This window comes from Pseudopodoces humilis, chromosome 25, assembly GCF_049639895.1.
Source record: "Pseudopodoces humilis isolate 2021_Gansu_Grassland_sample_001 chromosome 25, ASM4963989v1, whole genome shotgun sequence".
NCBI classification, from domain to species: domain Eukaryota; kingdom Metazoa; phylum Chordata; class Aves; order Passeriformes; family Paridae; genus Pseudopodoces; species Pseudopodoces humilis.
Window position 1 is genome coordinate 4,155,980 of NC_142224.1, and position 60,948 is coordinate 4,216,927.

General features: G+C 51.8%; 1 protein-coding gene across 1 annotated transcript; it reads right to left on the reverse strand.

Moving 5' to 3' along the window:
- Nucleotides 1-13,825: 13,825 nt before the first annotated feature.
- On the reverse strand, nt 13,826-60,605 carry SORL1 (sortilin related receptor 1). The gene is made up of 48 exons (XM_014257368.2): nt 60,393-60,605; nt 51,802-51,918; nt 51,381-51,506; nt 50,957-51,118; nt 50,153-50,220; nt 49,711-49,891; nt 47,679-47,780; nt 46,800-46,969; nt 46,446-46,638; nt 46,113-46,230; nt 45,557-45,630; nt 43,871-43,959; nt 43,580-43,758; nt 42,489-42,675; nt 41,359-41,487; nt 41,047-41,132; nt 39,279-39,451; nt 38,992-39,123; nt 38,771-38,862; nt 37,894-38,140; nt 37,360-37,498; nt 36,467-36,640; nt 36,206-36,319; nt 35,010-35,132; nt 34,546-34,665; nt 32,272-32,397; nt 31,947-32,054; nt 31,407-31,538; nt 31,056-31,187; nt 30,269-30,403; nt 29,826-29,981; nt 29,286-29,435; nt 28,806-28,934; nt 27,246-27,372; nt 26,563-26,732; nt 26,212-26,324; nt 25,810-25,914; nt 24,808-24,880; nt 23,586-23,668; nt 23,284-23,380; nt 22,538-22,722; nt 21,959-22,078; nt 21,713-21,877; nt 20,763-20,937; nt 20,225-20,331; nt 19,153-19,345; nt 18,518-18,730; nt 13,826-18,009 (listed from the first exon to the last, which is right to left on the reverse strand). The coding sequence occupies exons 1-48, from the start codon at nt 60,603-60,605 to the stop codon at nt 17,942-17,944; spliced, it is 6,570 nt and encodes a 2,189-aa protein (XP_014112843.2). The 3' UTR covers nt 13,826-17,941.
- Between the last annotated feature and the right edge of the window lie 343 nt (nt 60,606-60,948).

The following is a 60,948-nucleotide window of genomic DNA, read 5'->3' on the forward strand; positions in this document are numbered from 1 at the left end:
CTTGGTTTGGGTTTTTTTTGTTGGATTTTTATATTTTTTTTTTTATTCTTGTTGGGTTTTTTTCCCCTCATTTGCGGGTTTCTGGCGGTGCTCGAGACCTCCAAGAGGTCTGGGCGCGGATTGCAGTGACTTCCAACCTCGCTCTTTGTGCCAGTGGGGCATCATCCTCCTTTTTCTTTAAAAAGCCATAAAACAGCGAGTACTATTCAGTGATTAAGATTATTTGGGTTCACTTCAGTGCTGGCACGGTGCTAATAAAATAATAATTAAAAAAAAAATCCAACCCAATCCTAACCCTGCTTTAAAGGGTTTGTTCTCCCATTTGCAGGAGAAACCATCTCACTATGGGAATGAACAATTAACAGCATTTAAATGAGCTGAACTTGGTCCTTTTCTGCCATTGTCTTTGTGCCTTTTGAATCATCTGGAATTGGATTTTCTCTGCTCTCTATTTTCCTGTGCGCTAAAATGTTTTACATAAATCATAGGGACCAGCCCCGAGCTGTAACCCCCTCATCCCCGCCGTCCACAGCACCTGCAAAAACCATGAAAATGTTCTGTTCAATCACCTGGATCTGTTGCACGAATACAATCTTTGCAGATTATGATTTTTTATTATTATTATTCCCTGCTTTTTTATTTTATTTCATTTTTATAAAGGAAATACAGCAACGGGATGGGGAGGGCGTTCTCTCCCCGGTTCCGTATCCGCAGGCATTGCTGCCCTCATTAATTAAAAATGATAGTGAGGAGGAGATAGAGTGGAGGGGTTTGATCTTTACGTGGGAAAGGCAGCGTGTAGCCTCTTCTAAGACCTTTTTGGCAACGGATTTCATCTCTTCTCTCGCTCTGCAACCTCAGCGGGCTGCATCTGTATATTAAATATATATTTGTTTAATTATTTTTTTTCTTTGCTGGGCTAAATTCAATATATAGGGAAATTGAGTGGATATAAGTATATTCAATATATATGTATATTGATTATATAAGTGTATTAAATATATAAGTATATTGAGTATATAATTATATTGAATATGTCGGTATATTCAATGTATATGTATATTGAATATGTCGGCATATTCAATGTATAAATATATTGAATATGTCGGTATATTCGATATATAAGTATACTGATTATATAAGTATATCGAATGTGTAAGTGAATTAAATATGGAAGTATATTGAATATAGACGTACATTAAATAGACAACAATATTAAATACCCCAGGAAAGGCATGTGTCACGGAAAACAAACACCTCGTGCTGCTCTGAGCGCTTGGCGGGTGATGCTCGGGGCGGGTTTATCGTACCGGGGCAGCGCGAGAGGCGGCGGGGCGAGGTCGGGAGGGGGGTCTGGGGGCTCGGCCGGCGGGGATGGGCCGGGACAGGGCAGATCGGGGCCGGGGCAGGGAGGATCGGGGCCGGGGCAGGGAGGATCGGGATCGGGACCGGGGCCGGGCTCGCCGGGGCCGCCGCCGCACCTCAGATGAACCCGCCGGCGCCCGCCCCTGTTGCCGGGGCGTGGCGCGGAAGGCGCGCGCTGATTGGCTGAGGCCGCGCGCCCCCGGCCAATGGGAGGGCAAAGAGGCGGGAGGGGCGGGGCGGGGCGCGCGCCCGAGGCGGGCCCCGGGTCCGGCCCCATCCCGGGAATGGTGAGATGGATATTCCCGGGAATGAGGAGATGGATATTCCCGGGAATGAGGAGATGGATATTCCCGGGAATGAGGAGATGGATATTCCCGGGAATGAGGAGATGGATATTCCCGGGAATGGTGAGATGGATATTCCCGGGAACGGGGAGATGGATATTCCCGGGAACGGGGAGATGGATATTCCCGGGAACGGGGAGATGGATATTCCCGGGAACGAGGAGATGGATATTCCCGGGAATGAGGAGATGGATATTCCTGGGAATGAGGAGATGGATATTCCCGGGAATGAGGAGATGGATATTCCCGGGAATGGTGAGATGGATATTCCCGGGAATGGGGAGATGGATATTCCCGGGAATGAGGAGATGGATATTCCCGGGAATGGTGAGATATCCCCGGGAATGGTCCCATCCTGGGAATTGTGAGATATCCTTGGGAGTCCATGAGATATGCCCAAGTCTGGCCCCATCCCTGGATCCTGAGATATCCCGGGAATCCTGCCCCATCCCTCAGGTCCTGCCCCATCCCATTCTGTGGTTCTGTGAACCTGTGATCACTGCTGTGAATTCTGTGAAGTTTTCCCCACACAAAGGGAAGAAAGCTCCACTCTGCTGCATCCACTCCATGATGAACAGTGATGTTTAAGATCCTTTCCGACCCAAACCATTCCATGCAGGAGGGAGGACATGGGAGAGCAGCTGGTGGGAAAGCTCAGTTCCCAGCCCTGGAGAAAATCCATCAGGATCACGCGCTGTGCAGAGGTCTTTGAGCAGAAAGTATCAATTTTTAAGAGTACAGCTGAGCAGGACCCCGTTGTTTCATCCCCTGGCTGTAAAGCTGTCCCTGTTTGGGTTGTCAGAGTGACAGAGGAACAGCCAGCTCAGCAGATTTGCCTGCCTCTCCTCCTGAAGCCTTTGCTATGGCGATGCTGCCGCAGCAGGGATGGTTTTCTTACATAACCACCCGGCTTTTCCACGGCCATCCCCCTCCCCACGGGAGCAAAGCACCTCCTGGCTCATCAAATCCAGCCCTCCGCTTGCCAGCAGCCACAGCCCATCTCAGAGAAGGATGGAGCCCCCTCTCCAAGCTCCCTGGGGCTGCTGCCTCTTCTTTTGATCTCTTCCTACTCATTGCTTTTCCTGAGAAGTTATCCCAGCCTGTCCCTTGTCAGCCCCAGCCCACCATGGGGACACGTGGATTGTCTCCCATGGCTCTGCAGTGGCTCATGGACCCTCTCTGTGGCCACCACCGTGGTGCTTTGTCAGAGCTGGGTGTGCCCCAGGAGATCAGTGGTCCAGTTAACAAAATGATGGGATTTTGGCAGTCTGATGGTGGCTTCCATGAATCCCTGTGGGGTGCAGGGCCAGAGCGGTGACTCCTGGCTCTCCTCGTGAGTCAGGAGCAGCTCCTTGGAGCTCCACGCTTTGGTGTTGCCCTCTGAAAAGGCAGCAGGTACCACGTGGGCCAGCATGGGCTCATGCTAGAAGCCTCAGGTGGCTGAGAGGGTGTCAGGGCTGCAGGATGGAAGGAATAAGTGCCCCAACCTGCCCAGCACAGCTCCTCCCTCCACTGGAGGATGGCTCTTGCTCTGCAGCCCAGACAGAAAGCCCAGTGGTCCTTGGGGACTCCACCATTTCATTCCTACCAGCCCAGAAGCACCAGGTCTGACCTCACCAGTTCCACTTTGCAGAGCATTTGCATTTGTGGCCCATGTCCAAAATGTGGTTTGTTTTTTTTTTTTAATTTTCTCTGTGTAACCAGAGCTCATCCCTAAAACAGCCAGTTAACCCTTTCAGTTCTCTGTCCTCCCAAAGCAGAGCTGGTTTCGGTGGGTTTATATGGATTTCTCCAGTGAGTGAGGTGTGCTGAGCATTCTTTTGCTGTTGGGGTGCACGAGGATGTGTAGGGGCAGTCCAAAACTTGCTCTGGCCGAGTCACAGAGCAAAACCCTCACCACATCCCCATCCATCACCCATGGCCACCTCTGGGCAGAGCCCACAGGGCTGCGTGGCTGGGGGAAACTTCCATTTCCAAGTTCATCATGTTAAAATAAATGTAATTCCACGTAAGAGGCTGTGGGGGTGAGGAGATGGAACACAGACACACAACCTGGGGCCCTTCTTCGGAATGAGGGCAAAAGTCTGGCCTTGTTTATTCTCATGTAAATTCAGAGTAAACCCAGGCGATTTTGTCATCCTGCGCTCTGACGCATTACTGTAAATCCTACTTTCGTAACTCTGCCATTATTTATGAGTATTACTGCAGTGCTGTGTGAGATCAGGGCAGAGTTATGTCTGGTCACGTGGGTGTTTTAAGGACCACAGCTTGGACGTTTGAGTAGAGGAGACAAAGGCAATCGATCATCTTCGTTTTACAAATAGGGGCGTAGGATTACATGATCTGCTGGAGAGCTTGCAGGAAGCCGGTGTCTGGTCTGGACAGGAAACCGTTTTCCTGTCCTGAAAAACTTTTCGTAGTAGAGGGAAAAAAAAATAAAAAAAAAAAAAAATCCTGTTTGATGTTTGGGGTGAAGGGTTTCAAGGGCAGGAAAATGTGATCAGAAACTGCCCAATGGGGGTTTCAGATTTGAGCCCCTGGTGTGCAGGGAGCAGCGGAGGGATGTGGACTTGCAAATACTCACTGCAGGTCAGCAGCTTTCCCCTGCTTGGGGGGGTTTATGGATCATCCTGGTTTTCTAGCTGTGGTCAAGTGATCACCTGAGCAGGGTGGATTCATGATCAGGACTTGAGGTTTTGTCTGCTGCATCGTGTTCAGAGCACAATGGAAAAGATAAATCAAAAAGGGTTTTGAGCAGGTGATCACCTGGCAGGACAAAGGCAGCTAGAGGAACAAGCAGGTCTCCAAATGGAAGGCTCTGTATGTGCACTGTCTATATGCTCTGAACATCATCTGTTTCATCACCTTGTGCCTCAGAAGGGGCTGGGTGAAACATTCCCATCCCCTGCCCTGGTCTGGCTGGCATTGCCCTTTGTCTTGGAGCTGCTGGGAAGGATTTCCCTCATGGCTGTGCCAGCTTTTCCATCTCCAAGCTGGCAGCCTGTGCTACCTGCTCCTCAAAGGCTTGTGGCTCAGTGGGTTCTTCCACGCTGATATCTGTTGCTGGCATTCAAGGGCTTCCTCCTCCTGGTTTATTTTGCTGTGTTATTTTCCTGCTTTGAGCTGGAGGACTGAAATCACAGAGGACAAATGTAAATCCCCGCCTTTCTCCGAGGAGGTCACTTGTGCAGCGTTCACACTCTCCCTGCCTCTCCTTAATCCCACATCTCTGCACAACTCCTCACCCCGCGTCTGGCTTCTCCATCTCCAGCCACAGCACCTGCTCAACCCACATCAGGCAAATTCACCACCTCAGGATGGACCCAGGAGGGGAAAATGACTTTCTAATCTGGAGAGCAGTGTTTCCTTCTCAAATCAGCCTCCTCCTCCCATGCAGAAGCCAGGAACGAGGAGGTCTCAGCCCATGTGTTGCAGAGGAACAGCCTTTGTTGTGTGTGGGTACTGCAAAATACTTGGGAGAGCTGAGCAGGTATCTTTCAGAGAATAAAAATTTTAAAAAAAAAAGCAATTAATTAGACTAAATAAACATATATTAGGGTTCAAAATATGCACAGCCAAAATGAAAGTCACATTCTGGTTCATTAAATCTGAAAAGACTTCACACATTTTAAACCTGTAATCGTATTCAGAGAGGCAGCACCCCATCCCCAACCTGTCCCCCACCCCCTCCTGCAGATTTCACACCTTGGGAATGGCTATTGTACCAAAAAAAACACCAAAAAAAAGAAAAAAAAATAAAATAAAATAAAAGGAGCAGGGGAAGGTTTGCTGCTGCAGGGCACGGACAGGAAAATCAGTGTTTGCTGTGGCATCTCTGTCGTGGCAGCACCGAGCTGGGTTCAGGTGTTTGAGGAGGAGGAAGAGAAGAGGAGAGGAGGAAGCACAAAATCTCAGCTCAGCTCTTCTTCCCCACCCTGCTCCCGCCCGACCTGGGGTCTCTTGCTGAGTTCCCCCCCCAGCTTCCAGGCTTCTCCCCCTCCCCTGGAGGGTGTGATGTTACCAGGGAGCTGAGCTGCAGAACATATGGAAACGTCATGCGTGTATATATAGAAGAGGAGCGAAAATGGATGCTCTTGGGTACAATAAACATTTGTGTATCTGCAGGGGGGGCAAAGAATTTCAGCTATTTGCGCCGCTTTGGTGGATGTTTGGTGGGGCAGGGGGGGCGGGTTTGGCTGCTGTTTGTAGCCATAAATGCATATGTATAATTTATTTGAATTAGGAAGCCTGTGGAAGCCGGGAGTCGTTCTTTACGTGGAAATTCTGCTTTATTCCAAAGCGGCACAGTCAGAGAGGAGGATGTTGTGACTGCATGCCAGCAGATATTTCTAAGGAGACATTTTGAAAATCTGAAGGGAACGGTGTAAACGTTTTCAAGATGTTGGGGCTTGTTCTGGGATACCTCAGTGCTTTCTTCTGGCTTTAGGTAAAACGAGATCAAAATTCAAATGTTTCTGGTATGCACCAGCAGCTTCGTGCACCCATTTATTTCTTTTAGCATATTGTCCTTCTGATTTTTTCCTTTTAAAAGAACCAATATCTACTGCCCCAGTGTGTTTGTGTGTTATTCAACAGGGTGCCAGCTCCCTGGGCTGCAGCTCCCTGTATTCTCCTTTTCCAGGGAAGCAATCCCAAAGAATTTGATGCAGTGACTCGGGAAAGCAAGAAAGCTCAGTATTAGGTGCCTTACACAGAAACCTGGATATCATATCAGGCTTTCCGTGCCTGGATATCTTGATCAGTTTAAGCTGATTAGAAAAGCTCCTCAGTTCATTCTTGGGCAAGCTGGAAAACGATCCCTGCTTTGTATAATGAAGTATGTTATCTATCCTGCCCTCCAATAAATCCAGAGCGGGGCTGCAGGAGGATTGGCATCTGGTCTAAATTAGCATTGCTCCACTGCTGTCGGTGAAGCCCTGACAGTGCTCACCAGGTGAGGATGTGGCCCATTTAGGGAGCTCCTGTGGGGTTACAAAAGCAGCATTGAGGACCACGATTTCAGAGGAGGAAAGAAGCCAAGAAAGGAACAGGACAGCTTGCAGGGAATCTTAAATGACATTAATTGAAATCTTATCACTTCCTTCATCTTAAGGTGAACCCGGGGCACAATAAAGAGCAATTATCTGCCATCTTCCTTCATCTGTCCCAAGTGCAAGGAGGGGAAGAATGTATCCATCACTCTTTCTGCTCTACCTTTTTTTTTCCCAGAGACAATCCGATATATTTACAGACCTGTCACCCTTTCCAACCCCTCCTTTCATGGGAGAGCTGAACAAAAGCAGGTAAAAGCAAGGGAGGTTGGAAAAGAGAGGGGATCTGGAAACTGGAACCAAGTGAAAACAGGGATTTCAGCCCTCTGAGAAGCCACTAAAGGGACTTGAGTTACCACATGCCAGGGGAATGGCCGTGGGAGGTTTGGCTGGAGGGCTGTGAGGTGGCAATAAATAGAGCTGAGCAGAGGACTGCTGCTCTAAAACCTGGAGCAACACTCACTGGAAGCTGAGAGAGGCAGAGAATTCTTAACAGGTCATGGAAATTGGTGCAGCACCCATCATGGGGACTGCTGGCAGTTTTTGTCCCAGGTGCCCTCGTGAGGTGAGATGGAGCCCATGGTCCTGTTTGAAGCATTAGCAGGGCTGGCAGCAATCCTTCAGCTCTTTAGGAGAGACCCAGAAGCTGGATTTCATCTTGGCAGAGCAGGAGGGAGATGGTTTATGCTCTGTCCTTTCATGTTTTCTATCTATTCTGCAAACAGCGAGGACAGCAGTCCTGGGGCTGCTTACTCTGCACAACCAACCCAGACTTTTGTTCAGGCAGCAGGGAGGGGATTTTCTCAAATCACAAGAGGAAAACATGAGCGAAAGCTTTGAGATGTCTGAGCTGATGGGAAACAGGAGCAGAAGGAGCTGGTCCTGAGCAGGTGTTTCTCTGGGGCTCTGTGTGGGGCCGTGGTTGGTGCCCCCAGAGGATCAGGAAGGGGCAGTGACATCTGAAACGCCGAGTGCAGCCCGTGGCAGCGAGTCGGGGTGCGAGAGGGGCAGGTTCCAGACGGCTGGGTTTGGGCTGTGTGTACAGAAACTCCAAGGCCATGTTGCTTTCTGACAGCAAATCGATGCCGCTGTAAACACGAGAACAAAGGAGCTCGCAGAGGAGAGGGGGAAGGAACACGGAAAAGGGAGAGATGGAGAACTGCTCCGCAGCCAAAGCTGGAACAATGTTGGGAAAAGCTGAATGACTTCAGCACCTATTCATTCCCTGGCCAAAGCTGGTTGCTTGCCCATTCCCAAGGCCGGTGAGGAAGTGGTGGCCTCGAGTGGCTGAGGTGTGAGGGCAGCGGCCGGGAGCAGGGGGTGACCCGGCTGCTCCCGATCCCTCTCCCAGGGTTTAGCAACTGTTCAGTCCCCGGGGCCAGGGCCTGGATGAGGCAGACACTGTACATGTGCAGCTGGTTAGGGCTCAGCGTGCCCCTCCCCTGTGCAGCCTTGTGTCTCATGATGGATATCGCTGGCAGGGTGAATTCCCATTCATTTGTCCCGTGGCTTCGGCGCTGCAAGTGGTTTCCATGCAGATCCCGCAGGAGAGAATACTGTGGAAAAACGGGGGTTTGGGAGCCAAGATGTTGGGATGTTCTTCACGAAACAGGCGATCCAGGGCTCGGCAGGTCTCAGTTTGGGATGGGGTCTGGCTCCTGACCCGATTTGGGGTCACGTCAGTACATGGGTTTGGGGTTTAACCCATTGCAGGCAGGCTGCTGAGGGGGGGATTTAGGGCAGAATCACAGAATTGTCCAGGCCCTGTGCTGATCCCCTGGTTTTCCTCCAGAACTGAGGGAGTGGGAACGCAGTCAGATGCTCTGCAGGTACAACACGTCATTGGAAAGCTCAGCCCTGGATGAAAGCAGGTTTTCTTGTTGGGTTGGAGTTTTAAGTTCAGCTCTTTTTGTTGGGAAGGCCACATGGAAAAGCTTTAAGGACCCATCCAGGGTGGGGAGAGGGAAATTTGGAGCACACAACTCAGCCCCTGAGCCTGCCCATCTGTAAAGAATCAGCATAACAGCGCTTAATGTACTTCCCCAACATGGCAGTTGTGGGCCTTAATTAAACTGTGCAGAGTGCTTGGAGATCCTCAGATTAAAGGCTGTGTGTACAGTGAATTACAAAAGCAAACAACATGAAATTTTCCATGTGTTGTGCTAGAGCTGTCTTCGTTTACCAGAAACAAATCATTTAATGCACCTCTTACATGGAGCTTGTTTATATGGGATGTGCCTGTTATTCCAGTAGGAGGGAAATCTGGTAGTTTTGATTATTGTTTCTCAATACTTCATCAAAAAAAGGCGTAAAATTTGAATATGTTAATAAAATAATATGGTAATAAAATGGGGTTTTTAACTATATATGTGCAGTTAGCCCTGGGAAACGCTGCCAGTTTTAACAGGCCTGAAAGATGGTAGGAGGTAAATTTAATATATTATAAAAATAAAGGTAATCCCAGCAAAAGACAAGCGTGGAGCAGTCGCTGGAGTCACCACAGGCAGAGACAGAACATGTTTTATGTCCAACAATAGCAGCGTACGTGACTTGAAATGCTCTTTCCTTATAAAACAAAATACCCACTGGTTTGGCTTATTAGTGCAAATCTTCAAAGGGAGAAGCAGCGCTGAGGTTCCTGGTTCAATTCAGAAGTTCAGCCCCTCTCTGGCAGCGCTGCCTTGACAAAGTGCCATTGTTGCCCACGGCCAGGGCCGTGTGTGTGAGGTTTAACCTTCTGCATTTCCCCTTTTCTGCTGCACGAGGAATGCCCAGAGCTGCGCGGAAAAAATGTCTCTGATGTGTGGTTTACACGTGAAAATGCTGCATTTGAACTTGCACTGACTCTGCCCAGAGTGGATCGGGTTAAATGGACTATTACAATGGCGGGAGCTCATCTGGAACTAATAATTTTTGAGGCCACCAAAAGTAAAAAGTAAAAAAAAAAAAAAGGTGAGGGGAGGAGGAGGAGGAGGAGGGATCCTTGTGAGTTTGGTGGCCAATGACTAAAGCTTCTGCTGCCATCTACTGCACATGGGTGGCAGTAGGGCCAGCTGGGAACTGCTCGCTTTGGGCTGAACTGGCCAAAAAAACAGGTTAAAAAGTGAATTATCGGTTCTGGTAAGGCAGAGCTGCTTCTCAGCTCTACCCTCCCATATCTGAATCTGGGGTCTGGCTTGGGGGGTTTAGGACCAGTGCAGAAAATCTGCTGGGGCTGTGCAGAGGGAGAGGAACGTGGTGCTTTAACTGCTGTAGGTTTTGGGCTGCACCCTTTGGCATTGTCACCCCATGGCATTGCCATCCTCCTGGGATTGTCACCCATGGCATTGTCACCCCCTTGGGATTGTCACCCATGGCATTGCCATCCTCTTGGGATTGTCACCCCCATGGCCTTGTCATCCTCTTGGGATTGTCACCCATGGCATTGCCATCCTCTTGGGATTGTCACCCCCATGGCCTTGTCATCCTCCTGGGATTGTCACCCATGGCATTGCCATCCTCTTGGGATTGTCACCCCATGGCATTGTCACCCCATGGCACTGTTGCCCCTCACTTAGGATTCACCCCCATCACAGCAGAAGTTTTTGGCTCCGTTTCTGGCGGCTTGGGAGGGGCATTAAAAACCCCCTGATCCATGGCGGGCGAGGAGGGGCTGGAGCACAAATCCCGCGCAGAACGGGCGCGGGGTGAGCGACATCTGTTTTGTCTCAGCACGGAGGAGCAGGGCCGGCCGTGGCCCCACCCGCTGGAAGCGGCTCAAGCATTACCGTGCTTGGCCAGACAATAAAAGCAGCCTATTTATTTATGATGGTTGGACCCTTAGCAGGTCACTGGCACGGTACATTCGAATCCCTCTCTGGATTTTCCCTCTTCCCATCTCTCCAGGCTGCCTTCTATTCTTTGTGCCTGCTCTCCCAGGAGATCTGGGCTTGGAACACACAGCTCGCCATCCTTGTGGCTCTTGGTTGAGAGGTTAAATAAGTTTAGGAGGGAAAAGTACATTTGGAAATGGTGTTGATGCAGAAGAATGAGCCAAACACGCTATTGTCTTCACCAGCTCTGAGTCTGCCGTGGTAATTTGCAGAGTACAGAGACAGGCTGGCTCTGGGTTCCGTACAGCTACTGCAAAGTGGAGCTGGATGGGAAACCAAGCTGGTCCCGTGACTGAACACACAACTGGGATTTGGCCTCCAGGCTTCTGTTCCTGGCTCTCCGAGGGATCCCGAGAAAGCCCTGGCAGGGGGGAAGGAAAGCTGTGTCACTCCAGAGCCAGGCTAACCCCAAAGGGAGCCAGCAGCCTCAAAGGGGGAGCGGGGAGGGTGTTTGGAGCGGAGCTGCGGTGCTGCTCTCCCCTGGAGCTGGGGTAGGGGTGCTAACAAAGAGGAGATGTTTGGCCAGGGCTCCTCTCCAGCCTGCAGGGTGTGTGTGTGCTTCAGGAGCTGTCTGGCTGCAGGGGGGATGTTCTCACCCAGATCTCGGGTTTGGGATTCATTTCACGTAGGCTGTGGTGTCTTACAGTCCCAAGGCTTGGTGTGAGGCAGTCGCCGTTGAGTTCCCGTTATAGCAAAGAGAGTCTGACCTATTTTAGGATGAGGGATGCACTCTCTGAACTGCTGTGCCTCATCCTTGGCTGCAGACAAGGCCTGGAGTGACCCTCTCTCAGCTTGGGCAGGGATGAATCCTGCCTGATGTTGCACAGAGCCCAGGCCAGAGGAGCCTCCAACCTCTCCTCCATCTCCTTATTACCCTTTGGGATCTCTCAGGCATTGGGGAGACACAAAATGCACAGGCAGCCATTCTCCCAGTGTACAAAAGCAATTGAGAATGGCTCACCCAAACCTCAGACTTCCATTCAGGTTCCCAATTCCACCTTGGAGGGCATCTGTTTCCCTCCACTGGCAGGGAAAGATCCAGGGAAAGTGAGTTTTCTCTTCTGGCCAGGCCAGCCTGGAGATGAGAGGCTTGGTGACAAGAATATCACTTCTTGTCCACCCCTACCTCAGGTCCTCCACTCTAAAACATTCCCCTCCTGTACAGCCAGTGTCAGGCTGTAGCTTCAGGATGAATTTCACGACCTCCTGCTCACTGAGTGGCTTTCCTTCTTTCCCAAACTGCTGTTAGTTCCTTTCTTATGACCCTCCATCACCCTGGGATTTTTTCCAGCACAACCCCACGCAGGTGCTCTGAAAAATAAGAGGTCAGGTCCGCTCCCTAAATCGATCCCAGGTCTGCAGAGCATGGGGAGAGAAAATCTTCTGGGCATGATGTCAGCCCAGCTCTGAGAGTTTGAGGTTGTGGGCTTCTGGATGCCTATAATTTACAGGAAAGAAATAAACCTCACATCCTGAAAGATGCCATTTTTCTTGCATCCCACACTTGGCAGGTTTGGAGGTTTGTGGTAGGAGCCAAGATGTTGATGGTTAGCATGAATCTTTCCTTCTTCCCACAGACCTTTTCTTCCTTCCTTCCTTCCCTGGGCTATCTGGGAGCTCTTGGCTGCTCCATCCCAAAATCCAGCTTGAGTTCTGCTGTGGAATATCCTCAGTTATTTCATCTTTCCAGCTGAGAAAGGCTAAGCACAATTGTTCAGGAGTCTGGCACAAGGCACTGGGAGTGCTCAAAGGAGGAGCAGTGAGCCAAAACTTCAGCTGCTCTCTCAACATCAGAGCCCATCAATTCTGTGAAAAGCTTAACCCGTGGTGGGAAGGGATTTTTTGCTGTATTTCCACCTGGTTACCTCATTCCTGCAGGCAGGATTCACATCTTCCCCTCCCTGTGGTTGCAGGAAGCAGCTCCTGATGTTTATTTGGGGGAAAGAGGTAAATTTTTGGGAGCAGCAGAGTGAGGGGAGCCTGGATCCAGCTCTTGGATGGGTTTGTGCTTTGTGCTCCATTCAAAGCTCCTCCAGGAACTGCAGTCTTCCTCTTTGATGGGTTCTCATCATAGTGGGGAAAAACATTATAACTTGCTGTGGTGAAGGCAGTGAAAACCTGCAGGTTTCTCTACGAGAGGAGGCAAACTTCTATTCCATTAAAGTTTTCTCAGTAACAGCTCTGAGGTTTCAGAGTCCCACTGGTTCCTCCAGCAGGAAGTAGGTACCTGGGAATGAGGTGGAACTCCTTGTTCCAGGGGGGAATATTCCAGTGGAAGTAGGGGAAAAATCAGCTCCATGCACAACGGAGGGAGTGACTGTTTGTTAACGTTGCCTTAAGCTAAATGTTAATGAAGTGCAACACTTTAAGATGCTCCAACGCCTCAATTATGTCCACCAAGTTCACGTTGCCTTTCCAGTTATCCGGGCTGGGAAATGAGGGATGTGTGAGGATGCTGCTGCCTGCTCATTACCTTCCCTGCCAGGAGAAATCCTGCTGGATTTGGGCTGCTCAGGGGCCGTCTGTACCTGCACACACCTCATGCTGGGGCGGGGTTGTTCTGGAAATGGGTTTTAAGCACGGAAAATAAGGCTTGAGGTGGTGCTGTGGGAATGAGGAGGTGAAGCTTGGACAGGCTGGAAATGATGTTTGGTGTCTGGGGGTGTTGGTGACCTTGAGGGAAGGGACAGGCAGACGTGACTGCGTTAGGAATGAGGGTGGCACCTCTCAGGATCTGCTGCTCCTTTGGCACAAAGCTCGATTTTCTTGATTCCCATTGCCCTTGTCCTGTCCCTGCCGTTTGATCAGGAGCACTGACAGGATGGGAATGGCTCCAAACTGACACAGGGCAGGGTTAGATGGGATATCAGGGAGAAATTCCTCCCTGGGAGGGTGGGCAGGCCCTGGCACAGGGTGCCCAGAGCAGCTGTGGCTGCCCCTGGATCCCTGGAAGTGCCCAAGGCCAGGATGGATGGAACTCAGAGCAACCTGGGACAGGGGAAGGTGTCCCTGCCCATGGCAGGGGACAGAAATTAGATGATCTTTAATGTCCTTTCTGACCCAAACCATTCAGTGATTCTATAATCCTGTTTGGTTTTCTAAAATAAAAATATGTTCAGTAAAGTCTCCTTTTTCCTGCACTAGACACATAGAGGCTGGAAAACAATTTCAGAAACTACTTTGTTTACCCAATCCATTTTTATTATTATCATTAAGTGGGGGGGGAAAAAAATGGACAAAAATTCCTTCAAAATTGTGCAATAATATATAGCAGAAATCAGTGAATGAAAACAAACAGAACAAACAAACAAACCAATAAAGGACACAGTGTAGCAATTCAAATAATATAACATTAAACTTCACTTAAAGAACCTGATTAAAAGGTGACACTACCTCTATTAGAGGCTGGCTGCTTCTGGACTGATGCAAGTTTGGAAGGGTTAATCATAATGTTACAGCTATTTCCAGGAATGAAGATGCTCTTGGGGTCCATGAGTAGCTGAGTTATTGCACCATTTCCCTTCTCAAGTCCATTTGAAGGAGACTTGAAAGCTGTTTCAGAAAAGGTTCTTTTTTTTGCAGAAAAAATGACATTTTACTTTTCCATCAGCGAGTAGGTGAAGTTTGCCATTCAATATACTCTGATTCTAAGTGTGGAGATGCTCACACTGAGCTCTGCCCTGCCAGGAATGAGAATTCTGCTCAGGGAGAGTTTCCTTGGCTCAGGTGGGGGTTCCCTGGTGGGGAATGTGAGGTTTCAGTGACTCTGGAAACAGGAGGAGTGAAACGTGGTGACCACCAAGGTGGCCATCAAACACAAATCTCCTTTGGCCACAAGTTGTGGACGCTGGCAGCCAGCTCTGCCCCTCTGCTCTCCCCTTCCCACTGGCTCTGAGCTCCCAAACATCTCCCTAACCTGCTCTGGCTCCAAGGAAAAGAGGCTTTTCCCAGGGCTGAGCCTGCAGCTGTCTCCTAACGCTGGAGCAGCTGGAACAAGCCAGGGCAGGGTGAGCCAGGCCATGACCTCGCAGCTCTCCTGCACATGAAATACCTGCAGGGCTTTTCAGCCCGTATTTCACCCCTCCCTGAAAATCCTCTTGCAGTTTTCCTGGGGTACAGGCCCTCAGCCAAACCCCAGAGGGGCTGGAAGCTCCTGCTGCAGCTGCTTCCTGCGTGGGCTCTGCTCTTGCTGGGTTCAGGGAGCTTTTTACAGGGCTGGCAACCCAGAGATGGGGTTTATTCAGACTGAAAAGAGCCTTTTTTTAACCTTTAATAGGTCTCCAGCCTGGGAAATGGTACCTCCTTGTCCTTCCTTGTAAAAACCAAACCCCCAGCACAAAAAAAAAGAAAACCTCACAAAAAGACTGAGCCAAAGCAAAAGAAGCCTCATGGCCAAAATCTCAACCGATTTTCGTGTTTGACCTTAGTCTTTTGTTCAAATGGACTTGAGAGTACCCATGGGCATCTGAAATGGGTGCAAACACAAATTAACTGGTGGAAGTTCCTCCTAGCCAGGGTATTTTCTATACCCTTTTTTTTTGTTTTCCGTACAGATCTGAACATTTTGCTGGGTTCCTATAAAGCAAACCCAGATCACCTCCCGAAATTTAGGGTAGCAAGTCATGTCACATCACATAAGGCTACTGAAATGAAACCAGAACAAAATATACATCCACATCCACCTACCATATTTACAGCAGAACCCTCCCACCCCCTGTATGTCTCCGTGAACAAGATTCCGTGCTTCAAAAGTTCATAAAAATATACAATTTACCCCAGAACTGCATCGATTACTCCCCACCTGGAGCCCAGACTTCTCTATTTCTATATATAAAATACACTAGCCCTGTGAAAGTTGCTTTGCTGAGAGCACAGTGGTGATTTTTGCGGTGAAGGGGAGGGCTGGGGACAGCTCTGAGTGCCAGTGCTGTCCCCACAAGGGCTTTGCAGTGTCCCCAAACCCCTGGGCACGCAGGGGTGACTCCACAGAGGGCTCTGCTCTGCCCACGCTGTGTTTGGGAGTTAACCAGGAGTGTTGGGTTTTGGGTACAAAATGCTTTGCTCTGCATGAGTGTCCCCAAGCCAGGAGCCTTTCAGAGAGGCCAGGAGTGACCTGTCCCCTGGGTCAGGGGATGCTTGGAAATCTCCAGCCAAGGGGTTTCTGCAGGATTTAAATTGGTTACAAGGGTCTGCCTTGGCATCTGGCTACACAGAGGTGGGCTGGACTCTAAATTCTGCTCCTTTTACTGCAGCAGGATTTACCCTGGGGGACTAAAATATCAGAATTTAACCACCCCTAACCCCCACTAGAGAGGCACCAGATTTTGGGATGCTACATCGTAACTTTTAGTTATCTGTGTTAAAAAAATTACTTTCTAAAGAAAGGGTTGAATACTCTTTATCTCTGTTTTTAGGCTTCCTCTCCTGCATAGAATCTTTTGATTTATGTTTTTGAGACTGGTTTAGCCTCTGGGTCAGAGTCTGGTCTCTCTGTGTAGCTGTAACTCCAGGCAAATTGAGCTGTGTGGGTTGATTTTACTCAAAATTTCAACTCCTGAACAGCACCTGATCCACTGACAAGGTAAAAATATTGCAACTCTGTGAGCTTGCTGCTACTTATAAAAATCTGATTCTAGTTTGGTCCCAGCTTGGGAGGGGGGAATCTGTCACTGGGAATGCTAACACCAGTAATTGAAAATAGAGTCAATATTTCTCTAGAGTATCAAACCATCCAGACTTCAACTTTTTTTTTTTTTTTATACATTTTTCTATTGTGAAATTAAACGGATCAGTCGCGTATCAAAACATAGTTGGCCTCTCTCGTTTCATCTGTAGGAAGACTGCAATTATAACTTAATTTACACAGCAAAAATACCTTTGTTTTTCACAAAAACAGTGTGACAAGACAGTGTGCTGTATTTCCTGGTGAGAAGTTTTGCATATATCGAGCAGGGCCAGGGGAAAGCCCTGAACATCCTCTCCTGTCGTGCTCCTGGCTTGGCAGGCAGCGGTGAGGTTCACATTTTTTTTTGGTGAAATTCATGGTTTGCTGTCACAAAATCAAAGCTCCAAACAGTGGCAAGCAGACTTTTTGCATTTGGCTCTGCAGCCAGTATTGTGTCTGCTGGGGATGTGAGATGAGAAAATAACATGTGTGTGTGTGTGTGTGTATTTATATTATTTCTAAAGCTGTAGGTAAAACTACAGCTGCTTTTTGGAAATTCTGATGAGGGAGCATCAAATCCCTGCTGTGGGCTAAATTAATTTAAATTTTCAGTAATTATCTCTCCGTGTGAGTGTGGAAAATCTGGATTTGCACACACTGGAGGCTCCCCCTTCCGTCCCACCACCGTGCTGGTGTCTGAGGGAAGCTCCACGGAGGAAAGGTATCCAAAAAATACCTGGGACATGAGTTTTAAGGTGCAAGGGGCAATTTTTTGTTTCAGTGACATGGTGGTGAGCTCCAGATTAATTAAGCAGATTAATTAAGCCCTGTGTGATGGGCAGGGGCAGCAGCAGGAGGGGTTTGGGCAGCACATCTCAGTGTGGGGACATTTTTGACTTCCCACAGCAGCAGGAAGTTAAAACTCACCCCTAAAAAAAAATGTGCTGCTATGCCTTAAGATCTCTCAAAGACTGAGTCTTTTAAAAGGGAGAAAAACTGTGAAAATGAGGGGTTTTATTATCATGGCAAGGACAATGATGGGGATGCCAAGATACGACTGCCTTGCACGGTAAAGTGGCACATGTTCTACACGAGAATGTGTACAATGTCTGACGACTCTGGAAATCTGTTCCACAGCAGATTTCCCAATAAATTAACACAACAAAAATACTTTCATATAAAACAAAGTCCAAAGGAATTTTTTTTGTTGGTTTTTTTTTTTTTTAGTCCTAAAGTAAAAGCAAAACCTTCAGGGACTATATTATCTCTCTCTACATATATAATCTCCTGAATTTTTATCTTTTTTTTAAATAAATTTATTCTTGTCTTAGAAAAATAAAATGAGTAGCCAATTTAGTCAACAGAAAGTATCTCACAGACTTAAAAGCATGCCCAGCAAGCATAGCCTTGTAAGACTAAATTAATGTTAAATCAAAGCAATTTGTTACTCAACCAACCTAGTCTGCAATTCACAGTTGATTACTACAAAGTGTATTCTTAAAATTATTATTATTTTTTTCCTTTTTTTGGCCCATATAAAAATAACGTATTGCAACTCAAAGTGCATTTTTAAAATAAACAATCAACTATTTTTATCAAATAAAATATTTACACCATTTGGTTTTGTACAGTCGGAAATGCGCTTCAGGCGATGACCATGGGGACGTCATCTGAAAATCCAGTTATCATTGGGGCTTCATCATCCTCATCTCCTGGAAAAGAAACCCAAAACAGAGCTGTTAGGGGACCCTCAACGCTTTATTTAATTTAATTTGGTAAAAATATTGGTTGGGAAAACTTTTGGTGGCTGGACTTGATGATCTTGAAGGTCTTTTCCAAGTTTAACCATCCCATAATTCTGTGATTTCTACTCTGGGATCAAATCCATAGAGATTGTGATGCCAGAGTGGCCGAAACCATGATCAAGAATTAATTCTTGGCCTGATTTCACATCCTCAATGCATTTTTAAGTGATTTGCATTGGAAGGAGGGGTTTAATTTGATAAAAATGTTTGGTTGGGAAAACTTTTGCCAGTTGAACTTGGTGATCTTTAAGGTCTTTTCCAAGTTTAACTACTCTGTAATTCTACGATGTGTACTCTTAGATCAAATTGATGGAGATTGAGGTGCTAGAGTGGCCCAAACCATGACAAAGAATCAATTCTTGCCCTGATGCCACATCCCCAGTGCTGTCCCCAAATGCCACCGGGGGCCACGTACCCAGATCATCCCCTGAGGAGAAGATGGCCGAGCCCAGGCGGGAGCTGTAGTGGCTGTTGGCGAAGGCAGTGAAGCTGTTCTGGAGCCTCCTGTGCCTCATGTAGAGCAGCACAAAGCCAATGCCCAGGGTCACCAGCAGCAGGAACAGCACGGGCACCACGATGGCAGCCACGTCCGTGCCTCGGCCCGATTTGGTGGCAGAGGAGTCTTTACCTGGTGAGGGAGGGACACGAGTTCTGTTTGTACCAGCAGCACATCCCTAAAGAGTTTATGAGGCTTCCCTGAGTATTTTTTAAGGAGGATGAGGAGAAAACATCACTTTTCTTCACTCTACTACTCTGAAAGGTGGAGTTTTAGGCAGGTGGGGTTGGTCTCTTCCTGCAGCACCAGAGGACACAGCCTCAAGCTGCACCAAGGGAAGTTTAGGTTGGATGTCAGGAAGAAGTTTTTTTACAGAAAGAGTGATAAAGTGTTGGAATGGTCTGCCTGAGGAGGTGGCAGAGTCACCATCCCTGGATGTGTTTATAAAAGGATTGGCTGTGGCACTCGGTGCCGTGGTTTAGCTGAGGTGTTAGGGCTGGGTTGGATCTTGAAGGTCTGTTCCAAGCTGGTGATTCTGTGAAAGAGGGACTCACCCGTTCCCAGCTCATCGTAGAGAAGCGTGGCCGGCTCCCCACACATCTGCCCCCCGTACAGGCAGCGGGCCTGCACGCTGAACGAGTAGTTGTGGCCTATCTTCAGGTTGGACACCTTGAAGAAGTTGTCTGTGGTGTTGCCCAGGTAGGCCGTGATGTTCATCAAGCTGTCAAACATGTGAATCTCGTAGCCCTGAGGGAAACACCAACCCCAAATCACTCGGCTGCAGAGGGCGGGTATGCTCCCTCCAAAAGGGCTTTGAAATTTGCTTTTCCTCCTGGAAACTCTGCTGGGCTGTCAGCTGGGAGGGAGCAATGTGGAGCCTCCTCCAGGAACCCCTGCTGCTGTGCACTGACCTTGGCCAGTTCAGGGAGGAGAGATTTCTCTTCTCCCAAGTGACAGGAGCGGAGGACATGGCCTCAAGCTGTGCCAGGGCAGGCTCAGGTTGAACATCAGGAAGGATTTCTTTGCTGAAAGGGTTGTTAAACATTGGAGGGGCTGCCCAGGAAGGGTCAGAGACCCCATCCCTGGGGGTGTTCAAGAAACAGCTGGATGTGGCACTCAGTGCTCTGAGCTGGTGACAAGGGGGGCATCAGGCACAGCTTGGACCCAATCTTGGAGGTCTTTCCCAACCCAAAGGACTCTGGTTTGGTTTGGCTGCTTCACTCTGTCCTTAACACCCACCCCAGAGCACCCAAGCACAGAGTCCAGGAGGGTGAGGGCTTTTTTGGTGCAGTTTTTCACCTACCCATGTTCTAACAGACCTTTCACAGATTTTCTATCCAAGTCTGAAAAATAACAACTTTCAGACTTCCTACCATGGCAGGGCAGTGTCCTATTCCCAGTCTTTTCACACATGGGACAATTGTCCTTTTCTAGCAGGGTAATTATGTTCCGAAAAGGTGACTGATTGGATCTGTCAGCTTCAGAGGCTCAGCCATGACACGAATTTTAGTGAGCTCTTCCAGAGGGCTCACCAAGGACAGGATGGATTTCAGAGCCTGTGAAAGGAGCCTTGCACTGACTCTGCTCCAGGATTTTCTGTAGGACAGGAGGCACAGCAAAACTCACCCGGCTTTCATTGAAATTGCTTTCCTTCAACGCCAAACTCTTCCAGAAAAGCAGAATATGGTCGTTTTCAGTGATGATTTTTAAGGCATCTGGTGCAGACAGGGGGACTGCAAAGGGGAAGAAGTGGCAGTAGGTGAGGTTGTGGCACTGGTGGCACTTTCCTCTTACAGGAATGGAGTCACTCCTGAAACTTAGTGGGGTTTCTTAGGGATGAGCACAATACTCTGCTTGGAAAAGGGATGTGCTGGAGGAGAGGATGCTGTGGTGTGGAAGCTGGGAGGAATGTTTTAGTGGTAGGGCTGTAATGGTACTTGATGATGTGTGTACACAAGCTGGTGTCCTTCCCATCTCCGTTTATCAGGAGAAAAATATTGGATATCATTTGAGAAGCTTCCTCTCCACTGCTGCTGCTTTTGGGTGCAATCATCTCCCCTGGGAGGCCTCCCAAAATTGGGCTTTGGCTGTGGGAGAGGGCCAAGAGCAGCAGGAACATTTCTGCAGCCTCCAGGCAGCACAGGATGGGTGGTGTGTCCCTTACCTGTGTTGATTTTCATGCTGGATTCCTTGCTCATGTTTCCCAGCTGGACAATCACGTGGTATTTCCCTCCTGGCTCCAGCTTCTTTATGGTGTACTCCACCGTGCTGTTCCTGCTTTTCACTTTGTAGATTTTATCTGTTTTCCTCACCAAATCTCTAACTGCCACAGCATAGAGCTGGAGGGGGAAGAAATGGATGGAAAAAAAAAAATAAATCTCATTTTCCTGCAGATTTTCAGCTAAACAATGGTAGGACATTAGGCAGGGCAGGTAAAATTTGCTTTAAACCAAGGCTGCGCTTTACAGAAAGCCTGGGAAGCAAAATTTCAAGCCTCTCTCTGGATTTCTGCCCAAAATCAGCATTTACTGATACAGAAAATGCAGTCAGTGGAACAGATGAGAGCAGGAGGAAAACCTCAGGTTGTATTTCTTGGTGAATCACAAGGATGCAACGCAGACCCCTGCCCTGTCAGAGTTTCCAGCTCTGCTGGGAAGGTTTATACCTCCAAATTTTTGCTGTTAAAGTCTCTGGAGCAGAGTGGGAGGGGAAAGCTTGCCGAGAAAATGACTGGCCTTCAATGGAGCGAGACCTGAGTGTATTTCAGTGTGGCAGAGAACAGAACCGGGCTTTGTTGGGGCAGGAGGCAGTGCCCAGCCCAGCCTGGCCCTCCTGAGCAGAGCCAGAGCCCAGAACGGTGTTTTGGCACATGCCCAGGGCTGTTTAAAGGCTTGGTCAGCAACAGATATCCCAGACCTGGCTCTTTTTAAATGTTTCAGTCCTGAGCTAATGGCCAGTAGGGAGGAAATGAAGATGCTGGAGGTGTCAGCACTTTGAGGATGACTTTATGTGGAGCGTAGACCTGATCTCAGGCTTCCTCCAGCAGAAGAAAGGCAAGGATCTGTCTTGGAGGCAGGATTTTGTGTGCACAGGGACAGGAGAAGGCTCTGTTACCATATCCTGGTCGGGTGAGTCGTAGGGCGATTCCCACTTGATGACAGCGAACGTCTTGCCGGTGTGCACGGAGTGCAGGTGCCGCGGGGGCAGCCGGTTGTCCGGGATCATCTTCACCACCACGTAGTCAGAGGGGGGCCCCTGGTAGGGAGACATCACCCGCACCTGGGAGGGAGGCACAGAGGTCAGGGCTGTGTCCTGGTGGAGCCAGGGGCGGGCAGAGGGGGCAGGAGGAGGGGAGCCCACCAGGAACAGGTACTGCTCGTCCCGCTGCACCAGCACCGTGATGTTGTGGGCGCTGGTGGTGCTGTTGTGGGGGCTCCTGTACAGCTCCAGGAAGGACGTGGCGTAGAAGATGCCGTAGACCTGAGGAGGGAGAGCACAGCAGGGATGGTGCAGGGTTTGGTGTGGCCCAGAGCATCCACTGGCTGTCAGTTTTTAGGGGCATGAAGCAAAGATTCTTTTCCCTCTGGACCCTTTTTCCTGCTTTTCCCTCTGTCTTGCCCGAGATCAATCTGCCCACTTGCCTTTGAACTCCCAACCCAAAGCCCTGAGCTCAGCTCAAGTAACAGCAGTTGATTGAAAGGCTGCTGGAGCATTGTGCTGTCTGTGTTTAAGCCACTTCTCACTGCAACAAACAGACAAGAAGCCTTTCTTTGCTTCTATTTAAAAGGCAGGAGGTTCTTTCCCTCATTACCCCCAACATTTTCAGAGCCTTGGAATTCACTCCAGACAAATTATCCTGATTCCAGGGGTTTTGTGTACTGCTCTGAGGCTCTGAGCTGGAGCCCAGGGTGGCTGGTGAGGGAAGGGCTGGTGCCTTACCACATTCCTGGGGCCGGTCCAGCTGCATTCCACGGCCGTCTGGTTGATGGCCTTGGCCTTGAGGCTTGGGGACGCAGGCCTTGTGCCACTGGTCACCACATGCACAAAAGACAGAGGGCTGTCACCCAGCTCCGTCTTAGCCCAAGCAGAAATTTCATAGGGGGTGTGTGCTGTCAAATTGGCCACTGAGCAAGAAGAGAAAGGGGCACTATTAGGTGAGGGCGGGGTGGGAGCAGGAGGGAAGGGTCAGCATCAGCAAACGGACAGGAGCCTGCCTCTCCTGGGCTGTACTCTCATGGCTTTGCAGTAATTTCCTTTATACAGAAGCACCTGGGACTCTGGAATCCAACCCAGGGCTTTTCCAGATGATTTCCCATCTCCACACTGAGATTTTCCCAAACCAGAAATGTGATTAACAGGGACACGTGCTGTACACCAGCCCAAGAAATCCTTGTTCTGTTTCAACTCCCTTTAGCAGATCAGAAATGGAACAACAAACAAAACCCCATGTGATGAGAAAGGACTGGTGCAGCTCTGGGGGTAAATCCCAAATCTGCTTGAAATCTCCAGGTCCTCAAAATGGATAATTTGCTGCTTTGTCCTGTCCAGATTTAAACAAAAACTACTACCTGAAAATAATAATAATAATAATAATAATAATAATAATAAATAATCTTATAACTTCTCATAAATCCTTCTGCTTAGTGTTGACCAAAGCAAAACTTTATGTTTTGAGCAGAATTTACCTTTCTGGATGGACTTTTCTCCTTCTATGACCAGAGTCCTTTTTTCCTGCCTGTGGGTATCAAATGTCCAGTAGATGTTGACCACGTAGCCACTGACCTGTCCAGCCCAAGGACACAGAGCCATCAGCTCAGCTGATGCACACCAGGGTTACTGTCACACCCCTGACAGTCTTTGCATTGTATTTTCCATCCCAATTAAGAGCCCTGGGGCGGTTTGGGAGCAGTAAGAAATGATTTGGTGTGAAGTAACTGGTAACTATTCACCATTTACCCAGCTCAGATGGAAAGGGAAAAGCTCTTACCTTGATATTCGTGGTCATTTTCAGACTGAAACTTATGGAGTCCTCGCTGTAGCTCTCAATGTGGATGACAGGGGGAGGAATGACTGGGAGGAAAGAAGAAAAGACCTGTTAGTACAGCACAAAGAAATAAAAATATTTCTTGAGAGGGACAGATAAAATAAAGCTTTGTGTGGTAACACCCAGCTCCCAGAACAGGACAGCCCAACCTTGCCTAAGACATGTCCCCCTCAGAGAAGACACTGACATCATTTTTTAGGTCCACCACATAAAAACTGCTTTATCTGTGCCTTGCTCAGTGCAGGCTGGAACTGGAGGGGTCTGGGCAAAGGGATTTCCCTCTGAGCTCAGTAGGGTGAGCTCCTGTCCCAGTTAACAGCTCCCGAGGGAGGTCAGGAGCTATCAGTGCCAAACATTCATGCAAAACCTGAAGTCAAAGCTGTTTCTGTTCTTTTTACCTCCGTTTTTCTAACCAGCAGGTAATTCACATTATCTGGATCCTGCACTTTGAGTAGCCTGGTGTTTTCTTTCCCTTCTTTCATCTGACAAATCAGCAGACAATTTTGGCGCAGGGATGTAAGTATGGATGAAAAACTTGGAATATGAATACAAACTATTTCAAAAGGCTTTTCTTAAGCCAAAAAAAAAAAAAAAACCAAACAAAAAAACCCCCAACAGGTTGGGAAGGAAATTATTTACTTTGCTGCTTGAATTTGCTGTTAGACTGTGATGCTGTGATGGTTCTTGGGAGCTGTGGTTCCTTTTTGTGGTCTAAACCTGCAGGAGGAGCCACAATAATTGTGACCTAAGAGGGAGAAGGATGAGCCGGCATTCTTTTAGAGTGAGAGTGATGGAGTTGGTAATTTCTTGTCTGGCTGGAGGCAGGATTTGGCTTACAAAAGTCTGAGGGAATCTGTCTGCAGCCTGGGAGAGAGGGGACAGGCTCTTGCTCAGTTCCAGGGCAGCACATCCATCCCCTGTGCCACAGAGCTCAGAGGAAGAGTCAGTGACCCCTCCAGACATGGCACTGAACTCTGAGGCAGCTCAGAAAGTGAAAAAGTCACTTTTTACAGGTCACTTTTAACAGCAAAGCTGGTGAGCAGTGTAAAAGGCTCAGCAGGGAGAATTAAGGCCAGGGAGGTGGCTTTGGATGCTGCTGCTGATGTTTCAGGCTGACACTCTGCCTTTTTGTCACCTTCTCTGAGCTGACCCAAACAACATTTACCTTTGCCTTTGACCGTGGTTATGGATTTGGATTCACTCCAGTTTCCCACCCCTCTGCTGGTCACTGCAGCAACCTTTGGAAATGAGAGGGAGAGGGAACATGAGCCACATGGAGCAGTGCAAACAGAGCAGGAGGTTAGAGCAAGGTTATGGACCTGGCGGGGCTCCTGGGAAAAGGACTTGGAAGCAAACAAAAGCTTAATTACTTGGCAATAAAATGCTTAAAGCAGAGATAAAGCCGACTGCTTAAAGTCAATTAAAGGAATCTAAGAGGAGGGAGGTGCAGCCTCTTTGCAGATAACTGCTCTCTTATGAGATCTTCCAGGAGTCCATCCAGATAAGGAGCTTGGGACTCCACGGGCCATGAAGCAGGTGAGAACCACGCCAGGGAAGTCCATGCAAGCCGTGAATCTGCTTCCAAAGATTTGTTTGGGAATGGATTATATTGGGAAGGAGAAGCAGGGAGGAAAGCCTCCAACCAGCTGTGAGAATAACATGGATTTGGAGGAGGGGGTTTATCCCCCCTCGCAGTGAACTTCCCCAAGAACTCAGGAGGATGGACAATGGCAAAGCACACATTTCCCAGGGCTCACTGTGCAGACTTTCATTTCCTATTCTGATTACTTCTGTCTATAATTACTCAGCCTCTCCCCTGTGCAGACATTCCCCACAGGCAGATCTGCTTCTTTTCCCACCGATACACCGAGGACCAAATTTATCTCTGGCCCACATCCAGTGCAATTGCAGTGACATTGGAATGGGCAATTAGCAGGGAGGATTTTATAATCCAGCCTGGCCTTCTGGGACAAAGGAGCAAACCAAGGCCCTTGGAACTACAGACATTAGCAGCAGTGGTGTGGGTTGGCATTAAAGGGCAGGGCTTTAACAAGATGGTTTTTTAACAAAATGGTTTTTAGCAAGTTCTTGGCTGTGCAGGACTTAGGCCACTCAGTAGTGAGAGAGAGCTTTGGAAATATTCAGAGGAAGCTTTGGAAATACTCACTCTGACCGTGTAGAGAGTGTTGACCTGCAAGTTCTTGATCTCAGTGTAGTTCTTGTTGGTTCTGAGGGATGACCACTCCTTGGATCCACTGCTGCTGTATTCCACCTAGGAGCACCAAAACAAGGTGTGAGGGTTCAAAAATACCACAGGTCAGCAGGTGCCTCTGAGACACAGCCTCGGCAGAAAGAAGCACGACATCTCCAAAAGGGAGAAATTAGGAACTCGAGGGCTGTGGTGCTGCCTACAGCCTGCAGCATTTCTTCTCCCAACTTGCCTGATGTTCCCAGCAGATTTCCTCCCCAAATTATCCCATTCCAAGCCCCCCTCCCCCTGCAGCTGGCTGTGTGCTGCTGTCCCCACGCCACCGAGCTGGGCTCAGCCCCAGTGGGCAGCAGGACTCACGATGAATTCCCGGATGAGGCCGTGGGCGTTCACGGGGGGACTCCACCAGCCCATCACCACACCCTCCTCTTCTTTCTTCAGGGACAGCTGAAGGTTGAGGGGAGCATCTGGTACTGGTGAGACAAAGAGAAATATCAGTGACAGTCACTGTAGTGTGCCCAGAGCGTGCAGGGAAAAGCAGCATCTCCCTGAAAAATCAGGACAAAGGGGTGGATAGCAATTTCTCCCAGTCCAGCACAATTCCCAAGCCCATGGAAAGACCCTTTTTGCTCAGAGCAGGGATAGCTCTACTTTTTAGCCCAAAGCAGCAGAAATCTGCCAGGCACTGGTGGGAGCAGCAGCTCTGCTTACATCCTTCGGGCGCCCGCAGCGTGATGAAGTCGTTGGTGTTGTAGACCCGGCTCAGACACTGCACCTGCACCTTCACCTGGTAGGAGCAGTCGGGCTTGAGGACTTTCAAAACACTGTTGGTTTTGTTGCTGTGGGTCTCCAAGATCTTCCAGATGCTCTCACCGACCATCCTGCGGGACAGAGCCTCCAGTCAGGGTGGGTTTTTTAGGACATACGGATTTGTCCCAAAAAATGGAACACTTTGAAAAGGTTGCTGCTCATTTTGGTAAAGCCACACCACCAATCTGGAAAAGATGCTGTTGGAAAGCCTGAACTAAACCAGGGTTGGTGACTTATAACCCCCTGAGCTTTTCTATAACACTTGTGCTCAAATTTATTACCTTTGTTCTTGTTGTTGATGGTGCCACAAAGACAAGACCCAAGTGGAAAAAAAAAATGCATATAAACAACTTTACTGTCTGAGTAAATAGTCAAGGAGGAGATCAATGCAGTTTGTCACAAATACTCTCTGGGTGCACCTATTTTGTGTCTCTTTTGCTACCAAATATTAGATTTTCCAAGCAGAACTTGATTAAGGAGCTCTGAATGTTTCAGGCCTGATTCTGTGTGGTTCCCTGTAGCAAATCCCTGAACTCATGCTTGTCCTCTTTACCTGAGACAACAGCAGGGGAGGGATGATGTACCTGTAGTAGATGTTGTAGACACAGGAGGTCGAGGACATCCTTTTTGGCCGAGCCCATGTCAGGGTGACATCACCAGAGAAATCAGCTGTCCACTGCAGGTTCTGGACTTTGTACACCATTGTGTCATCTGGGCAGAGAATGGGAAAAGTTCATTTACTGCAGGGAAACAATCCCTGTGCCCAGGAGAGAAACAGGACTTCTGTTTGTAACACCAACAACGAGAGGTAGAAACAGCACTGACTGAAGGGGTGTCTGCACCATTTAGATATGTGTAATTTATCAGTGGAGAAGGCTGGGCTCACAGAGGGCAGATAAGAGCAGGGATTTACCCCTGGTGCTCTTAGTTCTACCCAAAATGTCTTTATGCTGCATCAGGCAAGCGATTCCTTTCCCCTAAGGAAAGATAAAGCGTGGCTGTAGATGAAATACTGGGAATTTTCAAAGTGTGTGAGTGCAGACTGCTCAGTGTCACCCTTCTCCTGGTGTGATCAGTCTGTGCTGTCCCTGTCACCACCCAGGCCCCTTCCTTGTGTGTTTTCCCTTATCACAGCTGGTGTTCAGCAGCAGGACCCAAGCAAAGGCTGGTAATTCAAGCGTGGGGCTTGCCTTGACACAAGCTCTGCGGCTGAATCAGTGCCTGACCTTCACAGAGGAATTTAGGGGATAAAAGCACTGTGGAACCCAGCCCTGGCAGAGCTGGGGATGGGAGGTGCTGATCTGGAATCCTGCTCCCACCAGGCCATTCCCTGCTCCCTCTCTCTGCGTGTTGGAGCCCAAATCCCACTGTTGTGGCTTTGCTCTGCTGGGGTGCTCAGCTTTGGTGCTGAACAGAAACCAAGCAGAGCAGAGGAAAATTGTTGCTGTTTTGCTTTCCTTAAACAGCTGGAATTAAATCCAGCAAGCACATGGGACAGCATGGCAAGACCATTTTTCCAAGGGAAAAGAGATGGTTTTCCATTGGTGCAGCAGCCAAGTCGTGCATCTCAGCGGCTCCTTCCCCCTCCCCTGAATCTGCTAGCCTCTCCCAATCAATATTTAATTAAAGAACTAAACCTGATTGATGCCCAGCCCCCCCAGCAGTTCAGTGGGGAAGCAGCTGAAGCTCATGGCTGGCTGGAGGCAGTGATCGATTGGTTATCAGCCCAGGGCGGGCTCTGTCCCTCTGCCCCCACAGGGCCACCAAGGGCCAGCGTGGGACAGCCAGGGACAGCAGCAGGGCATGTACCACATCCCCCAGGGTCACCTTGCAAAGGAGGGCAGAGTAGGAGACTCTTGCTTCACCTGTGGGCTTTGTAAAATAGACAGCTTTGCTCCTATCCATCCTAAAATGTTTCGGGTTTTTTTTCTTTGTCCGAGGCAGTTGGAAGATAAATTGTCAGTGTAGAAGCTGCTGGGGAGTTTGTCCCAGCTGGTGATAAATGGGTGAGGAGGCAGCTTGGACAACTGAGCAGAGGCAGATAAATCAAGGATGTTGGGAGGGAAAGGTGACATATCCAGGAGAGCAGCTCTGTGTGCTGACAGGGAGCAGGGAGTGAGGGATGGGAGAGGGCTGCTGCTCACCTGTGCAGTTCCTCTCATCGCTGCTGTCTGAGCAGTCCAGGTATCCATCACAGCGCTCTGTCTGCATGATGCAGGCCTCCCCATCCTCACATCTGAAACCACTGGGGCACAACAGGCTGCTCTGAGTGGCTGAAAAAGGCAGAACAGCTCAGGACTTGAGGCAGGGAAGTTCCCTCAGCAGCACTGGAATGTTTGCAGGTGGCTGCATGTCAGGCTGATGTGTCAGGTATTGGGCTGTCTCCTTCTGGCTGCACCTTCAGAAGAACCTGGAGCTTATCCCATGAAAAACAACAACTGGACTTCTGATGGGAATAGATGGGAATAGCACTGCTTGGGCTTTTTATCCTTTTTTTTATTATTATTATTTTCTGTAAAGGATTTCTGATTTCTCTAAAGGATTTCTCCATCAATCAAAGCCTCCTCAGAGGGAAGGCTCCCTCCCAAGGGAAGGCTCCAGGTGGGAGCCTTGCCCACACTTACGGCAGTTCCTCTCGTCTGTGCCGTCCTGGCAGTCCCTCGCTCCATCACACCTCTTCCAGTTGGGAATGCACTTGTGCAGCTGCTGGCACTCGAACTCGAAGCGGCTGCAGCGCCCTGGCAGCACTGGGGACGTGGCTGTCACGTTGGGTCCTGCACACACACACAGAGCCAGGAAAGCAGCACGGCCAGGCTGGCACTGCCACCAGCAGGGACCGGCTGTCCCCAGGTCCCGACTCCACTAGATGGCAATCTCCTTCCAGCTAGCAGGTGCAGGGGATGACGCCTAAGCCATCCTCTCTCCTGACTGCAGAGGGCTGGGAAAGCCTCTGCTTTGCAGGGAATGTCCTCCCTGGAGCACTGTCCCAGCTGGTGGCAGGAGGGTGACCCCAGCGCCAGAGCGCATTTTACACCACGGTGTAAATGAACCCCGTAAATGAACCCTGTAAATGAACCCCGTAACTTGGCGAGGCACTGAAAGGCCAGGATTCCTTGCAGATGTGATCTGGGCAAAGGGAAGGGGTGAGGCAGAGGAGAGCTTACTTGAGGTGGGACAGGCCTCTTCGTCAGAGCCGTCAGTGCAGTCCCTGTAGCCGTCACACACCCAGCTGTTCATGATGCAGGCGCCACTGTTGCAGCGGAAATGGTTGGGCAGGCACGTCGGGGGGATCAGCGTGGTAATGGGATGAACTGGAGATCCTAAAAATACACCAGGGAGAGCTGAGCTGAGCTCCCTGCTCCTGTGTAAGCTCTGCCTGCTCCCTGCTGACCGAGGGGGAAGCAGGTGAGGCATCACGAGCCCGGTGTTTTCATTTGTGTTGTGTCTGTAATCAGGTTATCCAAAAATGCCGAGTAAAAAGATGCGTGGAAGTGCCTGCTCGTGGGGTGTTTTTGGAGCCATGGGGGCTGTGGGAAGGCAGAGTGATGCTTCAGAATGCCCCAGTCTCTGTCATGTCCATGTCACAGCCTCAGCAGTGTGTCCTTACCCTCGCAGTCCCTCTCATCAGACCAGTCCCCACAGTCGTTCTCCTCGTCGCACTTCCAGCGGTTGGGGATGCAGTGCCCGTTCCCACACTGGAACTGGTAGTACCGGGAGCAGTTCGGGGCTTCTGTTGGGTTTTCTGGCAAGGAGAGGAGAGTCCTGTGAGCCACAGGGTCACCCCAGCAGCCCTCAGCACAGCTGAGAGGTGGCAGCACCTCAGGCTGGCCCAGACAGCATCACCCTGAGCAGCACAATTGCATTCCTTCCTCCTCATCCCCAGCATTCCCATTCCTCCCAGCCCTCTCTCTGTTGCCACCACTGCTTTGTCTGTGTTCTTCATGGCCAGGCACCACCCCTGATCTCAGAACCAGAGCAGAATCCACCAGAGCATGGCAGAAATGGAAGAGCAAGCCCTGCAACTCAGAAATGAGGCTGCAGCTGCCTCGCCTGGCTGGGTACAGCTCCTACAGCCACCCAGGGAACAGCGGTAAATATTGGGTTTGGCTGAAAACTGCCTGTCTGCTCGGGGCTGGGAGTCTGTGCAGTAAATATGGTCACAGAGGAGACAATCAAGCACAAGATGTGCCAGGTTTTCTGCGTGCTTCACTTTACCTGCCTGCAGTGTGAGGGAAATTACACCAATCTCCAGATAGGGCACGCTGTGATGCGCACAGGGAAAGCTCCACTCACACAGAGATGAGTGAAAACATGAGGAAGGCAGTACTCCATGCTCCTGGAATCCAAGGGAAGCTGGAGCTGCACTGGCAGGAGGCCCTGGGGGTGCTGCTCACCACAGTTTGCTTCGTCGGAGTAATCGCCGCAGTCGTCCATCCCATCACACTTCCACACCAGGCTGATGCACACGCCATTCTGGCACTGGAAGCTGAACTGGTCACAGGTCCGGTGGAACTCGGGGTCCTGGGCTGCAGGGAGAGGTTTGCTGTAAAGATCAAGGGCTTCAGGAAAGCTTGAGCAGGAAGGAGCACACCCAGGGGCGATGGTGGATTCCTAAGCAGAGCATCGCGGGCTAGAGCCAGCTCTTAGCAGATCTGGCAGCTTCCTGGTGGCCTGGTTCTCCCCACACCTCTGGTTTCCTCCCGTGGCCACCCCTCCCTTGGCAGAGGCGCCAGTGTGACACTTACAGCACCCGGCATAGCCGGCATCTTCGTCGGAGCCGTCGCGGCACTGGACGATGCCGTCGCACACCATGGAGTGGAACAAGCACTGCTGCCGGTTCTTGCACACGAAATCCATGTAGCGGGTGCACAGGGGCTCTGCAGGGATGGGGGCAGCAGGACAGGGGTGGCACCTCTGCTGTCCTTGCAAACAGCAGCGTCACCCGCCGGCGCCCGCGCGGACCTGAGCGCGGCGGGCGGGTTTTAGGGACTTACAGAAGGTTGCCAAGACAAACGGTTTGAGCTGTGTCCCTGCATGGGCTGCCCTCACCAGACAGCCCCTCAGGGTGGGCGCCGGCACCAGGAGGGCTTCGCTCACCTCCCTGGTGACCTCCCAGTCTGTGCCTTTTGCTGACCCACCGATTTCACAGGGGGCTTGTGACTGCACACTAAGGCTTTCCCATTATCTCCCAGGGCTTTACTCCCACTGGGACAGGCTTGGGCAGAACAAAACGCCGTCAGCCCTCAGTGCTGGGCCCCAGCAGCTCCCCTGAGCCCGGTACCCACCACAGTGCTGCTCGTCCGTGGCGTCGGAGCAGTCGTTGATGCCGTCGCAGTGTTTGCTGGTTGGGATGCAGGTGCCATTGGGGCACTGGAAGCCGTTGCACTTTTTCTCTGAAATCCAGAATTGGGTGGATGTTGTGAGTTTTTCAGGGTTTTGTTAAAGCTGTTTTAATTAGCTAAAACAAAAAGCCGTGGTCGCCTCCGCGCTGTGATTGCTTTTGGAGGGGTGGGGGCTCTCCCCCTGAGTTTGCTGCTGGTTTAGCTCAGTGGGTGTGCAGAAATCCCTCCCAGCCGTGGCAGAGCCCCCCACGCACACAGGACACGTTACCACAGTTGGCAGGGTCCTCGTCAGAGCCGTCCTGGCAGTCGGCGTCACCGTCACACGCCCAGCGCTGCGGGATGCAGTGGCCGTTGTGGCACTGGAAGCTGGAGGCCTCACAGGTGTGATAAACTGCTGAAACCAGAGCAGGGGGACACCTGAGTGCGGGGTCCCTGCTGAGCTGAGGGTGAGGCAGGCCACACCACCACACCCTGCTCCTTCCCCCTGCACCAGGATCTCCCACCACGGCAGATCTCAGTACAAGCAATCACCCCAGGGACCCCAGGCAGGAGAATTCCAGTTTTCCAAGGTATTTCCCTCTCTGTGCCATTCTTGCTCACGAGCCTGCTGTGGCTCAGGGATGGCTTTTGCAGGGTAGAGATGTCCCAAAGCTCTCCCTGAGGTCGGCAGCCTCTCTCCCTTTGATCTCAGTCCTTGGGGTGTGTGGGCAAAGGTGAAGCAGTGGCACCGTGCCAGAGATGGTGAGAAATGTCCCCCAGGTCCAGCAGGGCTTGGCAGAGCTGCAGAGTCCCCCGTGCAGGGCAGGACAGAGTCAGAGAGAGCTTTTAATTAAGGCAAACAAGGCTCTTCTATGTTGCCAAAGCAAACAAGAAATACGACTCTCCCTGGGGGTTTTCCTTAGGCTCCTGTCAGGAAAATATCTGCCTGTGGGGTATCTGGGTTGCAGCCTGGTTTGTGTTGTCACTTTAGAGACAAATCCTGCTCCTCAAGCAGGAGAGCACTCAGTGTTATTGAGAAAAGCAGTGTTCAACTTAATTAAACTGCATGATCCTGAGTTTTAGGTTAGAGAGTGACATGCACTCGCAGATATTTCGAAATAGTGCAATCTGGTGGCAGTAATATTCTATTAGGTATTCAGCGTGAAATGTAATTATTTCAGATAAGAGCAATAATTGCAGCCCGGTGAAGTCAGACGGAATGTTCCTCAAATAATTGTGATCCTCTCAGATAATTCCAACTTGGGGCTTTACAAACCCAGCACGCTTTTTGAAGTAGGTTCCTCTCCTGTAGTAATTCTCTCTGGAGAAACTCATACGAGAGATAAGTGATACCAACATAAATTAAACCTTCTTAGAAAGCCACACTCGTGGAATACTAATGACCAGGATCAGCCCTGGGTTCTCCAGGCACTGCAGATGCCACAGGGGTGAGCAAAGAGGAGCTCGAAGACCTGAAAGGGATCTCTTAAATCCTGGTGTCCCAAAGGCTCCAGGCTGCCCCAGAGTGCTGCTGCCAGCACTCCCAGGGGCTGTCCTGGTCCCTGCAGGCTCCCCATGGACCTCTGCCTCATGCCATGGAAAGCTTTTATCTTGAAATACCCCAAGTGTGGCTCAAAAATGAGCCTTGTGCCTTTCACTGATGGACTGGTGCTCTGAGAGCTCTCTTCTCCTGCAAGCACTGAGGTTTTTTGGCTTGGTCCATAGTTTTGCTCGATTGTTTCTAGTGGGACAGACCAATGTGCTGCTGTCTGTTGGTTTTTCTGATGAGAAAAAGGCTTTGTGTGGGTGTTGACCTCAGGAGGCTGCTGAGGAACATCACTGTGGTGGTGAGGAGGGTGGAGTGTTGTGACTTTCCGCTCCAAACACACACTGAGGCTCACAGGACTTGCTGCACACGGGGCATAAAGTAGGAACAAGGTTATTTCTGCCAGACAAGGCTGCTCTGATACTTCAGTTAAAACAAGAGTGGGTCTTCTACGTGGGACTCCCTATTTAGGACACCCTCTTTGAGTTTTTGAGCCCATGGAGCCATGAGGTTGCCAGAGGAGGACTGAAACTGCCAAACTAAACTTCCCAAATGAAATCTGCTTCTTCTTCAGATCAATTAACTGTGGAGAAGCTGAAAAGAAGGTGCCTGTTTTCTGCACCAAATTAATGGCAAGGAAACAGAGTGAAAGCTGTGAAATGCTGCCAGTGCCCACTGATCTCTGCCTCTCTGCAACACAGGAGCTCTTTTTTGCCAGGAGAATCCTTTGGCTGCTCAGCAGCCACAAAACCACTTCCCATTCCACAGAGCTTTGCCCACGGGTGCAATCATGCAGGTAAAAAGCAAAGCTGGGTCACCGTGTGAGCATCTCAGAGCAGCCAGAAAATTCCCAGTGAACCTGAGGGGGAAAAAACCCTTGGGTTTGGAACATCACATCACCCTAAGGTGCTCTAACAAGCAAGGAAACTGAGGCACAATACACTGGCTAATGTCTCCCAGGTTGGAAATAAAAATTTGGAGCAGCAGGAGGCTCTTGATCAACACCTGAGCACTCACCAGTGCAGTTTGCTTCGTCAGACCAGTCCCTGCAGTCGTTATCCCCATCACACATCCAGGACAGACGGATGCACATCCCCGAGCTGCAGCTGAACTCATCATTCCTGCACTGGTGAGCCTCTGCAAACAAAATATTTGGCTTCAGGTCATGGGAATACCCAAGGAGCAGAGCAGGAAAGCTGGATAGTGACGGCACAGAAGGCTCACAGCTGGAACACGGCGAGGGGAAGAACCAGCACAGAGCTTCTCTTTCTTCTCCTGTCCCTCATTTCCCAGGACACAGTGGTCCTGTCCCTAATTCCCAAATACCCTGTAAATGCTGCTCCTGTCCCCCATTTCCCAGTCCCCAGTAAATGAGGAGGAGACAGCCTGGGTAAAGAGGGGGATCTCTCTGAGCAGAACAGAGTGCTGGAGAGAGCTGCCCACCTGTGCCCAGGGGAGGGGATCTGAGTGTGGGCACTCACCACAGTGACTTTCATCGCTGTTGTCCCCACAATCATCCTCCAGATCACATTTGTAGGACAGAGGGATGCAGGTCCCCGAGCCCTGGCAGCGGAACTGGGTCTCGGTGTCGCACACGGTGGTTGCTGATGGAGAGAGGAAGAGGAGGAGGAGGAGGAGGTGGTTAGAAAATGGTTTCTGCTGCCTGAGGGTGTGAACTGAGTGCAGGGAGGTGGAGAGACAGGGACAGAATCCTGCCAGTCTGACCTGAATTCCTGCTCTTGTATCTTAATGCCATTTTTAGGCACTCCATGTAAAGCAGAGCACACAGGGGTCAGTTTTCTGTCTGGGAAGCAGGACTGAAACTCCTGATGTCCCCTCCCAAGCCAGGGAGCGAGAAGCCAAAGCTGTAGAGCTGTCTGCTCCCCACAAAGGGGCTTGAAACCTCCTGGGTTGGTGGTGGGATGAGACAGGGCAGCCAAAGCAGGGGAGAAGCTGGGCAAGTGTTGCTATCCAAGTGCTGCTATCCAAGGCAGCACCTCTGTGCCGAGCTGGTGGCCTCTCTCCAGGGAATGGGTACCCACAGAGGCCTTCCCACACTTGGAGCCAGACATGGATCTCAAACTTGCACTCTGCTGATGGTACCTCAACTTTGTCAGGGAAATAAGTTCCTTATTTGGAATATATGCCTATTCCAAAATGGGCATAAACAGCCTCTCTCCTGGTCCTGCAGTGATTCCTAACTTCAAACCCAGTCCTTTTTCCACAGTGCACTAAGCCAAACCCTTCAGGCTGTGCAAAGCTGTGGAACATCTGCCCCTCCTGCACACATGGGCAGTTCATAACTTTACTCAAAAAGGTGACCTCCATCTTTAATGTGAGAACTTGATTTATTATCTCAACAAGAGGCCTGTGTCAGCACTATCTGCTCTCTTTCCCTCATTGGCTGTGCCCTCAATTAGCTTCAGAAGACAATTAGTGCAAGAGACAGTTGGCATCAGCCTCACCAAATTTTAGACACTGAGATCTCATCTGCTCAAGGGGACTGGGACAAAACCCATCCAGTTCAGTGTGGGAGTTTACCAAAGGAGCTGAGTTACACCCCAGAGAGCCTCTTGCTGTCCCTGGGTGTGAAGGGAGTGTGGGCCATGAGCTCAGCTGAGATGGCAGCACAGCAGACACCTGAAGCTGGCCACCACCAGCAAGGCAGGTCACTCACGGCAGTTCTTCTCGTCGCTCATGTCCCCGCAGTCGTTGTCGTTGTCACACTGCCAGATGCTGTTGATGCAGTTCCCGTTGGAGCACCTGTACTGGTTGGGCAGGCACGTGTTCTCTGGGGCAGGAGGGACAACAGAAACAAGCTGCCATGAGGCTGTGCTTCCAGAAATGGGCCGCTCTCCTCCCGGGCAGAGGACAGGTCACGCCGACCTCTGGTGACGGCAGAAACCAGCTCAGCAGCAAGAGGCAGGCAGGACTTTACCTTCCTTCCTGCAGGTGTTGTTCTTCATGGCGTAGCCGTGGGGACAGTCACACCTGAGCTCCCCGCTGGGCAGCACGGTGCTGGCCACCCCCTCGGGGCACTTGCAGCTGCGGCCGTTGTTGGACCTGGGCAGGCAGAGCAGGCTGCAGGGCCTGGTGATGCAGGCGTTCTGCCCTGGAGCAGGGCAGGAGGAAGGGGACAGTGTCAGGGCAGAGGCACAGGAGTCCCAGTGTCACCTGCTTTTGGGTTCAGACCCCCTTAGAAGCCAGCTCTGCAGGGCTAAATGCTGAGGTCACCCCTAGGGATGCTCAGAGCCATCTGCTCCATGAGTTTGGGGGCCTTAAACAGGGACAGATTGGCTTTTATGGGACATAACTCATCCGAGTGGCTTTGGGGGCCTACCAAAGGATGGGAGTTACACCCTCAGAGTGCCTCTTGTCCCTCCAGCCTCCTGCAGAGAGCCCTTCAGTGGTCTGCTACCCATCTGAAAATGGGTATAAACAGCACACAGGGGTCAGCACTGCCTTGTCACAATGCAGACAGATGAGTAAAGGAGGACAAAGTCGGTGCAGCCCTGAAATCCTCGGGTTTTTTGGTCTATACAACACTGTGATGGGAAAGCCAGGATCTGTGACATAAACTGTGAGGTGCCACCACAGCCAAGTGCCCTACGAGCTCTCTCTCTCTGGGAAGCATCTCCCCTGGCAGCCAAAAAGCAGAATACACCACTCATGAAACTCATTCCTCACGTCTGTGCCTGAGAGCCTCAGGCCTTGCAGGAATGGGGATGTATTCAGGAAATGCAAGCCAGGATGGCTCAGTGGGCTGGGAACCTGTGGAAACGGGGGATGAACACATTTCTAAATGCCAGGAAGGATCATCTGCATGATTACCTGTTGTCTTTCCTCTGTAAAAGATTTTCATGTCCATGATCCCATTCAGTCGGCCGACCAAGATCTCCATCCTGGAGCCGCTGTTTTTGGATGCTCTGAAGATACTCAGCTGTGACCAGTCGTTCCAGTAGATTTCATTCTGAAACACAGGCTTGGCTCTTAGTGGGAGGAGAGGCACCACCAGGGCTGTGCTCATCAGTGCACTAATCACCCTAAATACTCGATGTGGAGGGACATGGAGAGTGAAAAGTGTCCCCAACCCAAGGGGGGAGAGCAGGAGGAAGAGCCAAGGTGGGATTTGAGCAGGAGCAAACATTGCAGCGCAGCTGATTGGGAATTTGGTCCTGGATTTGACTGCACTTGCCTGCTCATTTCAGGGATTTGTGGGAATGTTTCAAGGAAGCAGAAAGAGAACAAGCATAATTCCTGCTCCAAATCACATCCCTATCCTTCAAATTCAGTGTGCTCTATGCTCCTCCAGCACCAACCTCGGAGCCTGAATACTATGGAAAAATGACAACAGGGAAAACAAACCTTAAACACAGCAATGGCATAGGGGTGAGGGAGGCTGTCCAGGATCACAGATCTCTGCATCCCATTGAAATCGACCCTCTCGATCCTGTCCATGTAGGCTTCGGTCCAGTAGATCCAGTGGTCATCCACGGAAATGCCGTTTGGCCACCGCACGCCCTCCGAGACGATGCAGCCGGCCAGAGACCCGTCCATGTCACTTCTGTAGATGCCAGCCCTGGAGTCCCCCCAGTCTGTCCAGAACATCAACCTGGCAGCAGGCAGAGGGGTTACTCCCAATCCACACAGAGCAGCTCATCGAAAGGAAGCAGGTTAGGGGAGGCAGAGGTTGGAATGCTTTACATTCCACGTCTCTCGCACGACATGCCTTTGAACGGGGAGCTCTGCAATTCTAATGAGCACCACCAGCAGATTTATGAGCAGCACAGAGGCTTTTGAGCTGCCAGCTCTGTGGTGGGAGTGCAGCTGCAGGTTACCTTGCCGTGAACTGCTTTGGTTTCTCAGAGCTGCCTTTGCAGCTGAGGTGAAACCCCAGAAAGATGTAACTCGCATTTGGCTCTCAAATTCGAGCACAGCTCAGTTTCTCACACATCACTGCAGCTTTCCCCACTGACCAGACCAGTTTTACAGGCAGGAAAAGTTGTTTACTAATGGATATGTATGGGTGGCAAGGAACAAACAGTTGGTGATCTGTGCTCTGAGAGAGCTGGTGCCTTAGCTGGGGACACAGCACTGACAGTGGGCTCCACAGGGCAGGACTGTGCTGTGCCTGTCCCCAGTTTCACCTCACCGAGCTGTCCTCCCTGAGGAGGAAGTGGGGAAGGAGCAGCAGATTGCCTTTGGAATAGCAGGGAAATATTTGTAATGTTTTCTTTCTTACCCATCTCGAGGAACCAGAGCCAGGGCTCTGGGTCGCTCCAGTATCGAGGAGTTGAGGACGGTGAGTCTCAGGTCTCCATCTGGATTGGCAACCTAGACCCAAAACCAAACCCAGGACAGGTGTGTTTGCTGCTGGCACTGCTTGAAGTGACACAAAATCTGTGGCAGGCAATTATTGCTCCTTAATAAAACATGCACTGCCACGGGTGGGCAGAGCTGTACCTCGATTTTGGGAATCCCAGCGTTGACCCAGTAGAGCAGCTGGCTGAGAGGTTCAAAAGCCAAAGCTTCCACTGTTTCCAACCCAGTGCTTATGATTATTTCCTGCCCAGAGCTGCCATTGAGACAGAGACGCTGGGGAAAAAGAAATAAAAATAATCAGAATAAAAGACAAGGAACTGCCTCAGCCTGAAGCTCAGGTGACAGCTCGGAGGGGAGGAGTACCAGGACAAACATTTGCTTTTCAGGGTGTGGATGCAACACTAGGGTGGCAAGGAGGCGATGCTCACCTGGATGATGTCCAGAGTGACATCAGCCCAGTACAGGCAGTTGTGCTCGTAGTCAAAATCCAGGGCCACAGCCCCCCTGAGCCCGGCCAGGGGCAGCTCCTCGCTGACTCCTGAGGCCAGGTCGTAGCGGTGGATGGAGTAGCGGGTGGCGTAGAGAATGAACTCGTTCTCCTCTGCAACAACAGGGCCTTATTTAGTGGCCATTTTCGGCTACTCGAGGGGCCAAAAGAAAAATAAAATAAATAAAATAAAATAGCAGGTGTTTTTCACCCCTGGTTTTGGCACCTCGAGGAGGCAAAGAGCCTTTGTCTCAGTAGGATTAGGTTAATGGGAATGTGGTAATAGCCTCACGTGGGACTGGGGACACACTGTGGGCATTGTCTGGTCCAGGAGGAGGAGGAGGAGGAGGAGGTGGAGGAGGCACAGCTGGCAGAACATGCCCTGATCCCTTTCTTCCCACTTTTAGTGCTGCCAATTGGAAACAAAATACTTATCTCCTCTTCCTCAAAAAAAAATAAAACCAAAACATTAAAAAGAGTGGGAGTGATGCAACTCTGCAAGTCCTCAGGGACAGCAGCCCCACAGGAAATATCCCAGAGTGGGTTCTGTTTCCAAATGGAGCCGAATCCAGGTAATGGGATCCTGCTCCAGGACAAAGTCTCCCGGGCATTATCCCACCACTGGTCAAGTCCAATAATGCTCTTAATGAGTAGAGCTAATGTCAGTAAGTAACTCTGGCTGTGCATCCCTAATGAGATTATACGGAGATATGAAACAGACACTGTACATGAAAGTGTTACCATGGAGCGAGCCAGCACGGATCCGGGGACGATCCGCAAACACTCTGGGAACACGGCACTTCAAAGGCTGCCCCGGTGGGGACCGCAGGTTTATTTTGCCATCAGCAGGGCCCTTCTCAGCATGCCCAACACAGCTCTCCAAATAGCTCAAGAGGGCTCAGAGGGGTGAATAACGTGTCAGGAGTAAAGCTGAGTGCAGCCCTGGCAGGAGTCCCAGCACAGGGGATGCTTCCCCGTGCTGTTCCACACCTGGAGTATCTTTTGCACGCTGAAAAATTTGAGGGCAGTGCAGGGGAACCTGCTGCTGCTGGGTCTGGCTGCTCTGCTCAGCTTCCCAGCCCTTCCACAAGCCCCTGCCCTGCCTGAGGCTCTGGAGCTGCAGCACGGCAGCAATGCTGATCACGCAGCTCGTGACGGCAGATTAAATTAAAGCTGTAATGAGCAGAATGCAAATAACGCTTGCAGCACAGGGGCACGGGACTGCTACAGTGCCTTGTATGTTCAAGAGGAGAAAATAAGGATGGGGGTGAATTCTGGCAGGCAGAGGTGTGAGGGATGAAGGTCTGGCCCCAAAGGGACATCGTTCAGCTGCACGTGGTGGCTGTCTCAGAGTGGGACCTTCCCAAGGGGACCTTCCCAAGGATGGGGATGTCTTTGATCTCATTCCTGTCTTTCTGGTTGGGTTCAAGCCAGCTACAGCAAGGACGTGACCGGGATGAAGGGGTTCCTGCTTGCAGCCTGCCCCTGGGGGCTTCAGAGGGCTCTGCACTGTGGGCAGACGCTGCTCCTGAGCAGGACCCTCAGAAGCTCTGGCCACAGCTTACAGTGGATTTGTAACCCACCCAGGCTCCTGTGTCACAGGTTTTGTCTGAGAGCCCTCTGGGACTCTGTGCCTGGTCCCTCAGGCACCAGCCAAAGGTTTTATGAATGGAGCCCTTGTACCCAGAGCAGATCCTGCACACACTCACCCGCCAGCGGGCACGGCACCAGCTCCCCCTCGAGCCGCGACTCGATGTCTCCACCCGTGCAAGTGTCCCCAGAGATCTTCCTGTAGCTGCAACACACAGAGCCAGGCAGTTTATTCCATGGAAAAACTGTGAACAAACCATCCTGTGCAGCCAGAATAAGCTGTGGTGTTTAATTGCCATGTATGTCCTAACATGCCGTTTGTTTGCTGTCACTCTTGTGGGTTTTGTGGTGGTTTGGGGGTTTTTTAATCACCAGTAAGATGAATTCCAGCACTTGGAATATCAGGTTGCCCTCCCAAGCACAGCACATACCCTCGAGTCTTCTTGTAGGTTGAGCCAACAGGGCAAGGGACTGGTGGGTCATAGGGCTTCCCAGCAAACTCAGGGTCAGGGACACAAACTTCTAAGGATAAGTCATCGCTCAGTTTGAAGCCAAAATCACTGCAAGGAGAAGAAAAATGTAGGGAGGGACAGGGAAAAGTAAAAAATGCAGCCATGCTCTACCATGAATCTGTTCTTGCATAGAATTTTTAAGACCCCCAAGTGACTGTTCATTTATTATCAGTATTTAGCTGCACAGAACATCCCCGAGCCAGACAGGACGTTTCAAGAGCACTTTACAAACACTTTGCCAGTGGCTAGGCAGGCTGGGGAAGGTGAGGCAGTGAGGCAGGGCTGAGCCAGTGTGCTCTGCAAAGCTGGCTGCAAGCCCCAGTGCTGCTGCTTGGCTGGCTCGGGTCACTGCTCTGTCTCTTGGCGGGTCCTGATGGCAAAATGGGAGTTAGAGTGCAGCTGTTCTTTGGAAAATGCTGTGGAGAGAGAGGTTTTGTCAGTGTGATTTTGTAGGGAGCCCAGGGCTGAATTCTGAGGCAGGATCCCACCAGCCCCGCTCTCGGTCTGCTCGTGGTGAGCCAGACTTGGTCTCAGCATCAGACAGGAGCAGTCAGGTGTGAGCTCCACTGAAAGGCCAGTCCCTGAAAAGCAGGTCCCTTTCTGACACCAAACCTTTGCATCAGGTTGCCAGAGTGTGTCTCCTGATCCTGAAAGCTGTGCAGCATCAGGACTGTGGGAATTGCAGTCAGAGGGCAATGGCAGGGCCAGCTGCACCCCTGTGGCTACAGAATCACAAAGATTTTTAGTGGACCTCTGTCTGTGATGGGAAATTATCCATTATCATTTGGAAGGCGATGGATTAGCAATACTTCCCTCTTCCGTGGAACCTTTCAGAGGCTCCCAAAAGGCTCTAAAGACATTAATTAAGTCTCATGCCCTGTTATTAATGAAAGGATGTTTTCAGTCTGTTTAGTTTCCTCTCTGCTATAAAATGAAGCAGCGACACTCCGAGCTACGTAAATTGGATGTCTGTTCACTCGGAGCGATTGGTCACAGATACTTATCTTGGATTTACAATCCAGACTAGAAGAAATTAATTGTTATTTTACCATTCAAAGTCCTCCCTTGTACAGGAGCAGTTGGAGACCATGACAGGCCTGTCAAAATCTTCCCCATTGAAGCAGGTTGCATGAGGAGTCCTCCTTTTGAAAACGGTTTTATGCCCCAGCAAACATTCATTGCCTCGCTCGTCCGAGGGTGACCACAGCTTGTAGTCATTCTCTGTGCAAGGGACCCCTGAGAGGAGAAGCAAGGTTGGGGAGCAGAAAGGTGCAGCTTTTGCAGCACCCCAGGTTTAAAGGCAGAGAGATGCAGATGTCCCTGGTGGCCAGGAGTGCCAGGCGTGCTGGCATCCAGCCCCACACCACAGGAATGTCTCTCCTCCCAAGCTCTGAGAGAATGAGAGGACACAGCCTTAAGCCATGCCAGGGGAAGTTTAGGCTGGACATCAGGAGGAAAATTCTTCACTGAAAGAGTGATTGGGCACTGGAATCATCTGCCCAGGGAGGGGGTGGAGTCACCATCCCTGGATGTGTTTAAAACACAACTGGATGTGACACTCAGTCAATGAGGATATGTTGGGTCTTTTCCCTAGTTCATTCTGTGATTCCCTCCCCTCTCCACCCTCCCCTGGCACAAAACCTCCCCCAGAGTGCAAGGCCCCTGTCCCACAGGGAAAGGCAAGGAGCATTCCAGCTGGGAGCGTGCGGTGGCACGCGGTGACAGGAGGGAACAGACAGCTCCGTGCCAGTGACAGGGAATCTGAATGGAGTCGTTCTGGTTACCAAACAGATCCGTTCCCAACAAAACGTCAAGGGAATCGGTGATAAATTTTAGTCAAGCAAATTCCTCTGCTGGGTTTAACTGTGCTTTGATTAAAATGCTGCCTCGCAATCAAAGCTGAAATGGGTTATAAAACATTCATAGGCACAAAGCCTTCAGAAGGATTTTTTTTTTTTTCCCCCTTTCCTTTTCAACAAATTCCTCAGTGAGGAGGGAAGGAATACAGGGAGAGCACGGGGCACATGAGTGCCTTCAGCAGCTGTGTCCACGTGGACATGAGACACTCGGGACAGGAGGAGATTCCCTCTCTCCACCTGCAGAGCCACCCTAGGGACGGCTCTGCCTCCTGTCCCCTTACCCAGCACGTCAGTGGTGTTGATCTGCAGGATCAGCCAGCTGTGGCCATTCTCCTTGTAGGAGCCAAAGATGGTGAATATGGTGCTCTTCTCGCCGGGCTCGGTCAGGAGGCCGTACACAAACACCGGCTTCTCCGAGAACGTGAAGACTTTCCAGGTTTCCCCTTCGTTTGTGCTGTACCTGCACAAGAAAAAGGAGACTGGGAGAGATGCCAGGGGCGTGTCCTGCCTGCTGCAGCCCCTGCCCTCCCCAGCCCGAGCAGCAGGGGCAGTCCCTGTGCCCTGGCACTCACTTGAGCTGGTCGGTCTCGGTGCCTTGGGCGATGGCCACCAGAATTCCACCGTGGTCACCCCAGGTGTAGTAGTGGGGTCCAGACAGTGCCTGGAAGAGAGACAGTGCTGAGAGGTGAGTAGAGCTGTGCTGAATGAAGGGAAAATGGCTTTGTCAGAAACTCTGCCTGACCCAAGTTCATGCTTCAGCTTTGGCCAAATCAAGTATCTGGAGGCAGCAGAAATTCAAGTGTTTACTGGACACCATCTGCAGATGAGAATAACCAGCCCATTTCCCCTAACAGATGAGTGTAAAAGCTGCCCTGAGCCCTGGACTCTGCTCCTTCTGTGCTCTGTGCATGGAAAGAATGGAGGAAGTGCCACAACACAAAACCAGAGTCCATCACTCCTCCTCTCATTTGTCACCTCTGTGAGGTTTTCCTGACACCCAGCAGTGACTTGTGGCCTTCCCAGGACTGCAGAGAAGTTTGTTCTCAGGCTGTAGAAGGTCTTGTGAATGTTCAGAGAGAAGTGGGGCCACGGCATGCAGAAACAAGCCCTGGAGACAATTCATCCATCCATGCCATGGCAAGAAGCTTGGATTTCACACCCACCTACACCTCCAGCAGACAATCAGCTTTGCTTTCCCATCCAGGGAGCCCAGAGCACCTCAGGATGCAAACAGGGAGCATTCCCATGCCAGGCCCTGCTCACAGGACGTGCTGTCACACTTGGAGACAGCACAGGGCACTGAATGCATTGTTCCTTTCTTCTGTGGGCTGTGAAATCACCCAGCAGAGCCTCCCAGCCTGCTGCTGGCCAAAGCTGAGCAGGAGTTGTGGTGCTGCTTCTCAGCTCCACTGCTGGGTCATTCTGCACCTCTGCTCACAATACAAAGATCAGTCAGTCAGGAGCTTGGTGCTGGTGACTTTGGATCAACACTTCCTCAGAATGTTTTAACTGCACTCCGGGGCAAACCTGTGGAGCTTGGCACCTGCAAGTCTGGGTTTGGATACCCTGCCCCATCTGTCAGCTCCTGCCTGGCTGCAGGGTCCCCACAGCTGCTCTCCAGCTGGGTTTTAAAGCCAGGAGCAGCCTCTGAACCACCTTTGGCATCAGCCAGACCTGTGGCTTGTCCCCATGGCTGCTGCAGCTGCCCAGAGCTCACCCCGACCACGCAGCACTCGCAGGGGGAGAGGGAGGCTGCTCAGTTCCTGGGATTAAATAACTTGCAGATGTTGGAATACCACATTACACTGGCTGCAGAGTGCACAGGCAGACCACAAACACTGCCACAGACCAGAACATCCACTCAGTAAACAGCAGCAAACTCCCCATAAACCGAGGGCAGCATCCCATTTTTCTGGGAGAAGCCAGAGCCTCTCCAAACACTCACACACAAAGTCCTGGCTGTCAGTCCCATCTAAAAGACACCAAATGACCTGTGCTGAGGAAAAGTGTGAAGGAAAAATAGAGGAGGAAGCTCTCTTGTGTCTGAATCCACCACCTACACCACAGGTTCATCTCCAACCAACCCACGCCTGGTCCTTCATCTAAAAACCTTTTTCCCTCTTTTAAGGCATTGAGCACCTTCCAGCTCTTGGATTCATATGAAATCACCTTTCATGTAACTCATCTGTATTGCTGCCAAAATTCTTCCTGTTCCCCCACCACGCTGGCTGATCTGGCAGGTGTAAGAGCAGCCTTACCTCTCTCCACCTTGCTCCAGCACTGCTCGAGACATAAACATTGGTTTTCCTTGCCATGTTCTTGCCAACGGAGCCTGGGAGAATGGGAGAAATCATCCTTCTTGAGGAATGCAAAGTGATTGCTTAAAAGGAAGCCAGACACCTCCAAACTATTTTTATCTGTGATTGAGGAGATGATTTTTCACACTATAAATTAATCCCTTCAAAAGCAAATATTTCAAGGACTATTACGAGTTTTAAAAGCAGATGGGGGAAAAACCCATGGCTACAAATATGATTAAACAAAATGTGTGCATTCTTCAGTAACAGAGCAAGACAAACAGGAATTTCTGAGTCTTCAAGAAGCCGTTCATGAGGATCAGGAAAGAGGATCAGAACAGAGCAGGTCTCTCACATCTCTGTGCTGCAGTGAAATGTTCATTCTGTAATTACTGTACGGGGACTGCAGCAGGGAAAGGACAGCAAAATGCACCATTTAATTGCATTTTATAACCTGCTTCTACAAACCAAATACTGCCTGGCAACAACAGCCCCTAAGCCAAGGGAAAAGCAGTACCAGTGGCAATGATCAGTCCTGGCGCCGACTCCTTGGAGAGAATGGGCATCCTGCGCAGCTGGAAATTCAGCAGCTGGCTCAGGCGCTGGGCCAGGTGGAGAGAGCAGCCCTGGGACAACTGGGAAAGCAGAACAGTGGATTACCCCCCATCCCTCATCCTGTCTGCTCCAGCCCCCTCTGCTCGGAGAGGCAAGGAGGGACTCCTTCGTGGCACCATTGCTGTTTCAGCCTCCTTTCGCAGAGTGCAAAGACCTCCAAGATCACCACGCCCACTAACAACCCACAAATCCCACTTTTGGGGGTCTTCTCCCCATCCCAGGCCCCCCGTGGCACCTGGCAGTCGATGTGCTCCCCGTATTGGGTCTGTGCAGGGGGCTGCAGCAGCTCCCAGGTGCCGCCCTTGTCGAAGGTGATGACGGAGCGCATGTTCTCCTCGCTGAAGGAGCCGTTGATCAGCGTGGCGATGTAGACGCCCCGCACGCCTTCCACGCGGTGGAAATCCGCAAAGGGCTCGTTGGCAAAGTACCTGTGGGGGTCAGTGAAATGGAAATTGAACACCCCCCACACCCCCTCGCCACCCCGTAAGTCCGGGAATGTGGGGGGTTGTCAGGTAAAGGAAACGCCTTGATCCAGCACAGCCAAAATTCACGGATTTTGGGCGATGTTCTCCAGTGAGTCCTGTCCTACCTGACCAAGGTGTCGCTGCCAGCTCCCCCTGGGCTGTAGTAGAGCACGTTTTCCAGAGACAGGGAGAACTTCAGGCCCTCTGCCTCCGAGATGTAGAGGTTGGTGCGGTTGTTGTCGTGGCTGACACACACAAACACCTGGTCCTCCGAGGCATCAGCAATGTAATATTCCTTTGGCACACAAAGAACAGGCTCCATGTGTGTGTGCACACAGAGGGGGTTTGCACACTGGCTGCTTTAGATTTCCTCTTAGCTTGCTTCCACCTTTTTCTGTTTTTTCCACTCAGCAGGTGGAAAACCTTCACTTTGCTTTTTCTGTTGTATTTCCCCCCACAGCGATTCCCATCCTCCGCCCTGCAAAGCCCCCTGGAAGCAGCAGTGGTTGCCAAGCCCCAGGTGTGCTGGATCTCTGGACCCCCCTGAGGCTGGGGGTGCACCCCACTGCTCTGCCAAGCACCAAGGACTTGCTTCTCGTGCTTTCTTCATCCCCACCAGCCTGGGGATGCCATGTTTGTGGATCAGGGACTCGTTGCAAGCCCTGGTGCTGTCCTGGGCTTCCTCAGCCTGCAATAATTGGATGCTCCAGGTCATACCAGCGCACCCACGGCATGGGAAGAGGTAAAATCCCCAAAAGCAGAGTCAGAGCAGTGGGATCAGCCCCTCTCTGGTATCTGGGCTTTGCTGCCAGCCCCCAGCCCCAGTGATCATCCAGGTGCTATCATGTAAACCCCAGGAGCATCCCAACATGAGCCTTTGCACTGCCACCCCCCCAGCAGGGTCATACGAGGTCCCTTCCCACTCCTGCAGCATCTGGAGCTGCTGCTGACACTGCAGGGTGTCCTTGGCAAGGCAGGGAGGCTGCTGGGGAAGCACCACTTACCTTAATTGGATGCTTGGTAACGAACTGTGCCACCCGCATGGGCTTGCGGTTGAAGGAGACCCAGAGCTGGACCGAGGGTGGCTGTGAGCTGCCGAGCAAACGCTGTGCAGGGCACAGGACACGTTAGGAGGGGCTCTCACCCCAAAAAATCACCCTCATCTCCTCTGGGATCACCCAGTGCCTGGGACTTCCACCCCCCTGCACGTGGACAGAGCGTGGCAGCTGCTCGATGCTGGGAGCAGTGATCCCCACTCAGGGTTTAAATTGCCACAGCCAGGGCTCAGCAAGGAGACAAATTGTCCTTCCTGGTCAGTCAGGTGGGGGTAAGGAGGCTGGTTTTAATTCCTCCTATTTCTTCAGAGCACACAGTCCTTTCCTTCCTATTTTTACCGATTTGCGCAAAACGAAAGGCGCCGGCGCAAAGCTGAGAAAGTGAAAAGCTGGGGGCAACCTATTTCATACAGGATGCCAATGGTGAGGACCTAAACCCAGATCTAGGCTCCAAAAATAAGTGGCCTGGTTTTGTTGGTTTTTTTTTTTCCCCCAGGCTCTGTATCACTAAGCAACCGTGCCTCCCACGGAAAGGAGCAGAAGTCAGAGCCCTGGTGCCACCCAGCCTGTCCCTCCCCCAGCACTGCCCCTGCTGTGGCCAGGTTTGGAGGCAGGTGCCTCATTCCAGACGTGGGGATGTGATTCCTGAATGAAGGGTTTGCAGCCAGCCTCCCTCTGTCCCAGGGTTTCCCAGCAGCGCTTGCCGTGGTGTGGAATACGGGTGATTTTATTGATGTTTAGTCAGTACAGCTGCAGGGGGAAGCAGGGTGTGCTGCCTGCTGGCCCCTGAGTGCTCCAGAAGCAGAAAAAGCTCCAAAGCACCCCCAAATGGTGCACAAACCCTCCTCATGCTTTCAGGATGCTGTCCCTGAGCTCAGTGGCTCCTCCGCAGAGACACAAACCACCCCCAGTGTTTCACCCTACACCAGCACTGAACCCTCGATAAAATCTCCTGCAAACCACAGAGCAGGCACAGTGCCAAGGGGCCGGGCCCTGGGACTCACAGGCTGTCCTACCTGCAAGGGAGACTTCTGAGAAACTGAAATTGCTCTGCAAATGTTCCCTGCCTCCATCAGAAACCGCTCAGGGGGCTGGAGGTGACACACCTGTCACTTACTGCCTAGGAAACCCTCCCTGGTTCTGCCAGCAGTCACCCCTAAATAAAGGTTCCTTCTTAAAATCCTCGATGGCAGCTGCAGGGGAGAAATGCATCTTTTGAAAAGAAAGCTGCTCCTTGAATTCTAGAAGGATCAGGATTTTGTCCCTCTGATGCTGCTGATCTAGGAAGGCCTGGCCCTCAGAGGAAGCACAGACACTTTCTTGCTTTCTTTTCAGGTTTGTTCGAATTTGGCCAAGAACTGTAAAAAGCACAGAGAGGCTCCGGCTGCAGAGGGACCAAAAGCTCACTTTTGCTCACCCACATCCTCTTTTCTTAGGAAGGCAGACTGAAAATGCAGCTTTCTTTCCAGGCTGGAGCACATTAGGCTGCTTGGACCTGGTCCATGTTTGATGGTAATCTCCTCTGACAAGCGGCCTCCTTTAACCACCGAGCTGCCGAGCCACATCCCCCTTCCCCTGCCACCCCCACCCCACGTCCTTCCCAGCCATCCCGTGGTTTTTCCCGGGTCCCAGCCCTCTGCAGGCTGACCTACTTCTGCCCAGCCTGCCGGAGGCAGGGGTATGGAAACACCACTGGGAGAGCGGCACGGGCAGCTGTGAGCTCGGGGGGGTGGCAGCTGCTGGCAGGCTGGGTGACACCTCTGGGTGACACCTCTGTGACAAGCCAGTGAGGTCTGAAGGATGTGAGGCTGGCAGGCTGGGTGACACCTCTGGGTGACACCTCTGTGACAAGCCAGTGAGGTCTGAAGGATGTGAGGTGCAGCACATCCTCGGCAGATGCTCTTGCCCGCTGTGGTTCTGCACCCCATGTGGTTCTGCACCCCATCAACCCCCGGCAGTGAAATCCTCGCATGTTACTCACCACAGACTTAGTTGCAAACATGTATTTGTCCCTGAGCTGGAAGTCTTCAACATCTTCCAGGATTATGTCCTTGTTTTCCCGGCTCTGGAAGAAGTCTGTGCTGCGGATGACCGTCGAGGCCCCCGAGGGCTCGTGCCGCTCGATGTACACCGTGGTGGGCTTGTCGTAGGGCTCAACCCCCCTGGGAGGACAGGGAACGTGGTGGGATTGGAGAATCAGCAGCAGGAGCAAGGAGATGGGGTGAGGAGAATGGGAAAAACCCCTGGGTGCTGCTGTGGGTGGCTGTCACTTGTCACCCTGCCGTGCCACATCCCCACGGTGCAGGGTGAGGGGAGCAGGGGGCAGGGCTGGAGCACACCCTGCTACCCAGAGGGCTGATCTTCACAGGGCAGCAAACACTGCAAGAAGTGAAGAGAAGACAGGAGCTGGGTGCAATACCTACCAAGAAAAAGACTTCACGTGTTCCTGAATCATTATCCAGGTCTGGCCAAAGTCATCTGACTTCCAGAGCTGCAACAACAAAGGTGAGAGATGCCAGTAGGATTGAGACACAGACAGACCCAGTCCTTCTAGAGACCCAATGTGTCCATCCATGGCTACTCCTGTGATTTCTTTGTGATTTCCTGTGATTTCCTGTGATTTCTACTTCCTGCTCCTGGAGCAGCAGCAGTTTTTTTAACACACTAACCCAAACAGCAAAAATCCATCCTTTAGCCTTCTACCAGAAGGATTTCCCACTGTTTCACCTCCAGGTTTTACTCACTGTGTCTATCTGAAGGTGCTGTAACTATTTTCAATCTTTACCCAACAGCTGCAGAGGGGAAAAAAAAGTGTTTGTATTCAAGAAGCAATTTGTTATTGAGGACCCAAAGCCAAACCACATGAAACTCTGCAGAGGTCATCCTGCCTCAGCTGCCAGTGCTCTGTGGTGAGTTATGACCACAATAGTTGGAGTGATGGATACGGTTGGGAGCAGTGTGGATGAAGGAAAAAGGAAGGGAAATAAGACAGGCAGCCTGCAGGTATTACATCTTCATTGCCCAGAGGTAAGAACAAGACAGGCTGTAGGGAAGAGAGTGTCCTGGCTGATTTGGACAGCTCTGCATGTGAGATCAGACACCCTGAATGGCCAAAGCATGAAGCCACATGGCCCTGGCACGAGGCACAGTGGCTCTCAGCTGTGGGGGACAAAGCAGGCCACAGGAACATCACAGCATGGTGTTCCCCACCTGAGCAAAGTGCTCACCTGTTTTTTAGGGTGAGACCTGTCGAAGCCCAGGAGGAGGTTGGGGTTCCTGCTGTGCAGGAGGAGGTCTGCTGCTCTGAAGGGGATGGAGAAGCCTTGGATGGTGTTGCAGAAGTCGGTGGTGATCCAGAGGTACGGGGCGAAGGCATCCACAAAGATATACTGGGAGTGGAGGGACAGACAGGGGAGAAAGTCAGAGCAGAGTTCAGGCTGGCTGGAATGAAGGTGCACACCCCAGGAGGGCAAACTTCAGAGGGGAAGAATTAGGCTGTCCCAGCCACCTCTCTCAGGCCACACTCTGAGCGTCACCAAGCCATACAAGAAGTGCCTGGCACGTGCCACCTCTGCCCCAGGGACAGCCCAAGGGGTGTCCAGGCTTCCTGTGACAGCAGGGACAAAGGCCCAGCTGCCACATCCCCCTCACCCTCTTGTTGTCAGCCGGGCTGTGGTAGAACTGGGCGATGGCCACCTCGCTGCTGTTCCCCCCATCAAAGCTGAACTTCTCCGAAATCTTCTTAAAACTCTTCCCATAGTCATAGGACACATAAACCTGCAAAGGAGAAGCCCCTCAGTGAGAAGCACAAAGTTCTGAGCTCACTTCTGACAGATTTGGTGAACAGTCAAGTAAACTATGAGGCGGGGAAAGATTTGAGATTTTCCTAACCATGCTTCGAACCACAGAGGAAACATTTAATATTTTTGTGCCTCTGAACTCAAACTTGTGGGCCTTTCTTGTGTTTCTCAGGACACAAGAGCAAGTCAGGCTGTAGCTCAGCAGCCAGCATCACCTTGCCTTGCCCAGAAGCAGAAGGTGCACCCGGACAGGGCCAGGCTGTGTTACTTACGTCGCTGTTTTTGGGACCCAGCAAGGACAGGCTGTCCCTGGCCAACGCCACAATCACGTTGCTCTTCTCTCCTGCCCAGTGAACGACCATCTGATTGTGGGAATCGTTGAGGCTGACCTGCAACACCAAGGAAAAGGACACCCTGAGCCCCAGCCTGACCCACAGGGACAGCAAACATCCCCTCATGCCACCCTTCCTTGGAAATACCAGACTTCGGGAAAACTCATTCAAAGCAGCATCTCTCCTGAACGTGTTGGCAGAAAAGGGTAAGGTTTCCCTTTATTCCTCCTCAGACAAACAGGATTCAGGGGATGATGAGAATGAAAACTCAAACCAAGGGTTGGGAAGTGTTTTTCAATCCAGGCTGATGAGGCCACAGAGGCAGCTTTCTGCCTGATGGGACACAGAGGGCCAGGCACCGATCCCTTCTCTCTGTGACCAGTGGTGGTCCCCAGGAGGGGGAGGAGAGGAGAGGTTTAGCTGGATCTCAGGGAAAGGTTCTTCCCCCAGAGGGTGCTGGGAACTGCCCAGGCTCCCCAGGGAATGGCCCCAGCCCCAAGAGCTCCAGGAGAGTTTGGGCAGCGCTCCCAGGGATGCGTAGGGTGGGACTGCTGGGGTGTCTGTGCAGGGCCAGGGGTTGGGTCTCCTTCAGCTGAGGATATTCTGTGATTCCGTGCTGCTTTCCAGCTCACATGGAGCCGTGCAGGATCCCGTTATTCCCGTGTGTTTGTGTGCTGGATCTGCCAGCAAAGGGCTGGTTTCTATGGGGAAGCTCTCGCAGCAGCAGCACAGTGGGAGCTGCCAGCACAGGACAAACCCTCAGTGGCTGTCAGCAGCCAGCAGAGACAGCCAGGCGTGCAGGGAAAGCCGGGGAAAGCAGCTCAGGGATGGGTGCTCTGCTCCCTGCAGCAGAGGACGTGCGTGCCTGAGCCCTCGCACGCCACAGCTCAGCCCAGGGCTGCTCACCCCGGAGCTCGGGGCCTTGGGAAGCTGTAAAAATACAGGGATAAGCCCTTCTTAGGCTTGATACCCTGCAGCTCTCGCTGACCCCAGCATCAGCGAGCAGCGGCGCTGGAAGAAGGGGCTGCTTAAACCTCCAGCAAGCAAAACACTTGGAAAAACAAGGTCTTTATTCTGGAAGAAGACGGGCGGGGGGAGAGCCATGTGGGAGCCCTCAAATCCCTCTTATGCAACAGGTTCACAGGAGGGGAAGGAGAACCCACCCCGAGCATCCCCCGAGCATCCCCTGGGGCCGGAGCCCCCCGGTTGCCCGGGCAGGGACCCCCACAGCGGGCAGACCCCGCCGGAGCTCCCGGCCACGGCCACGGAGCAGATCTAGGTCAGGCGGCAGAGGCGGCTACAAAGCCAGGCAGACAGAGCATGGGGGAAAAAAAAAAAAAATAAGTGAATGAATAAATATTTTTAATAATATATTTATTTATTTATTTATTTATTAATTAAATAAATAAAAAGAAGAGATGCTGTTTGAGGGTGAAGGGGAACCAGGACGGAGAAGGAGGAATTGCTGCTGCCCAGTGAGACAGACAGACAGACAGACAGACGACAGACAGCCTGGGGTGTGGAACTTGGCTCTCCCCAGTCCCCCTCCCCTGCTCTGGGAGCAGAATAACCCCGTTTAAATCTCTGACATCTCTGTTGGTTTATTTTAGGCGCAGCTTTTTTGGGTGACCAGCTGTGCTCGGGCTGGAGTTGGGCACTCTTAGGAACACAGAACTTGGCCCTTTAGATTGTCTCAGTCAAGAGAGATTTGTTACCACCTCAGTGACAATTTCCATAGTATTTCTCTTTTTTTTTTAACGAAAAATCCAACACTTGAGTTTCAAGAGAAGGAAAACCAGAGGAGATTCCTATCTGTGCCTTGATTTAACCTCAACAGTAAATCTCTACATCTTTTTTTTTCCTGTAAGATAAAGCAGACAGCAAGATCCCTTTTTGGAGACTTGTGAAGTGTAGTGAAAGCCAAAAACCAGGGGCAACCTGTTTGGGTTCAGGGGTGCCAGCTGAGCTTTGTTAGTCCTTGAGGAGCCAGTGAGCTCAGGCAGTTTGAGAATGGCAGAGTCCCTGTAAGAAGGGAAACTGGATCCAGGCAAGGTTTGGCTCCCTGGCAGGAGGGAGGAGTGCTCAGCAGGAAGGTTTGGAGCAGCTGGAGAAGCTCCTACTAGGAGGTGTAAAGCAGGAGAAGGCTGCACAAGGATGCTGTAAGTCTCCCAAGAAGGGGTTGTACAACAGTGGCTCGGGTTTATGAGCCTCCCACTTTGTTTTCTGCTGCCTTGCAGCCCTTCAGAGCTCTGTGGGGACCCAAGTGGCTCAGGGGGGCACCAAACAGGACCCCACAGGCAGCAGCTGATGTCCCACGAAGCAGGGTGGGCTCTGTGGAATAGCTTTGGAATAAAGCTGCTGTTAGGGGCCCTGCCCTGCTGCTGTGGCACTGTCAGTGTCCCCACCTCCCCTTGCAGGGACACCTGTCTGGGGAACTGCTGTAACCTCTGAACAGGCAGTGACTGGCGCCTCATGGAAACAGCATTTAGCATAAATTCCGCTTAATGGGGAAGTGTTTTGGTCTTTGCCAAGTGATTAAGTGTATATGAAATATGCATGAAATTCTAATTTGTCCTCCTAATATGTAAGGTGCCAGATGAAGTCCAGGAGGGGAGAAGTGGAGCCAAGATGAAGCAGAGGCTGCTTGTAGCTGTAGTTAATGGAGTTAATGTTTCTAGCTTTGCTGTGTATTTATTTCTTTGTTAACAGCATCTTCCAACAAATGAATGCCCTGCAGGAATGGGAAGGGAAGAAGACAGCCCCTGGAGCTGCCGTCTGAGAGCAGGTATGAGCTTCAGGGATGCAGCTGGAGCCTAAGAGCTCTGGGCTGGGCTGGGCTGGCAGAGGGGATGTCTGGGAGCTGAGATGGAAGTGGTGTCCTGCTGAGGCTGGAGAGGTGATGGATGTCAGGAATTGAGGAGACCTGGGCTGGGAGAAGAACCCTGATCCATGTTCTTTGGTACCTGAACACCAGCTTCCCTTCCTGTTGCATCCCTCTTAGCTGCTGATGCCCAGATTTGGGGTTTGGAGAAGGATTTTGGTTGTGAACGTGGCTCACCCCTGGCATGTGACAAAGATGAAAGCCCCTGGCTCCAGCAGGCTGGCCAGGAGATGTGTGGCTGGCAGGGACAGCTCTCTGGAGCTGCTCTCAAGGCCTTTCCTCAGCAGAGGACTCTAAATCCCAGCCTTGGAGCCCCTGTGGGAAGCGTGACTTCCCCGTGCAGAAATTCCACCGCTGGCCGTGGTGAGCTGCCAGCAGAAATATTGTGTGCTGGCTGACTTGTGACAGCAGTGACAAGTGACAGGACAGCATTAGAGGCTCTTCTTGGTGTCCAGCAGGCTTGGGAGCTCGCTGTGTGTGTGGGGGTTTGCTCTGTTGAGGATTAATGCTCTGGCTCTAGGGCTGGCACTGCAGCTCAAGCCGGGCGCTCGCGGTTCCTCGGGAGGCGATGTACTGTGACAGCTCGGGGGCTGAGGCTCCGTGCTGTAAAACTGAGTGCAGAACAGATTCCTAGGGATCACTGGGCTGTTTTCCCATCCTCAAAGTGGCCTACAAACAAATGCAGTTCCCAGGGAATTTCTGAATAGTTAATGGGTTTTTACTGCTGTTTGATAAGCGAGGGTCGCAAAGAGCAAGGGTCCTCTGTGGCTGCTGGAACCATCCAAGCGTTGCCATCAGCCGGATCACGGCTTCAGGGCTGCCAGGAAATGCGTGGAGAAAGGGAAAGGGCTAAACATTTTGTTCACAGTACCTGGGGGAATGAGGATGGGACTGAAGAAGGGGTCAGAAGCAAAGCTGCTGCCCGGATAGAAAAAGAAAAGGTGTTCTGACCGTGCTCCTCCTCACTCCAGCTTGCTGGAAGCTGCACAGGACAAGTTCCAGGCCTTTTGTCCCCATTCCCCATCCTCCCCCCGGCAGGGCTTACGCAAGAGCCCAGCCCAGAGTGCCATGGGTGGCTCCTGCGCTCCCGGCACGCCGCGTTCCCCGCGCTCCTGCTAAAGCTTCATTACTGCACCTTCTGCTCTGCTCCCGAGCATCTGCTTCCAGCCCTGCCACGAGATTTTAAAATACAGCCTGTGCCTGCCGTGGCGCTGCTTGTGGCTTGGACTGAAAATGCCAGGGTCTGAAATCATTGATATGAAACACGAGTGACTCATTTTGGAGAGTGCCAGGCCCCGTGTTAATTTAGTTAATACTGAAATCATCTGCTCGCAGGGATGTTTTCTCTCTGCCATCACCCTCTCTCCCTGAGCTGTTGTTTCCAGGATGGAAAAGGTAGGGCAGTAGGAGGATTGGGGTCAGGGCAGGAATCCAGAAACAACCTCAGAAACAACCTAGGCTTTCCTAAATTGATAGAGGGGCCAGGATGTGATGGGAATGGAGGCTTCCCCAGCAGATTTGGGAAGTGCTGATGAAATTCTGTCTCCCACAACAAAGGAGGAAGACTGCAGAAAAGGTCCAAAGTGTGCCATGAGCTTGTCATTCCAGCTCTGGAAAGCTTGAGCACTGCCCCTGGGACACCACAGCACTCACAGGATCTGTGAGGAATCTGCTGGAGGGGAAAAACAATGAATAAAAACACAAATACCTCTCCCAGCCACCATGGTGCCAGGAGCAGGAACGGCATGGCTTCCAGGGATCAAGCTCTGGCAAAAAGCAAAAGCCAAGAGCAGGGAAACCTTCCCAGGGTGGCCATGAAAGACCCAGCAATGGTGGGGGGACCTGCTAACACAAAGAAGGAGGAAGAGGACGAGGCTGGGACATGCTGGCACCACCCAGGGCACCTCCAGAAGGTTAAAGTCTGATCTGGGAAGGCTCTGCCAGGCTGGCAAAGTAGGTCAAAATTAAGCACGGTTCAATTGCGGCACGGCGTGACCGACGTCTGCGCTCCCAGGGCTGGATGGAGCTCACCCTGCAGAGCAGTCTCTGTCTCCCCGAGAGCAGCAAGGCTCTCTGCCAGCTCTCCAGAGGAGGTTATCCGAGGTCCCCATCAGCACAGAGGGGTGGGAAGGGTCAAGGTCAAGTGGTGGGCTGATAAGAGCAGTAAATGGCCTGGAAATGATGAAAACTCAGTGCTTTTCCTCAAAGGCAGGATGGGTTCTCATCAGGAAACAGGAAGGTTGGGAGCAATGAAATAGTTCCCCCCAGAAAGGGAAGAGAAAAACGGTATTAGGGCAGGCACTAACAGTGGTTCAGGGGACAGGGAGGCACGGAGGTGACAGCCTCGTGCAGGTTATGAGCACAGGGAGAGCTCAAGCCTTGCAGTGACAGCAGAGAGGGGAAGTGGCTGCCACAGGAGCCACCAGCACCCAGAGGAGATGTCTTTTGTCACAGCGTGGTTTAAAGCAAAGGATTCTTGTGAGCTTTAGGGGGTGACTTTAGAAAAACTCCTTCCCAAGAAGAGGAAGGGATGTCTGCAGGTAAAGGTTAGATATGTTTGAGCAGTGTAAATGCTCTCATAACTCCCCTCTCCCCCTCAGGACCAATCTGGGCTCCTGGCCCAGCATTTTTCCTCTCTGTCTGCCACAGCCATGGCACAACACTCACTGCACACCCATCCCCATGGTCACCCTCCAGCCCAGCACAGGCAGCCTGAGGGGCTTTTCTCTCCCTTCTTTGCTGCAGTCCATGTGGTTTGTGGTTCGCACCCAGCAGCCAGGATTTATGTGGGATGGTGGGGAGGTTCCATGGAAATGGAAAACCCTGGAGCTAGGCCTTGTTTCCAGGTCTGAGCAGGGATGTGTAGGAAGGAGCACAAAGGTTGTGAGGGGACAGGAGGGTGGATGGCAGACTGTGCTGGGGGCTCAGGAGGGCAGGGTGCCACACTTGTGGAAGGGGTTCAGGGAGCCCTGCTGGCCCCAAGAGTGAAGTTTCTTGCCCTGGGGATGCTTCTCTTCTGTCAGTGGCATCCTAGAAAAGTCCTGTCTCATGTCAGTGCCTGCTTCAAACAGTCTGTCCATTGTAACCCTCACCAACAATCCCACAGAGGTGAGGGCTGTGCAAGGGAACAAAACCTGCTCTGTCTCGAAGCTGACGGACTCCAGAGTTGGGCATTTGGTCTGATTGCTGCTGCTTCTGAGTCAGAAAAACAAGGAAGAGCCACAAAGGAGGTTAGGCTGCTGGTCCTGTTGTTTGGGGAGGCTCCTGGGAAGTTTGGCTGCAGCCTGCCCAGCAAAGATGTGATCAGCAGTGAGGGTCCAGATAAAAAATCCACGTAACATCCTGTGCTTGTCCAAGGCAAGAGGGCTCTCAGCCTGTTCCTGCCGGTGCTGAGTAAGCTGTGTTTGGCTCCTGAGGAGCTACAAAGGGTTTGGATGTTCTTCCCCTGCTCGGTTCCAGACAGGGCGATGCATCCCTCCCTCTGCTCCCCTGATGACATCACCCACACCAGCAGCAAACCCTGCTTTCCCTGAGCTGAGCCTGGGCTCTCAGCTGTCCCACCAGGCTGTTTCAGGAGCACAGCAGAGAGCCAGGGAAGGGCAGGGAGTTCTGGGGCACGAGCCAGTGTGTAGCATATGGCCCAGTGGCCTGCCAAAGGCACGGGAGCGGGATGCGTCCCAGATAAGGGACTGCAGTGACACGGCACAAGGATGCTCGCTCCAAGCACTGCCCCTTCTGCTGATGGCCCTGAGAGAGGAGTGCTTTGACTGCACGATTTTCTGCTGGTATTGGAGTGCCAGAGAGCTGGGGGAGGGGGGTCACGGGGATTGTTGGGTGCTTGTGACCAGGCACGAGACCCCTGAGCACGGTGCTGCGCAGCTTTTCCGGCTTCCCAGGCATTAGTGACTTGTGTGGTCAGATCTGTAACACAGCCTAGGGCACATGGGCTCCTTCTTGTCCCTTCTATTCGAGCAGACCCCTGATTTAAAGCTCTGTGGCACTTGGGAGAACTCAGAAATGTTGTTTAGTGCCGAGCAGCTCTTCTCAGTGACACACCTGGGCTGTACAAGCTGCGTGTCCTGCCCCAAAGCAGAGGAAGGAACGGGTGCTGTGTACTCTGATGCCAGGGAGAGCAGCTCCATTCCCCAGGCAAATCCCCTGTGGAAGCTTAAGGCAATGAGAAAAGCTCTAACAGTGGGAAACTTGAACTCCTACTGCTTCTTATTAGTCCTGTCCTGGATAGGGACAGGGTTACTGTGCCCTGCTGGGTCTGCAGCTCCATGTGCAGGTGACAGGGACGTTCCTGCCACAGCAGCTCTCCACCTGGCAGCTGGGCTGGACTGAAGGCATGGGGAGACAGAAGGGAAAGTGCCACCAGTGTCTTGCTGTGGATGAGAGACAAGTGTCATGTTTTCTTCTAAAATGGGCTAGCTGTGTTATGCTAAAAACAGCCAAACGCTGAGGAGGTAGAGGAGGCGAAGCAGATTTTCGAGGGGAGGAGGAACAGCTTTTCCCTAAACAAGGGAACAGAAGGGCTTTAGGAGCAGCACCAGCCCTGCATGTGCCCCTCCAGCAGCTCCAGGGCCAGCCCTGCCTCGTGACCGGCTCCTTCTCATCCTACAAGTAGCAAAAAGGGGAAATTATAGAGCACCTGGGGGAAAGCACTATCCAAGGAGGCAAAGGCAGATATCACTGAAGGCTCAAAGCCTCTGCTCAAGTGTGCAGTGTCCCTCCGTGGGCTGGACCCCCCCAGTCAGCATTTTGGGCACGTGATGGGGACACAGGCAGTGTCAGCAAGGAGGATCAAGCAGGGCAGCGAAGTGGAGACAGCATGTGGGTACATCAAAAATAACGTAGAACCTTTAAAAGGCTTTCCCCGATACTCCAAGTGTAATTTGTCATCATCACCCAAAAGAGATGCAAAAGAAGGGGTGAGGGGGAGCCTTCATGATCCTGGCAGCAAAACTTGCCAGTGAATCGAGCCCGAGGAAGGATACTTTGAGAAACAGCAGTTTCTGTGTTTTCCTGCCATGAGCAACTCTGCTCCCGTTCTTTGGCGAGGATCAGGGGAGGATGGCTCAGGAGCAAGGAGCCCTTCTCACTGGGAAGGACGCGGTGCCTCACAGATGGCCATGTCCTTCCTTCCCCGGCCTCACCTCCCCCTGCCCGGCTCCCGAGCGCGGCGATGCTCACCGCGAGCATCCCTGGAGGCTCGGCTGTCCGCAGGGAATCGCCGCGTCCCTTCCCGGCTCCCCGCGGCGGGGATGCCCGGCCCCCATCCCTGCCTCGTGCCCTTGGCTGCTCCCTCTGGGAGCGCATCTCGCCGGGAGCGAGCCCGGGAGAGCCACCGCGAACGTGACCGCGGCGAGCCGGCTCCGGGGGCTGCGGGGAGAGCCGAGGGCAGGCGGCAGCGGCGCCCAAAGACCGCTGCTCCCAACAGAGCCCACGCACCGAGCCACCCTGCCCCGGGCGGGACGCGCCGCGACCCCCGGGGAAGGATGGGGAGGGGGGAGCAGTATGGATGGATGGATGGATGGAACGATGGATGGATGGAACGCGGCGTTCTCCGGGGGGTGATGAGGCGGTAGAGGGGGGGGGGGGGTGAGCCTCGAGGGTCCCCCCCCCCTCCCCACCCGCGCCGCGGGCTCACCTGTCCGTACACCTGGATGGGCTCGGGCGGGCGCGGCGCGGCTCGGCGGCCCGGGGGGGGCGGGGGGGGGGCGGGGGGGGCGGGCGGGGCTCGGAGCAGCAGCAGCGGGGAGCGGGAGCCCGCGGCCGCCGGCAGCAGCAGCAGCAGCAGCGGCAGCAGCCGGCGGGGGAGCGGGGCGGCACGGCCGGCCCCGCCAGAGCTCCGTGTCGCCATGTTCGTGCCGCCGGGGCCGGGCGGAGCGGAGCGGGGCCGGGAGGAGCGGAGCGGGGCCGGGAGGAGCGCAGCGGGGCCGGGAGGAGCGCAGCGGGGCCGGGAGGAGCGCAGCGGGGCCGGGAGGGGCGGCAGCCGCGCCGCCGCCCGGAGAGAATGTGCATGGGCAGCGCTGCCGCTGCGAGCCCCCCCGCCGCTCCCCGCGGGCACGGATGCTCGGGCCCCCTCCCCTCTTCTCGTCTCCTTCTCGCTCTTTTCCCTTCCTCTTCCTCTCTTCCTCGCTCTCCGCCGTTTTCTTCATCTGCGGAGGATGCTCGGGTCCCCGACGAGATGGAGTGAAATAAGT

Excerpts from the sequence above, each read along its gene's own strand:
- SORL1 (XM_014257368.2), bottom strand. The coding sequence starts at position 60,605 with ATGGCGACACGGAGCTCTGGCGGGGCCGGCCGTGCCGCCCCGCTCCCC. Across the intron at positions 46,231-46,445 it reads GGGAGCACATCGACTGCCAG|TTGTCCCAGGGCTGCTCTCT; the intron begins GTGCCACGGGGG and ends CTGCTTTCCCAG. Across the intron at positions 36,320-36,466 it reads CAACACCTGCAGGAAGGAAG|AGAACACGTGCCTGCCCAAC; the intron begins GTAAAGTCCTGC and ends CTCCTGCCCCAG.